Genomic DNA, 72089 nt, shown 5'->3' with positions numbered 1-72089 from the left:
CAAGTGATTATGACATCATCAAATGATTATGACATCAACAAAATGATTATGACATCATCCAATGATTATGACATCAACAAAATGATTATGACATCATCCAATGATTATGACATCATCCAATGATTATGACATCATCAAGTCATTATGACATCAACAAAATGATTATGACATCATCTAATGATTATGACATCATCAAATGATTATGACATCAACAAAATGATTATGACATCATCCAATGATTATGACATCAAATGATTATGACATCATCAAATGATTATGACATCATCCAATGATTATGACATCAAATGATTATGACATCAACAAAATGATTATGACATCATCCAATGATTTTGACATCATCAAATCATTATGACATCAACAAAATGATTATGACATCAACAAAATGATTATGACATCATCAAATGATTATGACATCAAATGATTATGACATCATCAAATGATTATGACATCAACAAAATGATGATGACATCATCCAATGATTATGACATCATCCAATGATTATGACATCATCAAATCATTATGACATCAACAAAATGATTATGACATCAACAAAATGATTATGACATCATCTAATGATTATGACATTATCAAATGATTATGACATCAACAAAATGATTATGAAATCATCCGATGATTATGACATCAAAAGATTATGACATCATCAAATGATTATGACATCAACAAATTGATTATGACATCATCTAATGATTATGACATCATCAAATGATTATGACATCAACAAAATGATTATGACATCATCTAATGATTATGACATCATCAAATGATTATGACATCAACAAAATGATTATGACATCATCCAATGATTATGACATCAAATGTTTATGACATCATCAAATGATTATGACATCAACAAAATGATTATGACATCATCCAATGATTATGACATCAAATGATTATGACATCATCAAATCATTATGACATCAACAAAATGATTATGACATCATCTAATGATTATGACATCATCAAATGATTATGACATCAACAAAATGATTATGACATCATCCAATGATTATGACATCATCCAATGATTATGACATCATCAAATCATTATGACATCAACAAAATGATTATGACATCATCTAATGATTATGACATCATCAAATGATTATGACATCAACAAAATGATTATGACATCATCCAATGATTATGACATCAAATGATTATGACATCATCAAATGATTATGACATCACCAAAATGATTATGACATCATCAAATGATTATGACATCAACAAAATGATTATGACATCAACAAAATGATTATGACATCATCTAATGATTATGACATTATCAAATGAATATGACATCAACAAAATGATTATGACATCATCCAATGATTATGACATCAAATGATTATGACATCATCAAATGATTATGACATCACAAAATGATTATGACATCATCTAATGATTATGACATCATCAAATGATTATGACATCAACAAAATGATTATGACATCAACTAATGATTATGACATCATCAAATGATTATGACATCAACAAAATGATTATGACATCATCCAATGATTATGACTTCAAATGATTATGACATCATCAAATGATTATGACATCAACAAAATGATTATGACATCATCCAATGATTATGACATCAAATGATTATGACATCAACAAAATGATTATGACATCAGCAAAATGATTATGACATCATCAAATGATTATGACATCAAATGATTATGACATCATCAAATGAGTATGACATCAACAAAATGATGATGACATCATCCAATGATTATGACATCATCCAATGATTATGACATCATCAAATCATTATGACATCAACAAAATGATTATGACATCATCTAATGATTATGACATCATCAAATGATTATGACATCAACAAAATGATTATGACATCATCCAATGATTATGACATCAAATGATTATGACATCATCAAATGATTATGACATCAACAAAATGATTATGACATCATCAAATGATTATGACATCAAAAAAATGATTATGACATCAACAAAATGATTATGACATCATCTAATGATCATGACATTATCAAATGATTATGACATCAACAAAATGATTATGACATCATCCGATGATTATGACATCAAATGATTATGACATCATCAAATGATTATGACATCAACAAAATGATTATGACATCATCCAATGATTTTGACATCATCAAATCATTATGCCATCAACAAAATGATTATGACATCAACAAAATGATTATGACATCATCAAATGATTATGACATCATCAAATGATTATGACATCATCAAATGATTATGACATCAACAAAATGATGATGACATCATCCAATGATTATGACATCATCCAATGATTATGACATCATCAAATCATTATGACATCAACAAAATGATTATGACATCATCTAATGATTATGACATCATCAAATGATTATGACATTACAAAATGATTATGACATCATCTAATGATTATGACATCATCAAATGATTATGACATCAACAAAATGATTATGACATCATCCAATGATTATGACATCATCCAATGATTATGACATCATCAAATCATTATGACATCAACAAAATGATTATGACATCATCTAATGATTATGACATCATCAAATGATTATGACATCAACAAAATGATTATGACATCATCCAATGATTATGACATCAAATGATTATGACATCATCAAATGATTATGACATCACCAAAATGATTATGACATCATCAAATGATTATGACATCAACAAAATGATTATGACATCAACAAAATGATTATGACATCATCTAATGATTATGACATTATCAAATGATTATGACATCAACAAAATGATTATGACATCATCCAATGATTATGACATCAAATGATTATGACATCAACAAAATGATTATGACATCATCCAATGATTTTGACATCATCAAATCATTAAGACATCAACAAAATGATTATGACATCATCCAATGATTATGACATCAAATGATTATGACATCATCAAATGATTATGACATCAACAAAATGATGATGACATCATCCAATGATTATGACATCATCCAATGATTATGACATCATCCAATGATGATGACATCAACAAAATGATTATGACATCATCTAATGATTATGACATCATCAAATGATTATGACATCAACAAAATGATTATGACATCATCCAATGATTATGACATCAAATGATTATGACATCATCAAATGATTATGACATCAACAAAATGATTATGACATCATCCAATGATTATGACATCAAATGATTATGACATCATCCAATGATTATGACATCAAATGATTATGACATCAACAAAATGATTATGACATCATCCAATGAATTTGACATCATCAAATCATTATGACATCAACAAAATGATTATGACATCAACAAAATGATTATGACATCATCAAATGATTATGACATCAAATGATTATGACATCATCAAATGATTATGACATCAACAAAATGATGATGACATCATCCAATGATTATGACATCATCCAATGATTATGACATCATCAAATCATTATGACATCAACAAAAGATTATGACATCATCTAATGATTATGACATCATCAAATGATTATGACATCACAAAATGATTATGACATCATCTAATGATTATGACATCATCAAATGATTATGACATCAACAAAATGATTATGACATCATCTAATGATTATGACATCATCAAATGATTATGACATCAACAAAATGATTATGACATCATCCAATGATTATGACATCAAATGATTATGACATCATCAAATGATTATGACATCAACAAAATGATTATGACATCATCCAATGATTATGACATCAAATGATTATGACTTCAACAAAATGATTATGACATCATCCAATGATTTTGACATCATCAAATCATTATGACATCAACAAAATGATTATGACATCAACAAAATGATTATGACATCATCAAATGATTATGACATCAAATGATTATGACATCATCAAATGATTATGACATCATCCAATGATTATGACATCATCAAATCATTATGACATCAACAAAATGATTATGACATCATCAAATGATTATGACATCAACAAAATGATTATGACATCAACCAATGATTATGACATCAAATGATTATGACATCATCAAATGATTATGACATCAACAAAATGATTATGACATCATCAAATGATTATGACATCAAAAAAATGATTATGACATCATCTAATGATTATGACATTATCAAATGATTATGACATCAACAAAATGATTATGACATCATCCGATGATTATGACATCAAATGATTATGACATCATCAAATGATTATGACATCAACAAAATGATTATGACATCATCAAATGATTATGACATCATCAAATGATTATGACATCAACAAAATGATTATGACATCATCTAATGATTATGACATCAACAAAATGATTATGACATCAACAAAATGATTATGACATCATCCAATGATTATGACATCAACAAAATGATTATGACATCATCCAATGATTATGACATCAAATGTTTATGACATCATCAAATGATTATGACATCAACAAAATGATTATGACATCATCCAATGATTATGACATCAAATGATTATGACATCATCAAATCATTATGACATCAACAAAATGATTATGACATCATCTAATGATTATGACATCATCAAATGATTATGACATCAACAAAATGATTATGACATCATCCAATGATTATGACATCAAATGATTATGACATCATCAAATGATTACGATATCAACAAAATGATTATGGCATCATCAAATGATTATGACATCAACAAAATGATTATGACATCATCCAATGATTATGACATGAAATGATTATGACATCATCAAATCAATATGACATCAACAAAATGATTATGACATCAACAAAATGATAATGGCATCATCAAATGATTATGACATCAACAAAATGATTATGACATCAACAAAATGATTATGACATCATCAAATGATTATGACATCATCTAATGATTATGACATCATCAAATGATTATGACATCAACAAAATGATTATGACATCATCCAATGATTATGACATCAAATGATTATGACATCATCAAATGATTATGACATCACCAAAATGATTATGACATCATCAAATGATTATGACATCAACAAAATGATTATGACATCAACAAAATGATTATGACATCATCTAATGATTATGACATTATCAAATGATTATGACATCAACAAAATGATTATGACATCATCCAATGATTATGACATCAAATGATTATGACATCATCAAATGATTATGACATCAACAAAATGATTATGACATCATCCAATGATTATGACATCAAATGATTATGACATCAACAAAATGATTATGACATCATCCAATGATTTTGACATCATCAAATCATTATGACATCAACAAAATGATTATGACATCAACAAAATGATTATGACATCATCAAATGATTATGACATCAAATGATTATGACATCATCAAATGATTATGACATCAACAAAATGATGATGACATCATCCAATGATTATGACATCATCAAATCATTATGACATCAACAAAATGATTATGACATCATCTAATGATTATGACATCATCAAATGATTATGACATCACAAAATGATTATGACATCATCTAATGATTATGACATCATCAAATGATTATGACATCAACAAAATGATTATGACATCATCTAATGATTATGACATCAACAAATGATTATGACATCAACAAAATGATTATGACATCATCCAATGATTATGACATCAAATGATTATGACATCATCAAATGATTATGACATCAACAAAATGATTATGACATCAACAAAATGATTATGACATCATCCAATGATTATGACATCAACAAAATGATTATGACATCATCAAATCATTATGACATCAACAAAATGATTATGACATCAACAAAATGATTATGACATCATCAAATGATTATGACATCAAATGATTATGACATCATCAAATGATTATGACATCAACAAAATGATGATGACATCAACAAAATGATGATGACATCATCCAATGATTATGACATCATCAAATCATTATGACATCAACAAAATGATTATGACATCATCTAATGATTATGACATCATCAAATGATTATGACATCAACAAAATGATTATGACATCATCCAATGATTATGACGTAAAATGATTATGACATCATCAAATGATTATGACATCAACAAAATGATTATGACATCATCCAATGATTATGACATCAAATGTTTATGACATCATCAAATGATTATGACATCAACAAAATGATTATGACATCATCCAATGATTATGACAACAAATGATTATGACATCATCAAATGATTATGACATCAACAAAATGATTATGACATCATCCAATGATTATGACATCAAATGATTATGACATCATCAAATGATTATGACATCACCAAAATGATTATGACATCATCAAATGATTATGACCTCAACAAAATGATTATGACATCAACAAAATGATTATGACATCATCTAATGATTATGACATTATCAAATGATTATGACATCAACAAAATGATTATGACATCATCCAATGATTATGACATCAAATGATTATGACATCATCAAATGATTATGACATCAACAAAATGATTATGACATCATCCAATGATTATGACATCAAATGATTATGACATCAACAAAATGATTATGACATCATCCAATGATTTTGACATCATCAAATCATTATGACATCAACAAAATGATTATGACATCAACAAAATGATTATGACATCATCAAATGATTATGACATCAAATGATTATGACATCATCAAATGATTATGACATCAACAAAATGATGATGACATCATCCAATGATTATGACATCATCAAATCATTATGACATCAACAAAATGATTATGACATCATCTAATGATTATGACATCATCAAATGATTATGACATCACAAAATGATTATGACATCATCTAATGATTATGACATCATCAAATGATTATGACATCAACAAAATGATTATGACATCATCTAATGATTATGACATCAACAAATGATTATGACATCAACAAAATGATTATGACATCATCCAATGATTATGACATCAAATGATTATGACATCATCAAATGATTATGACATCAACAAAATGATTATGACATCATCCAATGATTATGACATCAACAAAATGATTATGACATCATCCAATGATTTTGACATCATCAAATCATTATGACATCAACAAAATGATTATGACATCAACAAAATGATTTTGACATCATCAAATGATTATGACATCAAATGATTATGACATCATCAAATGATTATGACATCAACAAAATGATGATGACATCATCCAATGATTATGACATCATCCAATGATTATGACATCATCAAATCATTATGACATCAACAAAATGATTATGACATCATCTAATGATTATGACATCATCAAATGATTATGACATCAACAAAATGATTATGACATCATCCAATGATTATGACGTCAAATGATTATGACATCATCAAATGATTATGACATCAACAAAATGATTATGACATCATCCAATGATTATGACATCAAATGTTTATGACATCATCAAATGATTATGACATCAACAAAATGATTATGACATCATCCAATGATTATGACATCAAATGATTATGACATCATCAAATCATTATGACATCAACAAAATGATTATGACATCATCTAATGATTATGACATCGTCAAATGATTATGACATCAACAAAATGATTATGACATCATCAGATGATTATGACATCAAATGATTATGACATCATCAAATGATTATGACATCAACAAAATGATTATGACATCATCCAATGATTTTGACATCATCAAATCATTATGACATCAACAAAATGATTATGACATCAACAAAATGATTATGACATCATCAAATGATTATGACATCAAATGATTATGACATCATCAAATGATGATGACATCAACAAAATGATGATGACATCATCCAATGATTATGACATCATCAAATCATTATGACATCAACAAAATGATTATGACATCATCAAATGATTATGACATCACAAAATGATTATGACATCATCTAATGATTATGACATCATCAAATGATTATGACATCAACAAAATGATTATGACATCATCCAATGATTATTTCATCATCCAATGATTATGACATCATCAAATCATTATGACATCAACAAAATGATTATGACATCATCTAATGATTATGACATCATCAAATGATTATGACATCAACAAAATGATTATGACATCATCCAATGATTATGACATCAAATGATTATGACATCATCAAATGATTATGACATCACCAAAATGATTATGACATCATCAAATGATTATGACATCAACAAAATGATTATGACATCAACAAAATGATTATGACATCATCTAATGATTATGACATTATCAAATGATTATGACATCAACAAAATGATTATGACATCATCCAATGATTATGACATCAAATGATTATGACATCATCAAATGATTATGACATCACAAAATGATTATGACATCATCTAATGATTATGACATCATCAAATGATTATGACATCAACAAAATGATTATGACATCATCTAATGATTATGACATCATCAAATGATTATGACATCAACAAAATGATTATGACATCATCCAATGATTATGACATCAAATGATTATGACATCAACAAAATGATTATGACATCATCCAATGATTTTGACATCATCAAATCATTATGACATCAACAAAATGATTATGACATCATCCAATGATTATGACATCAAATGATTATGACATCATCAAATGATTATGACATCAACAAAATTATGATGACATCATCCAATGATTATGACATCATCCAATGATTATGACATCATCAAATCATTATGACATCAACAAAATGATTATGACATCATCTAATGATTATGACATCATCAAATGATTATGACATCACAAAATGATTATGACATCATCTAATGATTATGACATCATCAAATGATTATGACATCAACAAAATGATTATGACATCATCCAATGATTATGACATCATCAAATCATTATGACATCAACAAAATGATTATGACATCATCTAATGATTATGACATCATCAAATGATTATGACATCAACAAAATGATTATGACATCATCAAATGATTATGACATCAAATGATTATGACATCATCAAATGATTATGACATCACCAAAATGATTATGACATCATCAAATGATTATGACATCAACAAAATGATTATGACATCAACAAAATGATTATGACATCATCTAATGATTATGACATTATCAAATGATTATGACATCAACAAAATGATTATGACATCATCCAATGATTATGACATCAAATGATTATGACATCATCAAATGATTATGACATCACAAAATGATTATGACATCATCTAATGATTATGACATCATCAAATGATTATGACATCAACAAAATGATTATGACATCATCTAATGATTATGACATCATCAAATGATTATGACATCAACAAAATGATTATGACATCATCCAATGATTATGATATCAAATGATTATGACATCATCAAATGATTATGACATCAACAAAATGATTATGACATCATCCAATGATTATGACATCAAATGATTATGACATCAACAAAATGATTATGACATCATCCAATGATTTTGACATCATCAAATCATTATGACATCAACAAAATGATTATGACATCAACAAAATGATTATGACATCATCAAATGATTATGACATCAAATGATTATGACATCATCAAATGATTATGACATCAACAAAATGATGATGACATCATCCAATGATTATGACATCATACAATGATTATGACATCATCAAATCATTATGACATCAACAAAATGATTATGACATCATCTAATGATTATGACATCATCAAATGATTATGACATCAACAAAATGATTATGACATCATCCAATGATTATGACATCAAATGATTATGACATCATCAAATGATTATGACATCAACAAAATGATTATGACATCATCCAATGATTATGACATCAAATGATTATGACATCAACAAAATGATTATGACATCATCCAATGATTTTGACATCATCAAATCATTATGACATCAACAAAATGATTATGACATCAACAAAATTATTATGACATCATCAAATGATTATGACATCAAATGATTATGACATCATCAAATGATTATGACATCAACAAAATGATGATGACATCATCCAATGATTATGACATCATCCAATGATTATGACATCATCAAATCATTATGACATCAACAAAATGATTATGACATCATCAAATGATTATGACATCAACAAAATGATTATGACATCATCCAATGATTATGACATCAAATGATTATGACATCATCAAATGATTATGACATCAAAAAATGATTATGACATCAACAAAATGATTATGACATCATCTAATGATTATGACATTATCAAATGATTATGACATCAACAAAATGATTATGACATCATCCGATGATTATGGCATCAAATGATTATGACATCATCAAATGATTATGACATCAACAAAATGATTATGACATCATCTAATGATTATGACATCATCAAATGATTATGACGTCAACAAAATGATTATGACATCATCTAATGATTATGACATCATCAAATGATTATGACATCAACAAAATGATTATGACATCATCCAATGATTATGACATCAACAAAATGATTATGACATCATCCAATGATTATGACATCAAATGTTTATGACATCATCAAATGATTATGACATCAACAAAATGATTATGACATCATCCAATGATTATGACATCAAATGATTATGACATCATCAAATCATTATGACATCAACAAAATGATTATGACATCATCTAATGATTATGACATCATCAAATGATTATGACATCAACAAAATGATTATGACATCATCCAATGATTATGACATCAAATGATTATGACATCATCAAATGATTACGACATCAACAAAATGATTATGGCATCATCAAATGATTATGACATCAACAAAATGATTATGACATCATCCAATGATTATTACATCAAATGATTATGACATCATCAAATCATTATGACATCAACAAAATGATTATGACATCATAAAATGATTATGACATCAACAAAATGATAATGGCATCATCAAATGATTATGACATCAACAAAATGATTATGACATCATCAAATGATTATGACATCATCTAATGATTATGACATCATCAAATGATTATGACATCAACAAAATGATTATGACATCATCCAATGATTATGACATCAAATGATTATGACATCATCAAATGATTATGACATCACCAAAATGATTATGACATCATCAAATGATTATGACATCAACAAAATGATTATGACATCAACAAAATGATTATGACATCATCTAATGATTATGACATTATCAAATGATTATGACATCAACAAAATGATTATGACATCATCCAATGATTATGACATCAAATGATTATGACATCATCAAATGATTATGACATCAACAAAATGATTATGACATCATCCAATGATTATGACATCAAATGATTATGACATCAACAAAATGATTATGACATCATCCAATGATTATGACATCATCAAATCATTATGACATCAACAAAATGATTATGACATCAACAAAATGATTATGACATCATCAAATGATTATGACATCAAATGATTATGACATCAAATGATTATGACATCAACAAAATTATGATGACATCATCCAATGATTATGACATCATCCAATGATTATGACATCATCAAATCATTATGACATCAACAAAATGATTATGACATCATCTAATGATTATGACATCATCAAATGATTATGACATCACAAAATGATTATGACATCATCTAATGATTATGACATAATCAAATGATTATGACATCAACAAAATGATTATGACATCATCCAATGATTATGACATCATCCAATGATTATGACATCATCAAATCATTATGACATCAACAAAATGATTATGACATCATCTAATGATTATGACATCATCAAATGATTATGACATCAACAAAATGATTATGACATCATCAAATGATTATGACATCATCAAATGATTATGACATCACCAAAATGATTATGACATCATCAAATGATTATGACATCAACAAAATGATTATGACATCAACAAAATGATTATGACATCATCTAATGATTATGACATTATCAAATGATTATGACATCATCCAATGATTATGACATCAAATGATTATGACATCATCAAATGATTATGACATCACAAAATGATTATGACATCATCTAATGATTATGACATCATCAAATGATTATGACATCAACAAAATGATTATGACATCATCTAATGATTATGACATCATCAAATGATTATGACATCAACAAAATGATTATGACATCATCCAATGATTATGATATCAAATGATTATGACATCATCAAATGATTATGACATCAACAAAATGATTATGACATCATTCAATGATTATGACATCAAATGATTATGACATCAACAAAATGATTATGACATCAACAAAATGATTATGACATCATCAAATGGTTATGACATCAAATGATTATGACATCATCAAATGATTATGACATCAACAAAATGATGATGACATCATCCAATGATTATGACATCATCTAATGATTATGACATCATCAAATGATTATGACATCAACAAAATGATTATGACATCATCCAATGATTATGACATCAAATGATTATGACATCATCAAATGATTATGACATCAACAAAATGATTATGACATCATCCAATGATTATGACATCAAATGATTATGACATCAACAAAATGATTATGACATCATCCAATGATTTTGACATCATCAAATCATGATGACATCAACAAAATGATTATGACATCAACAAAATGATTATGACATCATCAAATGATTATGACATCAAATGATTATGACATCATCACATGATTATGACATCAACAAAATGATGATGACATCATCCAATGATTATGACATCATCCAATGATTATGACATCATCAAATCATTATGACATCAACAAAATGATTATGACATCATCCAATGATTATGACATCAAATGATTATGACATCATCAAATGATTATGACATCAAAAAAATGATTATGACATCAACAAAATGATTATGACATCATCTAATGATTATGACATTATCAAATGATTATGACATCAACAAAATGATTATGACATCATCCGATGATTATGACATCAAATGATTATGACATCATCAAATGATTATGACATCAACAAAATGATTATGACATCATCCAATGATTTTGACATCATCAAATCATTATGACATCAACAAAATGATTATGACATCAACAAAATGATTATGACATCATCAAATGATTATGACATCAAATGATTATGACATCATCAAATGATGATGACATCAACAAAATGATGATGACATCATCCAATGATTATGACATCATCAAATCATTATGACATCAACAAAATGATTATGACATCATCAAATGATTATGACATCACAAAATGATTATGACATCATCTAATGATTATGACATCATCAAATGATTATGACATCAACAAAATGATTATGACATCATCCAATGATTATTTCATCATCCAATGATTATGACATCATCAAATCATTATGACATCAACAAAATGATTATGACATCATCTAATGATTATGACATCATCAAATGATTATGACATCAACAAAATGATTATGACATCATCCAATGATTATGACATCAAATGATTATGACATCATCAAATGATTATGACATCACCAAAATGATTATGACATCATCAAATGATTATGACATCAACAAAATGATTATGACATCAACAAAATGATTATGACATCATCTAATGATTATGACATTATCAAATGATTATGACATCAACAAAATGATTATGACATCATCCAATGATTATGACATCAAATGATTATGACATCATCAAATGATTATGACATCACAAAATGATTATGACATCATCTAATGATTATGACATCATCAAATGATTATGACATCAACAAAATGATTATGACATCATCTAATGATTATGACATCATCAAATGATTATGACATCAACAAAATGATTATGACATCATCCAATGATTATGACATCAAATGATTATGACATCAACAAAATGATTATGACATCATCCAATGATTTTGACATCATCAAATCATTATGACATCAACAAAATGATTATGACATCATCCAATGATTATGACATCAAATGATTATGACATCATCAAATGATTATGACATCAACAAAATTATGATGACATCATCCAATGATTATGACATCATCCAATGATTATGACATCATCAAATCATTATGACATCAACAAAATGATTATGACATCATCTAATGATTATGACATCATCAAATGATTATGACATCACAAAATGATTATGACATCATCTAATGATTATGACATCATCAAATGATTATGACATCAACAAAATGATTATGACATCATCCAATGATTATGACATCATCAAATCATTATGACATCAACAAAATGATTATGACATCATCTAATGATTATGACATCATCAAATGATTATGACATCAACAAAATGATTATGACATCATCAAATGATTATGACATCAAATGATTATGACATCATCAAATGATTATGACATCACCAAAATGATTATGACATCATCAAATGATTATGACATCAACAAAATGATTATGACATCAACAAAATGATTATGACATCATCTAATGATTATGACATTATCAAATGATTATGACATCAACAAAATGATTATGACATCATCCAATGATTATGACATCAAATGATTATGACATCATCAAATGATTATGACATCACAAAATGATTATGACATCATCTAATGATTATGACATCATCAAATGATTATGACATCAACAAAATGATTATGACATCATCTAATGATTATGACATCATCAAATGATTATGACATCAACAAAATGATTATGACATCATCCAATGATTATGATATCAAATGATTATGACATCATCAAATGATTATGACATCAACAAAATGATTATGACATCATCCAATGATTATGACATCAAATGATTATGACATCAACAAAATGATTATGACATCATCCAATGATTTTGACATCATCAAATCATTATGACATCAACAAAATGATTATGACATCAACAAAATGATTATGACATCATCAAATGATTATGACATCAAATGATTATGACATCATCAAATGATTATGACATCAACAAAATGATGATGACATCATCCAATGATTATGACATCATACAATGATTATGACATCATCAAATCATTATGACATCAACAAAATGATTATGACATCATCTAATGATTATGACATCATCAAATGATTATGACATCAACAAAATGATTATGACATCATCCAATGATTATGACATCAAATGATTATGACATCATCAAATGATTATGACATCAACAAAATGATTATGACATCATCCAATGATTATGACATCAAATGATTATGACATCAACAAAATGATTATGACATCATCCAATGATTTTGACATCATCAAATCATTATGACATCAACAAAATGATTATGACATCAACAAAATTATTATGACATCATCAAATGATTATGACATCAAATGATTATGACATCATCAAATGATTATGACATCAACAAAATGATGATGACATCATCCAATGATTATGACATCATCCAATGATTATGACATCATCAAATCATTATGACATCAACAAAATGATTATGACATCATCAAATGATTATGACATCAACAAAATGATTATGACATCATCCAATGATTATGACATCAAATGATTATGACATCATCAAATGATTATGACATCAAAAAATGATTATGACATCAACAAAATGATTATGACATCATCTAATGATTATGACATTATCAAATGATTATGACATCAACAAAATGATTATGACATCATCCGATGATTATGGCATCAAATGATTATGACATCATCAAATGATTATGACATCAACAAAATGATTATGACATCATCTAATGATTATGACATCATCAAATGATTATGACGTCAACAAAATGATTATGACATCATCTAATGATTATGACATCATCAAATGATTATGACATCAACAAAATGATTATGACATCATCCAATGATTATGACATCAACAAAATGATTATGACATCATCCAATGATTATGACATCAAATGTTTATGACATCATCAAATGATTATGACATCAACAAAATGATTATGACATCATCCAATGATTATGACATCAAATGATTATGACATCATCAAATCATTATGACATCAACAAAATGATTATGACATCATCTAATGATTATGACATCATCAAATGATTATGACATCAACAAAATGATTATGACATCATCCAATGATTATGACATCAAATGATTATGACATCATCAAATGATTACGACATCAACAAAATGATTATGGCATCATCAAATGATTATGACATCAACAAAATGATTATGACATCATCCAATGATTATTACATCAAATGATTATGACATCATCAAATCATTATGACATCAACAAAATGATTATGACATCATAAAATGATTATGACATCAACAAAATGATAATGGCATCATCAAATGATTATGACATCAACAAAATGATTATGACATCATCAAATGATTATGACATCATCTAATGATTATGACATCATCAAATGATTATGACATCAACAAAATGATTATGACATCATCCAATGATTATGACATCAAATGATTATGACATCATCAAATGATTATGACATCACCAAAATGATTATGACATCATCAAATGATTATGACATCAACAAAATGATTATGACATCAACAAAATGATTATGACATCATCTAATGATTATGACATTATCAAATGATTATGACATCAACAAAATGATTATGACATCATCCAATGATTATGACATCAAATGATTATGACATCATCAAATGATTATGACATCAACAAAATGATTATGACATCATCCAATGATTATGACATCAAATGATTATGACATCAACAAAATGATTATGACATCATCCAATGATTATGACATCATCAAATCATTATGACATCAACAAAATGATTATGACATCAACAAAATGATTATGACATCATCAAATGATTATGACATCAAATGATTATGACATCAAATGATTATGACATCAACAAAATTATGATGACATCATCCAATGATTATGACATCATCCAATGATTATGACATCATCAAATCATTATGACATCAACAAAATGATTATGACATCATCTAATGATTATGACATCATCAAATGATTATGACATCACAAAATGATTATGACATCATCTAATGATTATGACATAATCAAATGATTATGACATCAACAAAATGATTATGACATCATCCAATGATTATGACATCATCCAATGATTATGACATCATCAAATCATTATGACATCAACAAAATGATTATGACATCATCTAATGATTATGACATCATCAAATGATTATGACATCAACAAAATGATTATGACATCATCAAATGATTATGACATCATCAAATGATTATGACATCACCAAAATGATTATGACATCATCAAATGATTATGACATCAACAAAATGATTATGACATCAACAAAATGATTATGACATCATCTAATGATTATGACATTATCAAATGATTATGACATCATCCAATGATTATGACATCAAATGATTATGACATCATCAAATGATTATGACATCACAAAATGATTATGACATCATCTAATGATTATGACATCATCAAATGATTATGACATCAACAAAATGATTATGACATCATCTAATGATTATGACATCATCAAATGATTATGACATCAACAAAATGATTATGACATCATCCAATGATTATGATATCAAATGATTATGACATCATCAAATGATTATGACATCAACAAAATGATTATGACATCATTCAATGATTATGACATCAAATGATTATGACATCAACAAAATGATTATGACATCAACAAAATGATTATGACATCATCAAATGGTTATGACATCAAATGATTATGACATCATCAAATGATTATGACATCAACAAAATGATGATGACATCATCCAATGATTATGACATCATCTAATGATTATGACATCATCAAATGATTATGACATCAACAAAATGATTATGACATCATCCAATGATTATGACATCAAATGATTATGACATCATCAAATGATTATGACATCAACAAAATGATTATGACATCATCCAATGATTATGACATCAAATGATTATGACATCAACAAAATGATTATGACATCATCCAATGATTTTGACATCATCAAATCATGATGACATCAACAAAATGATTATGACATCAACAAAATGATTATGACATCATCAAATGATTATGACATCAAATGATTATGACATCATCACATGATTATGACATCAACAAAATGATGATGACATCATCCAATGATTATGACATCATCCAATGATTATGACATCATCAAATCATTATGACATCAACAAAATGATTATGACATCATCCAATGATTATGACATCAAATGATTATGACATCATCAAATGATTATGACATCAAAAAAATGATTATGACATCAACAAAATGATTATGACATCATCTAATGATTATGACATTATCAAATGATTATGACATCAACAAAATGATTATGACATCATCCGATGATTATGACATCAAATGATTATGACATCATCAAATGATTATGACATCAACAAAATGATTATGACATCATCTAATGATTATGACATCATCAAATGATTATGACATCAACAAAATGATTATGACATCAACAAAATGATTATGACATCAACAAAATGATTATGACATCATCCAATGATTATGACATCGAATGTTTATGACATCATCAAATGATTATGACATCAACAAAATGATTATGACATCTTCCAATGATTATGACATCAAATGATTATGACATCATCAAATCATTATGACATCAACAAAATGATTATGACATCATCTAATGATTATGACATCATCAAATGATTATGACATCAACAAAATGATTATGACATCATCCAATGATTATGACATCAAATGATTATGACATCATCAAATGATTACGACATCAACAAAATGATTATGGCATCATCAAATGATTATGACATCAACAAAATGATTATGACATCATCCAATGATTATGACATCATCAAATGATTATGACATCATCAAATGATTATGACATCAACAAAATGATTATGACATCTTCCAATGATTATGACATCAAATGATTATGACATCATCAAATGATTATGACATCACCAAAATGATTATGACATCATCAAATGATTATGACATCAACAAAATGATAATGGCATCATCAAATGATTATGACATCAACAAAATGATTATGACATCAACAAAATGATTATGACATCATCAAATGATTATGACATCATCAAATGATTATGACATCAACAAAATGATTATGACATCATCCAATGATTATGACATCAAATGATTATGACATCATCAAATGATTATGACATCACCAAAATGATTATGACATCATCAAATGATTATGACATCAACAAAATGATTATGACATCAACAAAATGATTATGACATCATCTAATGATTATGACATTATCAAATGATTATGACATCAACAAAATGATTATGACATCATCCAATGATTATGACATCAAATGATTATGACATCATCAAATGATTATGACATCACAAAATGATTATGACATCATCTAATGATTATGACATCATCAAATGATTATGACATCAACAAAATGATTATGACATCATCTAATGATTATGACATCATCAAATGATTATGACATCAACAAAATGATTATGACATCATCCAATGATTATGATATCAAATGATTATGACATCATCAAATGATTATGACATCAACAAAATGATTATGACATCATTCAATGATTATGACATCAAATGATTATGACATCAACAAAATGATTATGACATCAACAAAATGATTATGACATCATCAAATGATTATGACATCAAATGATTATGACATCATCAAATGATTATGACATCAACAAAATGATGATGACATCATCCAATGATTATGACATCATACAATGATTATGACATCATCAAATCATTATGACATCAACAAAATGATTATGACATCATCTAATGATTATGACATCATCAAATGATTATGACATCAACAAAATGATTATGACATCATCCAATGATTATGACATCAAATGATTATGACATCATCAAATGATTATGACATCAACAAAATGATTATGACATCATCCAATGATTATGACATCAAATGATTATGACATCAACAAAATGATTATGACATCATCCAATGATTTTGACATCATCAAATCATTATGACATCAACAAAATGATTATGACATCAACAAAATGATTATGACATCATCAAATGATTATGACATCAAATGATTATGACATCATCAAATGATTATGACATCAACAAAATGATGATGACATCATCCAATGATTATGACATCATCCAATGATTATGACATCATCAAATCATTATGACATCAACAAAATGATTATGACATCATCAAATGATTATGACATCAACAAAATGATTATGACATCATCCAATGATTATGACATCAAATGATTATGACATCATCAAATGATTATGACATCAAAAAAATGATTATGACATCAACAAAATGATTATGACATCATCTAATGATTATGACATTATCAAATGATTATGACATCAACAAAATGATTATGACATCATCCGATGATTATGACATCAAATGATTATGACATCATCAAATGATTATGACATCAACAAAATGATTATGACATCATCTAATGATTATGACATCATCAAATGATTATGACATCAACAAAATGATTATGACATCATCTAATGATTATGACATCATCAAATGATTATGACATCAACAAAATGATTATGACATCATCCAATGATTATGACATCAACAAAATGATTATGACATCATCCAATGATTATGACATCGAATGTTTATGACATCATCAAATGATTATGACATCAACAAAATGATTATGACATCTTCCAATGATTATGACATCAAATGATTATGACATCATCAAATCATTATGACATCAACAAAAAGATTATGACATCATCTAATGATTATGACATCATCAAATGATTATGACATCAACAAAATGATTATGACATCATCCAATGATTATGACATCAAATGATTATGACATCATCAAATGATTACGACATCAACAAAATGATTATGGCATCATCAAATGATTATGACATCAACAAAATGATTATGACATCATCCAATGATTATGACATCATCAAATGATTATGACATCATCAAATGATTATGACATCAACAAAATGATTATGACATCTTCCAATGATTATGACATCAAATGATTATGACATCATCAAATGATTATGACATCACCAAAATGATTATGACATCATCAAATGATTATGACATCAACAAAATGATAATGGCATCATCAAATGATTATGACATCAACAAAATGATTATGACATCATCAAATGATTATGACATCATCAAATGATTATGACATCAACAAAATGATTATGACATCATCCAATGATTATGACATCAAATGATTATGACATCATCAAATGATTATGACATCACCAAAATGATTATGACATCATCAAATGATTATGACATCAACAAAATGATTATGACATCAACAAAATGATTATGACATCATCTAATGATTATGACATTATCAAATGATTATGACATCAACAAAATGATTATGACATCATCCAATGATTATGACATCAAATGATTATGACATCATCAAATGATTATGACATCAACAAAATGATTATGACATCATCCAATGATTATGACATCAAATGATTATGACATCAACAAAATGATTATGACATCATCCAATGATTTTGACATCATCAAATCATTATGACATCAACAAAATGATTATGACATCAACAAAATGATTATGACATCATCAAATGATTATGACATCAAATGATTATGACATCATCAAATGATTATGACATCAACAAAATGATGTTGACATCATCCAATGATTATGACATCATCAAATCATTATGACATCAACAAAATGATTATGACATCATCTAATGATTATGACATCATCAAATGATTATGACATCACAAAATGATTATGACATCATCAAATGATTATGACATCAACAAAATGATTATGACATCATCTAATGATTATGACATCATCAAATGATTATGACATCAACAAAATGATTATGACATCATCCAATGATTATGACATCAAATGATTATGACATCATCAAATGATTATGACATCAACAAAATGATTATGACATCATCCAATGATTATGACATCAACAAAATGATTATGACATCATCCAATGATTTTGACATCATCAAATCATTATGACATCAACAAAATGATTATGACATCATCAAATGATTATGACATCAAATGATTATGACATCATCAAATGATTATGACATCAACAAAATGATGATGACATCATCCAATGATTATGACATCATCCAATGATTATGACATCATCAAATCATTATGACATCAACAAAATGATTATGACATCATCTAACGATTATGACATCATCAAATGATTATGACATCAACAAAATGATTATGACATCATCCAATGATTATGACGTCAAATGATTATGACATCATCAAATGATTATGACATCATTCAATGATTATGACATCACAAAATGATTATGACATCATCTAATGATTATGACATCATCAAATGATTATGACATCAACAAAATGATTATGACATCATCTAATGATTATGACATCATCAAATGATTATGACATCAACAAAATGATGATGACATCATCCAATGATTATGACATCATCCAATGATTATGACATCATCAAATCATTATGACATCAACAAAATGATTATGACATCATCTAATGATTATGACATCATCAAATGATTATGACATCAACAAAATGATTATGACATCATCCAATGATTATGACATCAAATGATTATGACATCATCAAATGATTATGACATCAACAAAATGATTATGACATCATCCAATGATTATGACATCAAATGATTATGACATCATCCAATGATTATGACATCAAATGATTATGACATCAACAAAATGATTATGACATCATCCAATGAATTTGACATCATCAAATCATTATGACATCAACAAAATGATTATGACATCAACAAAATGATTATGACATCATCAAATGATTATGACATCAAATGATTATGACATCATCAAATGATTATGACATCAACAAAATGATGATGACATCATCCAATGATTATGACATCATCCAATGATTATGACATAATCAAATCATTATGACATCAACAAAATGATTATGACATCATCTAATGATTATGACATCATCAAATGATTATGACATCACAAAATGATTATGACATCATCTAATGATTATGACATCATCAAATGATTATGACATCAACAAAATGATTATGACATCATCTAATGATTATGACATCAACAAATGATTATGACATCAACAAAATGATTATGACATCATCCAATGATTATGACATCAAATGATTATGACATCATCAAATGATTATGACATCAACAAAATGATTATGACATCATCCAATGATTATGACATCAACAAAATGATTATGACATCATCCAATGATTTTGACATCATCAAATCATTATGACATCAACAAAATGATTATGACATCAACAAAATGATTATGACATCATCAAATGATTATGACATCAAATGATTATGACATCATCAAATGATTATGACATCAACAAAATGATGATGACATCATCCAATGATTATGACATGATCCAATGATTATGACATCATCAAATCATTATGACATCAACAAAATGATTATGACATCATCTAATGATTATGACATCATCAAATGATTATGACATCAACAAAATGATTATGACATCATCCAATGATTATGACGTCAAATGATTATGACATCATCAAATGATTATGACATCAACAAAATGATTATGACATCATCCAATGATTATGACATCAAATGATTATGACATCATCAAATCATTATGACATCAACAAAATGATTATGACATCATCTAATGATTATGACATCGTCAAATGATTATGACATCAACAAAATGATTATGACATCATCAAATGATTATGACATCAACAAATGATTATGACATCAACAAAATGATGATGACATCATCCAATGATTATGACATAATCCAATGATTATGACATCATCAAATCATTATGACATCAACAAAATGATTATGACATCATCTAATGATTATGACATCATCAAATGATTATGACATCAACAAAATGATTATGACATCATCCAATGATTATGACGTCAAATGATTATGACATCATCAAATGATTATGACATCAACAAAATGATTATGACATCATCCAATGATTATGACATCAAATGATTATGACATCATCAAATCATTATGACATCAACAAAATGATTATGACATCATCTAATGATTATGACATCGTCAAATGATTATGACATCAACAAAATGATTATGACATCATCGGATGATTATGACATCAAATGATTATGACATCATCAAATGATTATGACATCAACAAAATGATTATGACATCATCCAATGATTTTGACATCATCAAATCATTATGACATCAACAAAATGATTATGACATCAACAAAATGATTATGACATCATCAAATGATTATGACATCAAATGATTATGACATCATCAAATGATTATGACATCAACAAAATGATGATGACATCATCCAATGATTATGACATCATCAAATCATTATGACATCAGCAAAATGATTATGACATCATCTAATGATTATGACATCATCAAATGATTATGACATCACAAAATGATTATGACATCATCTAATGATTATGACATCATCAAATGATTATGACATCAACAAAATGATGATGACATCATCCAATGATTATGACATGATCCAATGATTATGACATCATCAAATCATTATGACATCAACAAAATGATTATGACATCATCTAATGATTATGACATCATCAAATGATTATGACATCAACAAAATGATTATGACATCATCCAATGATTATGACGTCAAATGATTATGACATCATCAAATGATTATGACATCAACAAAATGATTATGACATCATCCAATGATTATGACATCAAATGATTATGACATCATCAAATCATTATGACATCAACAAAATGATTATGACATCATCTAATGATTATGACATCGTCAAATGATTATGACATCAACAAAATGATTATGACATCATCGGATGATTATGACATCAAATGATTATGACATCATCAAATGATTATGACATCAACAAAATGATTATGACATCATCCAATGATTTTGACATCATCAAATCATTATGACATCAACAAAATGATTATGACATCAACAAAATGATTATGACATCATCAAATGATTATGACATCAAATGATTATGACATCATCAAATGATTATGACATCAACAAAATGATGATGACATCATCCAATGATTATGACATCATCAAATCATTATGACATCAGCAAAATGATTATGACATCATCTAATGATTATGACATCATCAAATGATTATGACATCACAAAATGATTATGACATCATCTAATGATTATGACATCATCAAATGATTATGACATCAACAAAATGAATATGACATCATCCAATGATTATGACATCATCAAATCATTATGACATCAACAAAATGATTATGACATCATCTAATGATTATGACATCATCAAATGATTATGACATCAACAAAATGATTATGACATCATCCAATGATTATGACATCAAATGATTATGACATCATCAAATGATTATGACATCACCAAAATGATTATGACATCATCAAATGATTATGACATCAACAAAATGATTATGACATCAACAAAATGATTATGACATCATCTAATGATTATGACATTATCAAATGATTATGACATCAACAAAATGATTATGACATCATCCAATGATTATGACATCAAATGATTATGACATCATCAAATGATTATGACATCACAAAATGATTATGACATCATCTAATGATTATGACATCATCAAATGATTATGACATCAACAAAATGATTATGACATCATCTAATGATTATGACATCATCAAATGATTATGACATCAACAAAATGATTATGACATCATCCAATGATTATGACATCAAATGATTATGACATCAACAAAATGATTATGACATCATCCAATGATTTTGACATCATCAAATCATTATGACATCAACAAAATGATTATGACATCATCCAATGATTATGACATCAAATGATTATGACATCATCAAATGATTATGACATCAACAAAATTATGATGACATCATCCAATGATTATGACATCATCCAATGATTATGACATCATCAAATCATTATGACATCAACAAAATGATTATGACATCATCTAATGATTATGACATCATCAAATGATTATGACATCACAAAATGATTATGACATCATCTAATGATTATGACATCATCAAATGATTATGACATCAACAAAATGATTATGACATCATCCAATGATTATGACATCATCCAATGATTATGACATCATCAAATCATTATGACATCAACAAAATGATTATGACATCATCTAATGATTATGACATCATCAAATGATTATGACATCAACAAAATGATTATGACATCATCAAATGATTATGACATCAAATGATTTATGACATCATCAAATGATTATGACATCACCAAAATGATTATGACATCATCAAATGATTATGACATCAACAAAATGATTATGACATCAACAAAATGATTATGACATCATCTAATGATTATGACATTATCAAATGATTATGACATCAACAAAATGATTATGACATCATCCAATGATTATGACATCAAATGATTATGACATCATCAAATGATTATGACATCACAAAATGATTATGACATCATCTAATGATTATGACATCATCAAATGATTATGACATCAACAAAATGATTATGACATCATCTAATGATTATGACATCATCAAATGATTATGACATCAACAAAATGATTATGAGATCATCCAATGATTATGATATCAAATGATTATGACATCATCAAATGATTATGACATCAACAAAATGATTATGACATCATCCAATGATTATGACATCAAATGATTATGACATCAACAAAATGATTATGACATCAGCCAATGATTTTGACATCATCAAATCATTATGACATCAACAAAATGATTATGACATCAACAAAATGATTATGACATCATCAAATGATTATGACATCAAATGATTATGACATCATCAAATGATTATGACATCAACAAAATGATGATGACATCATCCAATGATTATGACATCATCAAATGATTATGACATCATCCAATGATTATGACATCAAATGATTATGACATCATCAAATGATTATGACATCAACAAAATGATTATGACATCATACAATGATTATGACATCATCAAATCATTATGACATCTACAAAATGATTATGACATCATCTAATGATTATGACATAATCAAATGATTATGACATCAACAAAATGATTATGACATCAACATCATCCAATGATTATGACATCAAATGATTATGACATCATCAAATGATTACGACATCAACAAAATGATTATGACATCATCCAATGATTATGACATCAAATGATTATGACATCAACAAAATGATTATGACATCATCCAATGATTTTGACATCATCAAATCATTATGACATCAACAAAATGATTATGACATCAACAAAATGATAATGACATCATCAAATGATTATGACATCATCAAATGATTATGACATCAACAAAATGATGATGACATTATCCAATGATTATGACATCATCCAATGATTATGACATCATCAAATCATTATGACATCAACAAAATGATTATGACATCATCAAATGATTATGACATCATCAAATGATTATGACATCATCCAATGATTATGACATCATATGATTGTGACATCATCAAATGATTATGACATCAACAAAATGATTATGGCATCATCAAATGATTATGACATCAACAAAATGATTATGACATCATCTAATGATTATGACATCATCAAAATGATTATGACATCAAATGATTATGACATCAAATGATTATGACATCATCAAATGATTATGACATCAACAAAATGATTATGACATCATCCAATGATTATGACATCAAATGATTATGACATCAACAAAATGATTATGACATCATCCAATGATTTTGACATCATCAAATCATTATGACATCAACAAAATGATTATGACATCAACAAAATGATTATGACATCATCCAATGATTATGACATCAAATGATTATGACATCATCAAATGATTATGACATCACAAAATGATTATGACATCATCTAATGATTATGACATCATCAAATGATTATGACATCAACAAAATGATTATGACATCATCTAATGATTATGACATCATCAAATGATTATGACATCAACAAAATGATTATGACATCATCCAATGATTATGATATCAAATGATTATGACATCAACAAAATGATGATGACATCATCCAATGATTATGACATCATACAATGATTATGACATCATCAAATCATTATGACATCAACAAAATGATTATGACATCATCTAATGATTATGACATCATCAAATGATTATGACATCAACAAAATGATTATGACATCATCCAATGATTATGACATCAAATGATTATGACATCATCAAATGATTATGACATCAACAAAATGATTATGACATCATCCAATGATTATGACATCAAATGATTATGACATCAACAAAATGATTATGACATCATCCAATGATTTTGACATCATCAAATCATTATGACATCAACAAAATGATTATGACATCAACAAAATGATTATGACATCAACAAAATGATTATGACATCATCCGATGATTATGACATCAAATGATTATGACATCATCAAATGATTATGACATCAACAAAATGATTATGACATCATCTAATGATTATGACATCATCAAATGATTATGACATCAACAAAATGATTATGACATCATCTAATGTTTATGACATCATCAAATGATTATGACATCAACAAAATGATTATGACATCATCCAATGATTATGACATCAACAAAATGATTATGACATCATCCAATGATTATGACATCAAATGTTTATGACATCATCAAATGATTATGACATCAACAAAATGATTATGACATCATCCAATGATTATGACATCAAATGATTATGACATCATCAAATCATTATGACATCAACAAAATGATTATGACATCATCTAATGATTATGACATCATCAAATGATTATGACATCAACAAAATGATTATGACATCATCCAATGATTATGACATCAAATGATTATGACATCATCAAATGATTACGACATCAACAAAATGATTATGGCATCATCAAATGATTATGACATCAACAAAATGATTATGACATCATCCAATGATTATGACATCAAATGATTATGACATCATCAAATCATTATGACATCAACAAAATGATTATGACATCATAAAATGATTATGACATCAACAAAATGATAATGGCATCATCAAATGATTATGACATCAACAAAATGATTATGACATCAACAAAATGATTATGACATCATCAAATGATTATGACATCATCTAATGATTATGACATCATCAAATGATTATGACATCAACAAAATGATTATGACATCATCCAATGATTATGACATCAAATGATTATGACATCATCAAATGATTATGACATCACCAAAATGATTATGACATCATCAAATGATTATGACATCAACAAAATGATTATGACATCAACAAAATGATTATGACATCATCTAATGATCATGACATCATCAAATGATTATGACATCAACAAAATGATTATGACATCATCCAATGATTATGATATCAAATGATTATGACATCAACAAAATGATGATGACATCATCCAATGATTATGACATCATACAATGATTATGACATCATCAAATCATTATGACATCAACAAAATGATTATGACATCATCTAATGATTATGACATCATCAAATGATTATGACATCATCAAATGATTATGACATCAACAAAATGATTATGACATCATCCAATGATTATGACATCAAATGATTATGACATCAACAAAATGATTATGACATCATCCAATGATTTTGACATCATCAAATCATTATGACATCAACAAAATGATTATGACATCAACAAAATGATTATGACATCATCAAATGATTATGACATCAAATGATTATGACATCATCAAATCATTATGACATCAACAAAATGATTATGACATCATCAAATGATTATGACATCAAAAAATGATTATGACATCAACAAAATGATTATGACATCATATAATGATTATGACATCAACAAAATGATTATGACATCATATAATGATTATGACATTATCAAATTATTATGACATCAACAAAATGATTATGACATCATCCGATGATTATGACATCAAATGATTATGACATCATCAAATGATTATGACATCAACAAAATGATTATGACATCATCTAATGATTATGACATCATCAAATGATTATGACATCAACAAAATGATTATGACATCATCTAATGATTATGACATCATCAAATGATTAAGACATCAACAAAATGATTATGACATCATCCAATGATTATGACATCAACAAAATGATTATGACATCATCCAATGATTATGACATCAAATGTTTATGACATCATCAAATGATTATGACATCAACAAAATTATTATGACATCATCCAATGATTATGACATCAAATGTTTATGACATCATCAAATGATTATGACATCAACAAAATGATTATGACATCAACAAAATGATTATGACATCATCTAATGATTATGACATCATCAAATGATTATGACATCAACAAAATGATTATGACATCATCCAATGATTATGACATCAAATGATTATGACATCATCAAATGATTACGACATCAACAAAATGATTATGGCATCATCAAATGATTATGACATCAACAAAATGATTATGACATCATCCAATGATTATGACATCAAATGATTATGACATCATCAAATCATTATGACATCAACAAAATGATTATGACATCATAAAATGATTATGACATCAACAAAATGATAATGGCATCATCAAATGATTATGACTTCAACAAAATGATTATGACATCAACAAAATGATTATGACATCATCAAATGATTATGACATCATCCAATGATTATGACATCAAATGATTATGACATCATCAAATGATTATGACATCACCAAAATGATTATGACATCATCAAATGATTATGACATCAACAAAATGATTATGACATCAACAAAATGATTATGACATCATCTAATGATTATGACATTATCAAATGATTATGACATCAACAAAATGATTATGACATCATCCAATGATTATGACATCAAATGATTATGACATCATCAAATGATTATGACATCAACAAAATGATTATATATCATCCAATGATTATGACATCAAATGATTATGACATCACCAAAATGATTATGACATCATCAAATGATTATGACATCAACAAAATGATTATGACATCAACAAAATGATTATGACATCATCTAATGATTATGACATTATCAAATGATTATGACATCAACAAAATGATTATGACATCATCCAATGATTATGACATCAAATGATTATGACATCATCAAATGATTATGACATCACAAAATGATTATGACATCATCTAATGATTATGACATCATCAAATGATTATGACATCAACAAAATGATTATGACATCATCTAATGATTATGACATCATCAAATGATTATGACATCAACAAAATGATTATGACATCATCCAATGATTATGATATCAAATGATTATGACATCATCAAATGATTATGACATCAACAAAGTGATTATGACATCATCCAATGATTATGACATCAAATGATTATGACATCAACAAAATGATTATGACATCATCCAATGATTTTGACATCAACAAATCATTATGACATCAACAAAATGATTATGACATCAACAAAATGATTATGACATCATCAAATGATTATGACATCAAATGATTATGACATCATCAAATGATTATGACATCAACAAAATGATGATGACATCATCCAATGATTATGACATCATACAATGATTATGACATCAACAAATGATTATGACATCAACAAAATGATTATGACATCATCTAATGATTATGACATCATCAAATGATTATGACATCAACAAAATGATTATGACATCATCCAATGATTATGACATCAAATGATTATGACATCATCAAATGATTATGACATCAACAAAATGATTATGACATCATCCAATGATTATGACATAAAATGATTATGACATCAACAAAATGATTATGACATCATCCAATGATTATGACATCAACAAAATGATTATGACATCAACAAAATGATTATGACATCATCAAATGATTATGACATCATCAAATGATTATGACATCAACAAAATGATGATGACATTATCCAATGATTATGACATCATCCAATGATTATGACATCATCAAATCATTATGACATCAACAAAATGATTATGACATCATCAAATGATTATGACATCATCAAATGATTATGACATCATCCAATGATTATGACATCAAATGATTATGACATCATCAAATGATTATGACATCAACAAAATGATTATGACATCATCAAATGATTATGACATCAAAAAAATGATTATTACATCAACAAAATGATTATGACATCATCTAATGATTATGACATTATCAAATGATTATGACATCAACAAAATGATTATGACATCATCCGATGATTATGACATCAAATGATTATGACATCATCAAATGATTATGACATCAACAAAATGATTATGACATCATCTAATGATTATGACATCATCAAATGATTATGACATCAACAAAATGATTATGACATCATCTAATGATTATGACATCATCAAATGATTATGACATCAACAAAATGATTATGACATCATCCAATGATTATGACATCAAATGTTTATGACATCATCAAATGATTATGACATCAACAAAATGATTATGACATCATCCAATGATTATGACATCAAATGATTATGACATCATCAAATCATTATGACATCAACAAAATGATTATGACATCATCTAATGATTATGACATCATCAAATGATTATGACATCAACAAAATGATTATGACATCATCCAATGATTATGACATCAAATGATTATGACATCATCAAATGATTACGACATCAACAAAATGATTATGGCATCATCAAATGATTATGACATCAACAAAATGATTATGACATCATCCAATGATTATGACATCAAATGATTATGACATCATCAAATCATTATGACATCAACAAAATGATTATGACATCATAAAATGATTATGACATCAACAAAATGATAATGGCAACATCAAATGATTATGACATCAACAAAATGATTATGACATCAACAAAATGATTATGACATCATCAAATGATTATGACATCATCTAATGATTATGACATCATCAAATGATTATGACATCAACAAAATGATTATGACATCATTCAATGATTATGACATCAAATGATTATGACATCATCAAATGATTATGACATCACCAAAATGATTATGACATCATCAAATGATTATGACATCAACAAAATGATTATGACATCAACAAAATGATTATGACATCATCTAATGATTATGACATCATCCAATGATTATGACATCAAATGATTATGACATCATCAAATGATTATGACATCAACAAAATGATTATGACATCATCCAATGATTATGACATCAAATGATTATGACATCAACAAAATGATTATGACATCATCCAATGATTTTGACATCATCAAATCATTATGACATCAACAAAATGATTATGACATCAACAAAATGATTATGACATCATCAAATGATTATGACATCAAATGATTATGACATCATCAAATGATTATGACATCAACAAAATGATTATGACATCATCTAATGATTATGACATCATCAAATGATTATGACATCAACAAAATGATTATGACATCATCTAATGATTATGACATCATCAAATGATTATGACATCAACAAAATGATTATGACATCATCCAATGATTATGACATCAAATGATTATGACATCATCAAATGATTATGACATCAACAAAATGATTATGACATCATCCAATGATTATGACATCAACAAAATGATTATGACATCATCCAATGATTTTGACATCATCAAATCATTATGACATCAACAAAATGATTATGACATCATCAAATGATTATGACATCAAATGATTATGACATCATCAAATGATTATGACATCAACAAAATGTTGATGACATCATCCAATGATTATGACATCATCCAATGATTATGACATCATCAAATCATTATGACATCAACAAAATGATTATGACATCATCTAATGATTAGGACATCATCAAATGATTATGACATCAACAAAATGATTATGACATCATCCAATGATTATGACGTCAAATGATTATGACATCATCAAATGATTATGACATCATCCAATGATTATGACATCAAATGATTATGACATCATCAAATGATTATGACATCACAAAATGATTATGACATCATCTAATGATTATGACATCAAATGATTATGACATCAACAAAATGATTATGACATCATCTAATGATTATGACATCATCAAATGATTATGACATCAACAAAATGATTATGACATCATCCAATGATTATGACATCAAATGATTATGACATCATCAAATGATTATGACATCAACAAAATGATTATGACATCATCCAATGATTATGACATCAAATGATTATGACATCAACAAAATGATTATGACATCATCCAATGATTTTGACATCATCAAATCATTAAGACATCAACAAAATGATTATGACATCATCCAATGATTATGACATCAAATGATTATGACATCATCAACTGATTATGACATCAACAAAATGATTATGACATCATCCAATGATTATGACATCAAATGATTATGACATCATCAAATGATTATGACATCACAAAATGATTATGACATCATCTAATGATTATGACATCATCAAATTATTATGACATCAACAAAATGATTATGACATCATCTAATGATTATGACATCATCAAATGATTATGACATCAACAAAATGATTATGACATCATCCAATGATTATGATATCAAATGATTATGACATCATCAAATGATTATGACATCAACAAAGTGATTATGACATCATCCAATGATTATGACATCAAATGATTATGACATCAACAAAATGATTATGACATCATCCAATGATTTTGACATCACCAAATCATTATGACATCAACAAAATGATTATGACATCAACAAAATGATTATGACATCATCAAATGATTATGACATCAAATGATTATGACATCATCAAATGATTATGACATCAACAAAATGATGATGACATCATCCAATGATTATGACATCATACAATGATTATGACATCATCAAATTATTATGACATCAACAAAATGATTATGACATCATCTAATGATTATGACATCATCAAATGATTATGACATCATCCAATGATTATGACATCATACAATGATTATGACATCATCAAATTATTATGACATCAACAAAATGATTATGACATCATCCAATGATTATGACATCAAATGATTATGACATCATCAAATGATTATGACATCAACAAAATGATTATGACATCATCCAATGATTATGACATAAAATGATTATGACATCAACAAAATGATTATGACATCATCCAATGATTTTGACATCATCAAATCATTATGACATCAACAAAATGATTATGACATCAACAAAATGATTATGACATCATCAAATGATTATGACATCATCAAATGATTATGACATCAACAAAATGATGATGACATCATCCAATGATTATGACATCATCCAATGATTATGACATCATCAAATCATTATGACATCAACAAAATGATTATGACATCATCAAATGATTATGACATCATCAAATGATTATGACATCATCCAATGATTATGACATCAAATGATTATGACATCATCAAATGATTATGACATCAACAAAATGATTATGACATCATCAAATGATTATGACATCAAAAAAATGATTATTACATCAACAAAATGATTATGACATCATCTAATGATTATGACATTATCAAATGATTATGACATCAACAAAATGATTATGACATCATCCGATGATTATGACATCAAATGATTATGACATCATCAAATGATTATGACATCAACAAAATGATTATGACATCATCTAATGATTATGACATCATCAAATGATTATGACATCAACAAAATGATTATGACATCATCTAATGATTATGACATCATCAAATGATTATGACATCAACAAAATGATTATGACATCATCCAATGATTATGACATCAAATGTTTATGACATCATCAAATGATTATGACATCAACAAAATGATTATGACATCATCCAATGATTATGACATCAAATGATTATGACATCATCAAATCATTATGACATCAACAAAATGATTATGACATCATCTAATGATTATGACATCATCAAATGATTATGACATCAACAAAATGATTATGACATCATCCAATGATTATGACATCAAATGATTATGACATCATCAAATGATTACGACATCAACAAAATGATTATGGCATCATCAAATGATTATGACATCAACAAAATGATTATGACATCATCCAATGATTATGACATCAAATGATTATGACATCATCAAATCATTATGACATCAACAAAATGATTATGACATCATAAAATGATTATGACATCAACAAAATGATAATGGCATCATCAAATGATTATGACATCAACAAAATGATTATGACATCAACAAAATGATTATGACATCATCAAATGATTATGACATCATCTAATGATTATGACATCATCAAATGATTATGACATCAACAAAATGATTATGACATCATTCAATGATTATGACATCAAATGATTATGACATCATCAAATGATTATGACATCACCAAAATGATTATGACATCATCAAATGATTATGACATCAACAAAATGATTATGACATCAACAAAATGATTATGACATCATCTAATGATTATGACATCATCCAATGATTATGACATCAAATGATTATGACATCATCAAATGATTATGACATCAACAAAATGATTATGACATCATCCAATGATTATGACATCAAATGATTATGACATCAACAAAATGATTATGACATCATCCAATGATTTTGACATCATCAAATCATTATGACATCAACAAAATGATTATGACATCAACAAAATGATTATGACATCATCAAATGATTATGACATCAAATGATTATGACATCATCAAATGATTATGACATCAACAAAATGATGATGACATCATCCAATGATTATGACATCATCAAATCATTATGACATCAACAAAATGATTATGACATCATCTAATGATTATGACATCATCAAATGATTATGACATCAACAAAATGATTATGACATCATCTAATGATTATGACATCATCAAATGATTATGACATCAACAAAATGATTATGACATCATCCAATGATTATGACATCAAATGATTATGACATCATCAAATGATTATGACATCAACAAAATGATTATGACATCATCCAATGATTATGACATCAACAAAATGATTATGACATCATCCAATGATTTTGACATCATCAAATCATTATGACATCAACAAAATGATTATGACATCATCAAATGATTATGACATCAAATGATTATGACATCATCAAATGATTATGACATCAACAAAATGTTGATGACATCATCCAATGATTATGACATCATCCAATGATTATGACATCATCAAATCATTATGACATCAACAAAATGATTATGACATCATCTAATGATTAGGACATCATCAAATGATTATGACATCAACAAAATGATTATGACATCATCCAATGATTATGACGTCAAATGATTATGACATCATCAAATGATTATGACATCATCCAATGATTATGACATCAAATGATTATGACATCATCAAATGATTATGACATCACAAAATGATTATGACATCATCTAATGATTATGACATCAAATGATTATGACATCAACAAAATGATTATGACATCATCTAATGATTATGACATCATCAAATGATTATGACATCAACAAAATGATTATGACATCATCCAATGATTATGACATCAAATGATTATGACATCATCAAATGATTATGACATCAACAAAATGATTATGACATCATCCAATGATTATGACATCAAATGATTATGACATCAACAAAATGATTATGACATCATCCAATGATTTTGACATCATCAAATCATTAAGACATCAACAAAATGATTATGACATCATCCAATGATTATGACATCAAATGATTATGACATCATCAAATGATTATGACATCAACAAAATGATGATGACATCATCCAATGATTATGACATCATCCAATGATTATGACATCATCAAATGATTATGACATCAACAAAATGATTATGACATCATCTAATGATTATGACATCATCAAATGATTATGACATCAACAAAATGATTATGACATCATCCAATGATTATGACATCAAATGATTATGACATCATCAAATGATTATGACATCATCAAATCATTATGACATCAACAAAATGATTATGACATCATCAAATGATTATGACATCAACAAAATGATTATGACATCATCCAATGATTATGACATCAAATGATTATGACATCATCAAATGATTATGACATCAAAAAAATGATTATGACATCATCTAATGATTATGACATTATCAAATGATTATGACATCAACAAAATGATTATGACATCATCCGATGATTATGACATCAAATGATTATGACATCATCGAATGATTATGACATCAACAAAATGATTATGACATCATCTAATGATTATGACATCATCAAATGATTATGACATCAACAAAATGATTATGACATCATCTAATGATTATGACATCATCAAATGATTATGACATCAACAAAATGATTATGACATCATCCAATGATTATGACATCAACAAAATGATTATGACATCATCCAATGATTATGACATCAAATGTTTATGACATCATCAAATGATTATGACATCAACAAAATGATTATGACATCATCCAATGATTATGACATCAAATGATTATGACATCATCAAATCATTATGACATCAACAAAATGATTATGACATCATCTAATGATTATGACATCATCAAATGATTATGACATCAACAAAATGATTATGACATCATCCAATGATTATGACATCAAATGATTATGACATCATCAAATGATTACGACATCAACAAAATGATTATGGCATCATCAAATGATTATGACATCAACAAAATGATTATGACATCATCCAATGATTATGACATCAAATGATTATGACATCATCAAATCATTATGACATCAACAAAATGATTATGACATCATAAAATGATTATGACATCAACAAAATGATAATGGCATCATCAAATGATTATGACATCAACAAAATGATTATGACATCAACAAAATGATTATGACATCATCAAATGATTATGACATCATCAAATGATTATGATATCAACAAAATGATGATGACATCATCCAATGATTATGACATCATCCAATGATTATGACATCATCAAATAATTATGACATCAACAAAATAATTATGACATCATCTAATGATTATGACATCATCAAATGATTATGACATCAACAAAATGATTATGACATCATCCAATGATTATGACGTCAAATGATTATGACATCATCAAATGATTATGACATCATCCAATGATTATGACATCAAATGATTATGACATCATCAAATGATTATGACATCACAAAATGATTATGACATCATCTAATGATTATGACATCATCAAATGATTATGACATCAACAAAATGATTATGACATCATCTAATGATTATGACATCATCAAATGATTATGACATCAACAAAATGATTATGACATCATCCAATGATTATGACATCAAATGATTATGACATCATCAAATGATTATGACATCAACAAAATGATTATGGCATCATCAAATGATTATGACATCAACAAAATGATTATGACATCATCCAATGATTATGACATGAAATGATTATGACATCATCAAATCATTATGACATCAACAAAATGATTATGACATCATAAAATGATTATGACATCAACAAAATGATAATGGCATCATCAAATGATTATGACATCAACGAAATGATTATGACATCAACAAAATGATTATGACATCACCAAATGATTATGACATCATCTAATGATTATGACATCATCAAATGATTATGACATCAACAAAATGATTATGACATCATCCAATGATTATGACATCAAATGATTATGACATCATCAAATGATTATGACATCACCAAAAAGATTATGACATCATCAAATGATTATGACATCAACAAAATGATTATGACATCAACAAAATGATTATGACATCATCTAATGATTATGACATTATCAAATGATTATGACATCAACAAAATGATTATGACATCATCCAATGATTATGACATCAAATGATTATGACATCATCAAATGATTATGACATCAACAAAATGATTATGACATCATCCAATGATTATGACATCAAATGATTATGACATCAACAAAATGATTATGACATCATCCAATGATTTTGACATCATCAAATCATTATGACATCAACAAAATGATTATGACATCATCAAATGATTATGACATCAAATGATTATGACATCATCAAATGATTATGACATCAACAAAATGATGATGACATCATCCAATGATTATGACATCATCAAATCATTATGACATCAACAAAATGATTATGACATCATCTAATGATTATGACATCATCAAATGATTATGACATCACAAAATGATTATGACATCATCTAATGATTATGACATCATCAAATGATTATGACATCAACAAAATGATTATGACATCATCTAATGATTATGACATCATCAAATGATTATGACATCAACAAAATGATTATGACATCATCCAATGATTATGACATCAAATGATTATGACATCATCAAATGATTATGACATCAACAAAATGATTATGACATCATCCAATGATTATGACATCAACAAAATGATTATGACATCATCCAATGATTTTGACATCATCAAATCATTATGACATCAACAAAATGATTATGACATCAACAAAATGATTATGACATCATCAAATGATTATGACATCAAATGATTATGACATCATCAAATGATTATGACATCAACAAAATGATGATGACATCATCCAATGATTATGACATCATCCAATGATTATGACATCATCAAATCATTATGACATCAACAAAATGATTATGACATCATCTAATGATTATGACATCATCAAATGATTATGACATCAACAAAATGATTATGACATCATCCAATGATTTTGACGTCAAATGATTATGACATCATCAAATGATTATGACATCAACAAAATGATTATGACATCATCCAATTATTATGACATCAAATGTTTATGACATCATCAAATGATTATGACATCAACAAAATGATTATGACATCATCCAATGATTATGACATCAAATGATTATGACATCATCATATCATTATGACATCAACAAAATGATTATGACATCATCTAATGATTATGACATCATCAAATGATTATGACATCAACAAAATGATTATGACATCATCCGATGATTATGACATCAAATGATTATGACATCATCAAATGATTATGACATCAACAAAATGATTATGACATCATCCAATGATTTTGACATCATCAAATCATTATGACATCAACAAAATGATTATGACATCATCAAATGATTATGACATCAAATGATTATGACATCATCAAATGATTATGACATCAACAAAATGATGATGACATCATCCAATGATTATGACATCATCCAATGATTATGACATCATCAAATCATTATGACATCAACAAAATGATTATGACATCATCTAATGATTATGACATCATCAAATGATTATGACATCACAAAATGATTATGACATCATCTAATGATTATGACATCATCAAATGATTATGACATCAACAAAATGATTATGACATCATCCAATGATTATTTCATCATCCAATGATTATGACATCATCAAATCATTATGACATCAACAAAATGATTATGACATCATCTAATGATTATGACATCATCAAATGATTATGACATCAACAAAATGATTATGACATCATCCAATGATTATGACATCAAATGATTATGACATCATCAAATGATTATGACATCACCAAAATGATTATGACATCATCAAATGATTATGACATCAACAAAATGATTATGACATCAACAAAATGATTATGACATCATCTAATGATTATGACATTATCAAATGATTATGACATCAACAAAATGATTATGACATCATCCAATGATTATGACATCAAATGATTATGACATCATCAAATGATTATGACATCACAAAATGATTATGACATCATCTAATGATTATGACATCATCAAATGATTATGACATCAACAAAATGATTATGACATCATCTAATGATTATGACATCATCAAATGATTATGACATCAACAAAATGATTATGACATCATCCAATGATTATGACATCAAATGATTATGACATCATCAAATGATTATGACATCAACAAAATGATTATGACATCATCCAATGATTATGACATCAAATGATTATGACATCAACAAAATGATTATGACATCATCCAATGATTTTGACATCATCAAATCATTATGACATCAACAAAATATTTATGACATCATCCAATGATTATGACATCAAATGATTATGACATCATCCAATGATTATGACATCATCAAATCATTATGACATCAACAAAATGATTATGACATCATCTAATGATTATGACATCATCAAATGATTATGACATCACAAAATGATTATGACATCATCTAATGATTATGACATCATCAAATGATTATGACATCAACAAAATGATTATGACATCATCCAATGATTATGACATCATCCAATGATTATGACATCACCAAATCATTATGACATCAACAAAATGATTATGAAATCATCTAATGATTATGACATCATCAAATGATTATGACATCAACAAAATGATTATGACATCATCAAATGATTATGACATCATCAAATGATTATTACATCACCAAAATGATTATGACATCATCAAATGATTATGACATCAACAAAATGATTATGACATCAACAAAATGATTATGACATCATCTAATGATTATGACATTATCAAATGATTATGACATCAACAAAATGATTATGACATCATCCAATGATTATGACATCAAATGATTATGACATCATCAAATGATTATGACATCACAAAATGATTATGACATCATCTAATGATTATGACATCATCAAATGATTATGACATCAACAAAATGATTATGACATCATCTAATGATTATGACATCATCAAATGATTATGACATCAACAAAATGATTATGACATCATCCAATGATTATGATATCAAATGATTATGACATCAACAAAATGATGATGACATCATCCAATGATTATGACATCATACAATGATTATGACATCATCAAATCATTATGACATCAACAAAATGATTATGACATCATCTAATGATTATGACATCATCAAATGATTATGACATCAACAAAATGATTATGACATCATCCAATGATTATGACATCAAATGATTATTGCATCATCAAATGATTATGACATCAACAAAATGATTATGACATCATCCAATGATTATGACATCAAATGATTATGACATCAACAAAATGATTATGACATCATCCAATGATTTTGACATCATCAAATCATTATGACATCAACAAAATGATTATGACATCAACAAAATGATTATGACATCATCAAATGATTATGACATCAAATGATTATGACATCATCAAATGATTATGACATCAACAAAATGATGATGACATCATCCAATGATTATGACATCATCCAATGATTATGACATCATCAAATCATTATGACATCAACAAAATGATTATGACATCATCAAATGATTATGACATCAACAAAATGATTATGACATCATCCAATGATTATGACATCAAATGATTATGACATCATCAAATGATTATGACATCAACAAAATGATTATGACATCATCAAATGATTATGACATCAAAAAAATGATTATGACATCAACAAAATGATTATGACATCATCTAATGATTATGACATTATCAAATGATTATGACATCAACAAAATGATTATGACATCATCCGATGATTATGACATCAAATGATTATGACATCATCAAATGATTATGACATCAACAAAATGATTATGACATCATCTAATGATTATGACATCATCAAATGATTATGACATCAACAAAATGATTATGACATCATCTAATGTTTATGACATCATCAAATGATTATGACATCAACAAAATGATTATGACATCATCCAATGATTATGACATCAACAAAATGATTATGACATCATCCAATGATTATGACATCAAATGTTTATGACATCATCAAATGATTATGACATCAACAAAATGATTATGACATCATCCAATGATTATGACATCAAATGATTATGACATCATCAAATCATTATGACATCAACAAAATGATTATGACATCATCTAATGATTATGACATCATCAAATGATTATGACATCAACAAAATGATTATGACATCATCCAATGATTATGACATCAAATGATTATGACATCATCAAATGATTACGACATCAACAAAATGATTATGGCATCATCAAATGATTATGACATCAACAAAATGATTATGACATCATCCAATGATTATGACATCAAATGATTATGACATCATCAAATCATTATGACATCAACAAAATGATTATGACATCATAAAATGATTATGACATCAACAAAATGATAATGGCATCATCAAATGATTATGACATCAACAAAATGATTATGACATCAACAAAATGATTATGACATCATCAAATGATTATGACATCATCTAATGATTATGACATCATCAAATTATTATGACATCAACAAAATGATTATGACATCATCCAATGATTATGACATCAAATGATTATGACATCATCAAATGATTATGACATCACCAAAATGATTATGACATCATCAAATGATTATGACATCAACAAAATGATTATGACATCAACAAAATGATTATGACATCATCTAATGATTATGACATTATCAAATGATTATGACATCAACAAAATGATTATGACATCATCCAATGATTATGACATCAAATGATTATGACATCAACAAAATGATTATGACATCATCCAATGATTTTGACATCATCAAATCATTATGACATCAACAAAATGATTATGACATCAACAAAATGATTATGACATCATCCAATGATTATGACATCAAATGATTATGACATCATCAAATGATTATGACATCACAAAATGATTATGACATCATCTAATGATTATGACATCATCAAATGATTATGACATCAACAAAATGATTATGACATCATCCAATGATTATGACATCATCCAATGATTATGACATCACCAAATCATTATGACATCAACAAAATGATTATGACATCATCTAATGATTATGACATCATCAAATGATTATGACATCAACAAAATGATTATGACATCATCAAATGATTATGACATCATCAAATGATTATTACATCACCAAAATGATTATGACATCATCAAATGATTATGACATCAACAAAATGATTATGACATCAACAAAATGATTATGACATCATCTAATGATTATGACATCATCCAATGATTATGACATCACCAAATCATTATGACATCAACAAAATGATTATGACATCATCCAATGATTATGACATCAAATGATTATGACATCAACAAAATGATTATGACATCATCCAATGATTTTGACATCATCAAATCATTATGACATCAACAAAATATTTATGACATCATCCAATGATTATGACATCAAATGATTATGACATCATCCAATGATTATGACATCATCAAATCATTATGACATCAACAAAATGATTATGACATCATCTAATGATTATGACATCATCAAATGATTATTACATCACCAAAATGATTATGACATCATCAAATGATTATGACATCAACAAAATGATTATGACATCAACAAAATGATTATGACATCATCTAATGATTATGACATCATCCAATGATTATGACATCATCAAATGATTATGACATCAACAAAATGATTATGACATCATCCAATGATTATGACATCAAATGATTATGACATCAACAAAATGATTATGACATCATCCAATGATTTTGACATCATCAAATCATTATGACATCAACAAAATATTTATGACATCATCCAATGATTATGACATCAAATGATTATGACATCATCCAATGATTATGACATCATCAAATCATTATGACATCAACAAAATGATTATGACATCATCTAATGATTATGACATCATCAAATGATTATGACATCACAAAATGATTATGACATCATCTAATGATTATGACATCATCAAATGATTATGACATCAACAAAATGATTATGACATCATCCAATGATTATGACATCATCCAATGATTATGACATCACCAAATCATTATGACATCAACAAAATGATTATGACATCATCTAATGATTATGACATCATCAAATGATTATGACATCAACAAAATGATTATGACATCATCAAATGATTATGACATCATCAAATGATTATTACATCACCAAAATGATTATGACATCATCAAATGATTATGACATCAACAAAATGATTATGACATCAACAAAATGATTATGACATCATCTAATGATTATGACATTATCAAATGATTATGACATCAACAAAATGATTATGACATCATCCAATGATTATGACATCAAATGATTATGACATCATCAAATGATTATGACATCACAAAATGATTATGACATCATCTAATGATTATGACATCATCAAATGATTATGACATCAACAAAATGATTATGACATCATCTAATGATTATGACATCATCAAATGATTATGACATCAACAAAATGATTATGACATCATCCAATGATTATGATATCAAATGATTATGACATCAACAAAATGATGATGACATCATCCAATGATTATGACATCATACAATGATTATGACATCATCAAATCATTATGACATCAACAAAATTATTATGACATCATCTAATGATTATGACATCATCAAATGATTATGACATCAACAAAATGATTATGACATCATCCAATGATTATGACATCAAATGATTATTGCATCATCAAATGATTATGACATCAACAAAATGATTATGACATCATCCAATGATTATGACATCAAATGATTATGACATCAACAAAATGATTATGACATCATCCAATGATTTTGACATCATCAAATCATTATGACATCAACAAAATGATTATGACATCAACAAAATGATTATGACATCATCAAATGATTATGACATCAAATGATTATGACATCATCAAATGATTATGACATCAACAAAATGATGATGACATCATCCAATGATTATGACATCATCCAATGATTATGACATCATCAAATCATTATGACATCAACAAAATGATTATGACATCATCAAATGATTATGACATCAACAAAATGATTATGACATCATCCAATGATTATGACATCAAATGATTATGACATCATCAAATGATTATGACATCAACAAAATGATTATGACATCATCAAATGATTATGACATCAAAAAAATGATTATGACATCAACAAAATGATTATGACATCATCTAATGATTATGACATTATCAAATGATTATGACATCAACAAAATGATTATGACATCATCCGATGATTATGACATCAAATGATTATGACATCATCAAATGATTATGACATCAACAAAATGATTATGACATCATCTAATGATTATGACATCATCAAATGATTATGACATCAACAAAATGATTATGACATCATCTAATGTTTATGACATCATCAAATGATTATGACATCAACAAAATGATTATGACATCATCCAATGATTATGACATCAACAAAATGATTATGACATCATCCAATGATTATGACATCAAATGTTTATGACATCATCAAATGATTATGACATCAACAAAATGATTATGACATCATCCAATGATTATGACATCAAATGATTATGACATCATCAAATCATTATGACATCAACAAAATGATTATGACATCATCTAATGATTATGACATCATCAAATGATTATGACATCAACAAAATGATTATGACATCATCCAATGATTATGACATCAAATGATTATGACATCATCAAATGATTACGACATCAACAAAATGATTATGGCATCATCAAATGATTATGACATCAACAAAATGATTATGACATCATCCAATGATTATGACATCAAATGATTATGACATCATCAAATCATTATGACATCAACAAAATGATTATGACATCATAAAATGATTATGACATCAACAAAATGATAATGGCATCATCAAATGATTATGACATCAACAAAATGATTATGACATCAACAAAATGATTATGACATCATCAAATGATTATGACATCATCTAATGATTATGACATCATCAAATTATTATGACATCAACAAAATGATTATGACATCATCCAATGATTATGACATCAAATGATTATGACATCATCAAATGATTATGACATCACCAAAATGATTATGACATCATCAAATGATTATGACATCAACAAAATGATTATGACATCAACAAAATGATTATGACATCATCTAATGATTATGACATTATCAAATGATTATGACATCAACAAAATGATTATGACATCAAATGATTATGACATCAAATGATTATGACATCATCAAATGATTATGACATCAACAAAATGATTATGACATCATCCAATGATTATGACATCAAATGATTATGACATCAACAAAATGATTATGACATCATCCAATGATTTTGACATCATCAAATCATTATGACATCAACAAAATGATTATGACATCAACAAAATGATTATGACATCATCCAATGATTATGACATCAAATGATTATGACATCATCAAATGATTATGACATCACAAAATGATTATGACATCATCTAATGATTATGACATCATCAAATGATTATGACATCAACAAAATGATTATGACATCATCTAATGATTATGACATCATCAAATGATTATGACATCAACAAAATGATTATGACATCATCCAATGATTATGATATCAAATGATTATGACATCAACAAAATGATGATGACATCATCCAATGATTATGACATCATACAATGATTATGACATCATCAAATCATTATGACATCAACAAAATGATTATGACATCATCTAATGATTATGACATCATCAAATGATTATGACATCAACAAAATGATTATGACATCATCCAATGATTATGACATCAAATGATTATGACATCATCAAATGATTATGACATCAACAAAATGATTATGACATCATCCAATGATTATGACATCAAATGATTATGACATCAACAAAATGATTATGACATCATCCAATGATTTTGACATCATCAAATCATTATGACATCAACAAAATGATTATGACATCAACAAAATGATTATGACATCATCTAATGATTATGACATCATCAAATGATTATGACATCAACAAAATGATTATGACATCATCCAATGATTATGACATCAACAAAATGATTATGACATCATCCAATGATTATGACATCAAATGTTTATGACATCATCAAATGATTATGACATCAACAAAATGATTATGACATCATCCAATGATTATGACATCAAATGATTATGACATCATCAAATCATTATGACATCAACAAAATGATTATGACATCATCTAATGATTATGACATCATCAAATGATTATGACATCAACAAAATGATTATGACATCATCCAATGATTATGACATCAAATGATTATGACATCATCAAATGATTACGACATCAACAAAATGATTATGGCATCATCAAATGATTATGACATCAACAAAATGATTATGACATCATCCAATGATTATGACATCAAATGATTATGACATCATCAAATCATTATGACATCAACAAAATGATTATGACATCATAAAATGATTATGACATCAACAAAATGATAATGGCATCATCAAATGATTATGACATCAACAAAATGATTATGACATCAACAAAATGATTATGACATCATCAAATGATTATGACATCATCAAATGATTATGATATCAACAAAATGATGATGACATCATCCAATGATTATGACATCATCCAATGATTATGACATCATCAAATAATTATGACATCAACAAAATAATTATGACATCATCTAATGATTATGACATCATCAAATGATTATGACATCAACAAAATGATTATGACATCATCCAATGATTATGACGTCAAATGATTATGACATCATCAAATGATTATGACATCATCCAATGATTATGACATCAAATGATTATGACATCATCAAATGATTATGACATCACAAAATGATTATGACATCATCTAATGATTATGACATCATCAAATGATTATGACATCAACAAAATGATTATGACATCATCTAATGATTATGACATCATCAAATGATTATGACATCAACAAAATGATTATGACATCATCCAATGATTATGACATCAAATGATTATGACATCATCAAATGATTATGACATCAACAAAATGATTATGGCATCATCAAATGATTATGACATCAACAAAATGATTATGACATCATCCAATGATTATGACATGAAATGATTATGACATCATCAAATCATTATGACATCAACAAAATGATTATGACATCATAAAATGATTATGACATCAACAAAATGATAATGGCATCATCAAATGATTATGACATCAACGAAATGATTATGACATCAACAAAATGATTATGACATCACCAAATGATTATGACATCATCTAATGATTATGACATCATCAAATGATTATGACATCAACAAAATGATTATGACATCATCCAATGATTATGACATCAAATGATTATGACATCATCAAATGATTATGACATCACCAAAATGATTATGACATCATCAAATGATTATGACATCAACAAAATGATTATGACATCAACAAAATGATTATGACATCATCTAATGATTATGACATTATCAAATGATTATGACATCAACAAAATGATTATGACATCATCCAATGATTATGACATCAAATGATTATGACATCATCAAATGATTATGACATCAACAAAATGATTATGACATCATCCAATGATTATGACATCAAATGATTATGACATCAACAAAATGATTATGACATCATCCAATGATTTTGACATCATCAAATCATTATGACATCAACAAAATGATTATGACATCATCAAATGATTATGACATCAAATGATTATGACATCATCAAATGATTATGACATCAACAAAATGATGATGACATCATCCAATGATTATGACATCATCAAATCATTATGACATCAACAAAATGATTATGACATCATCTAATGATTATGACATCATCAAATGATTATGACATCACAAAATGATTATGACATCATCTAATGATTATGACATCATCAAATGATTATGACATCAACAAAATGATTATGACATCATCTAATGATTATGACATCATCAAATGATTATGACATCAACAAAATGATTATGACATCATCCAATGATTATGACATCAAATGATTATGACATCATCAAATGATTATGACATCAACAAAATGATTATGACATCATCCAATGATTATGACATCAACAAAATGATTATGACATCATCCAATGATTTTGACATCATCAAATCATTATGACATCAACAAAATGATTATGACATCAACAAAATGATTATGACATCATCAAATGATTATGACATCAAATGATTATGACATCATCAAATGATTATGACATCAACAAAATGATGATGACATCATCCAATGATTATGACATCATCCAATGATTATGACATCATCAAATCATTATGACATCAACAAAATGATTATGACATCATCTAATGATTATGACATCATCAAATGATTATGACATCAACAAAATGATTATGACATCATCCAATGATTTTGACGTCAAATGATTATGACATCATCAAATGATTATGACATCAACAAAATGATTATGACATCATCCAATTATTATGACATCAAATGTTTATGACATCATCAAATGATTATGACATCAACAAAATGATTATGACATCATCCAATGATTATGACATCAAATGATTATGACATCATCATATCATTATGACATCAACAAAATGATTATGACATCATCTAATGATTATGACATCATCAAATGATTATGACATCAACAAAATGATTATGACATCATCCGATGATTATGACATCAAATGATTATGACATCATCAAATGATTATGACATCAACAAAATGATTATGACATCATCCAATGATTTTGACATCATCAAATCATTATGACATCAACAAAATGATTATGACATCATCAAATGATTATGACATCAAATGATTATGACATCATCAAATGATTATGACATCAACAAAATGATGATGACATCATCCAATGATTATGACATCATCCAATGATTATGACATCATCAAATCATTATGACATCAACAAAATGATTATGACATCATCTAATGATTATGACATCATCAAATGATTATGACATCACAAAATGATTATGACATCATCTAATGATTATGACATCATCAAATGATTATGACATCAACAAAATGATTATGACATCATCCAATGATTATTTCATCATCCAATGATTATGACATCATCAAATCATTATGACATCAACAAAATGATTATGACATCATCTAATGATTATGACATCATCAAATGATTATGACATCAACAAAATGATTATGACATCATCCAATGATTATGACATCAAATGATTATGACATCATCAAATGATTATGACATCACCAAAATGATTATGACATCATCAAATGATTATGACATCAACAAAATGATTATGACATCAACAAAATGATTATGACATCATCTAATGATTATGACATTATCAAATGATTATGACATCAACAAAATGATTATGACATCATCCAATGATTATGACATCAAATGATTATGACATCATCAAATGATTATGACATCACAAAATGATTATGACATCATCTAATGATTATGACATCATCAAATGATTATGACATCAACAAAATGATTATGACATCATCTAATGATTATGACATCATCAAATGATTATGACATCAACAAAATGATTATGACATCATCCAATGATTATGACATCAAATGATTATGACATCATCAAATGATTATGACATCAACAAAATGATTATGACATCATCCAATGATTATGACATCAAATGATTATGACATCAACAAAATGATTATGACATCATCCAATGATTTTGACATCATCAAATCATTATGACATCAACAAAATATTTATGACATCATCCAATGATTATGACATCAAATGATTATGACATCATCCAATGATTATGACATCATCAAATCATTATGACATCAACAAAATGATTATGACATCATCTAATGATTATGACATCATCAAATGATTATGACATCACAAAATGATTATGACATCATCTAATGATTATGACATCATCAAATGATTATGACATCAACAAAATGATTATGACATCATCCAATGATTATGACATCATCCAATGATTATGACATCACCAAATCATTATGACATCAACAAAATGATTATGACATCATCTAATGATTATGACATCATCAAATGATTATGACATCAACAAAATGATTATGACATCATCAAATGATTATGACATCATCAAATGATTATTACATCACCAAAATGATTATGACATCATCAAATGATTATGACATCAACAAAATGATTATGACATCAACAAAATGATTATGACATCATCTAATGATTATGACATTATCAAATGATTATGACATCAACAAAATGATTATGACATCATCCAATGATTATGACATCAAATGATTATGACATCATCAAATGATTATGACATCACAAAATGATTATGACATCATCTAATGATTATGACATCATCAAATGATTATGACATCAACAAAATGATTATGACATCATCTAATGATTATGACATCATCAAATGATTATGACATCAACAAAATGATTATGACATCATCCAATGATTATGATATCAAATGATTATGACATCAACAAAATGATGATGACATCATCCAATGATTATGACATCATACAATGATTATGACATCATCAAATCATTATGACATCAACAAAATGATTATGACATCATCTAATGATTATGACATCATCAAATGATTATGACATCAACAAAATGATTATGACATCATCCAATGATTATGACATCAAATGATTATTGCATCATCAAATGATTATGACATCAACAAAATGATTATGACATCATCCAATGATTATGACATCAAATGATTATGACATCAACAAAATGATTATGACATCATCCAATGATTTTGACATCATCAAATCATTATGACATCAACAAAATGATTATGACATCAACAAAATGATTATGACATCATCAAATGATTATGACATCAAATGATTATGACATCATCAAATGATTATGACATCAACAAAATGATGATGACATCATCCAATGATTATGACATCATCCAATGATTATGACATCATCAAATCATTATGACATCAACAAAATGATTATGACATCATCAAATGATTATGACATCAACAAAATGATTATGACATCATCCAATGATTATGACATCAAATGATTATGACATCATCAAATGATTATGACATCAACAAAATGATTATGACATAATCAAATGATTATGACATCAAAAAAATGATTATGACATCAACAAAATGATTATGACATCATCTAATGATTATGACATTATCAAATGATTATGACATCAACAAAATGATTATGACATCATCCGATGATTATGACATCAAATGATTATGACATCATCAAATGATTATGACATCAACAAAATGATTATGACATCATCTAATGATTATGACATCATCAAATGATTATGACATCAACAAAATGATTATGACATCATCTAATGTTTATGACATCATCAAATGATTATGACATCAACAAAATGATTATGACATCATCCAATGATTATGACATCAACAAAATGATTATGACATCATCCAATGATTATGACATCAAATGTTTATGACATCATCAAATGATTATGACATCAACAAAATGATTATGACATCATCCAATGATTATGACATCAAATGATTATGACATCATCAAATCATTATGACATCAACAAAATGATTATGACATCATCTAATGATTATGACATCATCAAATGATTATGACATCAACAAAATGATTATGACATCATCCAATGATTATGACATCAAATGATTATGACATCATCAAATGATTACGACATCAACAAAATGATTATGGCATCATCAAATGATTATGACATCAACAAAATGATTATGACATCATCCAATGATTATGACATCAAATGATTATGACATCATCAAATCATTATGACATCAACAAAATGATTATGACATCATAAAATGATTATGACATCAACAAAATGATAATGGCATCATCAAATGATTATGACATCAACAAAATGATTATGACATCAACAAAATGATTATGACATCATCAAATGATTATGACATCATCTAATGATTATGACATCATCAAATTATTATGACATCAACAAAATGATTATGACATCATCCAATGATTATGACATCAAATGATTATGACATCATCAAATGATTATGACATCACCAAAATGATTATGACATCATCAAATGATTATGACATCAACAAAATGATTATGACATCAACAAAATGATTATGACATCATCTAATGATTATGACATTATCAAATGATTATGACATCAACAAAATGATTATGACATCAAATGATTATGACATCAAATGATTATGACATCATCAAATGATTATGACATCAACAAAATGATTATGACATCATCCAATGATTATGACATCAAATGATTATGACATCAACAAAATGATTATGACATCATCCAATGATTTTGACATCATCAAATCATTATGACATCAACAAAATGATTATGACATCAACAAAATGATTATGACATCATCCAATGATTATGACATCAAATGATTATGACATCATCAAATGATTATGACATCACAAAATGATTATGACATCATCTAATGATTATGACATCATCAAATGATTATGACATCAACAAAATGATTATGACATCATCTAATGATTATGACATCATCAAATGATTATGACATCAACAAAATGATTATGACATCATCCAATGATTATGATATCAAATGATTATGACATCAACAAAATGATGATGACATCATCCAATGATTATGACATCATACAATGATTATGACATCATCAAATCATTATGACATCAACAAAATGATTATGACATCATCTAATGATTATGACATCATCAAATGATTATGACATCAACAAAATGATTATGACGTCATCCAATGATTATGACATCAAATGATTATGACATCATCAAATGATTATGACATCAACAAAATGATTATGACATCATCCAATGATTATGACATCAAATGATTATGACATCAACAAAATGATTATGACATCATCCAATGATTTTGACATCATCAAATCATTATGACATCAACAAAATGATTATGACATCAACAAAATGATTATGACATCATCAAATGATTATGACATCAAATGATTATGACATCATCAAATGATTATGACATCAACAAAATGATGATGACATCATCCAATGATTATGACATCAAATGATTATGACATCATCAAATGATTATGACATCACCAAAATGATTATGACATCATCAAATGATTATGACATCAACAAAATGATTATGACATCAACAAAATGATTATGACATCATCTAATGATTATGACATTATCAAATGATTATGACATCAACAAAATGATTATGACATCATCCAATGATTATGACATCAAATGATTATGACATCATCAAATGATTATGACATCACAAAATGATTATGACATCATCTAATGATTATGACATCATCAAATGATTATGACATCAACAAAATGATTATGACATCATCTAATGATTATGACATCATCAAATGATTATGACATCAACAAAATGATTATGACATCATCCAATGACTATGACATCAAATGATTATGACATCATCAAATGATTATGACATCAACAAAATGATTATGACATCATCCAATGATTATGACATCAAATGATTATGACATCAACAAAATGATTATGACATCATCCAATGATTTTGGCATCATCAAATCAACAAAATATTTATGACATCATCCAATGATTATGACATCAAATGATTATGACATCATCCAATGATTATGACATCATCAAATCATTATGACATCAACAAAATGATTATGACATCATCTAATGATTATGACATCATCAAATGATTATGACATCACAAAATGATTATGACATCATCTAATGATTATGACATCATCAAATGATTATGACATCAACAAAATGATTATGACATCATCCAATGATTATGACATCATCCAATGATTATGACATCACCAAATCATTATGACATCAACAAAATGATTATGACATCATCTAATGATTATGACATCATCAAATGATTATGACATCAACAAAATGATTATGACATCATCAAATGATTATGACATCAAATGATTATGACATCATCAAATGATTATGACATCACCAAAATGATTATGACATCATCAAATGATTATGACATCAACAAAATGATTATGACATCAACAAAATGATTATGACATCATCTAATGATTATGACATTATCAAATGATTATGACATCAACAAAATGATTATGACATCATCCAATGATTATGACATCAAATGATTATGACATCATCAAATGATTATGACATCACAAAATGATTATGACATCATCTAATGATTATGACATCATCAAATGATTATGACATCAACAAAATGATTATGACATCATCTAATGATTATGACATCATCAAATGATTATGACATCAACAAAATGATTATGACATCATCCAATGATTATGATATCAAATGATTATGACATCAACAAAATGATGATGACATCATCCAATGATTATGACATCATACAATGATTATGACATCATCAAATCATTATGACATCAACAAAATGATTATGACATCATCTAATGATTATGACATCATCAAATGATTATGACATCAACAAAATGATTATGACATCATCCAATGATTATGACATCAAATGATTATGACATCATCAAATGATTATGACATCAACAAAATGATTATGACATCATCCAATGATTATGACATCAAATGATTATGACATCAACAAAATGATTATGACATCATCCAATGATTTTGACATCATCAAATCATTATGACATCAACAAAATGATTATGACATCAACAAAATGATTATGACATCATCAAATGATTATGACATCAAATGATTATGACATCATCAAATGATTATGACATCAACAAAATGATGATGACATCATCCAATGATTATGACATCATCCAATGATTATGACATCATCAAATCATTATGACATCAACAAAATGATTATGACATCATCAAATGATTATGACATCAACAAAATGATTATGACATCATCCAATGATTATGACATCAAATGATTATGACATCATCAAATGATTATGACATCAACAAAATGATTATGACATCATCAAATGATTATGACATCAAAAAAATGATTATGACATCAACAAAATGATTATGACATCATCTAATGATTATGACATTATCAAATGATTATGACATCAACAAAATGATTATGACATCATCCGATGATTATGACATCAAATGATTATGACATCATCAAATGATTATGACATCAACAAAATGATTATGACATCATCTAATGATTATGACATCATCAAATGATTATGACATCAACAAAATGATTATGACATCATCTAATGTTTATGACATCATCAAATGATTATGACATCAACAAAATGATTATGACATCATCCAATGATTATGACATCAACAAAATGATTATGACATCATCCAATGATTATGACATCAAATGTTTATGACATCATCAAATGATTATGACATCAACAAAATGATTATGACATCATCCAATGATTATGACATCAAATGATTATGACATCATCAAATCATTATGACATCAACAAAATGATTATGACATCATCTAATGATTATGACATCATCAAATGATTATGACATCAACAAAATGATTATGACATCATCCAATGATTATGACATCAAATGATTATGACATCATCAAATGATTACGACATCAACAAAATGATTATGGCATCATCAAATGATTATGACATCAACAAAATGATTATGACATCATCCAATGATTATGACATCAAATGATTATGACATCATCAAATCATTATGACATCAACAAAATGATTATGACATCATAAAATGATTATGACATCAACAAAATGATAATGGCATCATCAAATGATTATGACATCAACAAAATGATTATGACATCAACAAAATGATTATGACATCATCAAATGATTATGACATCATCTAATGATTATGACATCATCAAATGATTATGACATCAACAAAATGATTATGACATCATCCAATGATTATGACATCAAATGATTATGACATCATCAAATGATTATGACATCACCAAAATGATTATGACATCATCAAATGATTATGACATCAACAAAATGATTATGACATCAACAAAATGATTATGACATCATCTAATGATTATGACATCAACAAAATGATTATGACATCAAATGATTATGACATCAAATGATTATGACATCATCAAATGATTATGACATCAACAAAATGATTATGACATCATCCAATGATTATGACATCAAATGATTATGACATCAACAAAATGATTATGACATCATCCAATGATTTTGACATCATCAAATCATTATGACATCAACAAAATGATTATGACATCAACAAAATGATTATGACATCATCCAATGATTATGACATCAAATGATTATGACATCATCAAATGATTATGACATCACAAAATGATTATGACATCATCTAATGATTATGACATCATCAAATGATTATGACATCAACAAAATGATTATGACATCATCTAATGATTATGACATCATCAAATGATTATGACATCAACAAAATGATTATGACATCATCCAATGATTATGATATCAAATGATTATGACATCAACAAAATGATGATGACATCATCCAATGATTATGACATCATACAATGATTATGACATCATCAAATCATTATGACATCAACAAAATGATTATGACATCATCTAATGATTATGACATCATCAAATGATTATGACATCAACAAAATGATTATGACATCATCCAATGATTATGACATCAAATGATTATGACATCATAAAATGATTATGACATCAACAAAATGATTATGACATCATCCAATGATTATGACATCAAATGATTATGACATCAACAAAATGATTATGACATCATCCAATGATTTTGACATCATCAAATCATTATGACATCAACAAAATGATTATGACATCAACAAAATGATTATGACATCAACAAAATGATTATGACATCATCCGATGATTATGACATCAAATGATTATGACATCATCAAATGATTATGACATCAACAAAATGATTATGACATCATCTAATGATTATGACATCATCAAATGATTATGACATCAACAAAATGATTATGACATCATCTAATGTTTATGACATCATCAAATGATTATGACATCAACAAAATGATTATGACATCATCCAATGATTATGACATCAACAAAATGATTATGACATCATCCAATGATTATGACATCAAATGTTTATGACATCATCAAATGATTATGACATCAACAAAATGATTATGACATCATCCAATGATTATGACATCAAATGATTATGACATCATCAAATCATTATGACATCAACAAAATGATTATGACATCATCTAATGATTATGACATCATCAAATGATTATGACATCAACAAAATGATTATGACATCATCCAATGATTATGACATCAAATGATTATGACATCATCAAATGATTACGACATCAACAAAATGATTATGGCATCATCAAATGATTATGACATCAACAAAATGATTATGACATCATCCAATGATTATGACATCAAATGATTATGACATCATCAAATCATTATGACATCAACAAAATGATTATGACATCATAAAATGATTATGACATCAACAAAATGATAATGGCATCATCAAATGATTATGACATCAACAAAATGATTATGACATCAACAAAATGATTATGACATCATCAAATGATTATGACTTCATCTAATGATTATGACATCATCAAATGATTATGACATCAACAAAATGATTATGACATCATCCAATGATTATGACATCAAATGATTATGACATCATCAAATGATTATGACATCACCAAAATGATTATGACATCATCAAATGATTATGACATCAACAAAATGATTATGACATCAACAAAATGATTATGACATCATCTAATGATCATGACATCATCAAATGATTATGACATCAACAAAATGATTATGACATCATCCAATGATTATGATATCAAATGATTATGACATCAACAAAATGATGATGACATCATCCAATGATTATGACATCATACAATGATTATGACATCATCAAATCATTATGACATCAACAAAATGATTATGACATCATCTAATGATTATGACATCATCAAATGATTATGACATCATCAAATGATTATGACATCAACAAAATGATTATGACATCATCCAATGATTATGACATCAAATGATTATGACATCAACAAAATGATTATGACATCATCCAATGATTTTGACATCATCAAATCATTATGACATCAACAAAATGATTATGACATCAACAAAATGATTATGACATCATCAAATGATTATGACATCAAATGATTATGACATCATCAAATCATTATGACATCAACAAAATGATTATGACATCATCAAATGATTATGACATCAAAAAATGATTATGACATCAACAAAATGATTATGACATCATATAATGATTATGACATTATCAAATGATTATGACATCAACAAAATGATTATGACATCATCCGATGATTATGACATCAAATGATTATGACATCATCAAATGATTATGACATCAACAAAATGATTATGACATCATCTAATGATTATGACATCATCAAATGATTATGACATCAACAAAATGATTATGACATCATCTAATGATTATGACATCATCAAATGATTAAGACATCAACAAAATGATTATGACATCATCCAATGATTATGACATCAACAAAATGATTATGACATCATCCAATGATTATGACATCAACAAAATGATTATGACATCATCCAATGATTATGACATCAAATGTTTATGACATCATCAAATGATTATGACATCAACAAAATTATTATGACATCATCCAATGATTATGACATCAAATGTTTATGACATCATCAAATCATTATGACATCAACAAAATGATTATGACATCATCTAATGATTATGACATCATCAAATGATTATGACATCAACAAAATGATTATGACATCATCCAATGATTATGACATCAAATGATTATGACATCATCAAATGATTACGACATCAACAAAATGATTATGGCATCATCAAATGATTATGACATCAACAAAATGATTATGACATCATCCAATGATTATGACATCAAATGATTATGACATCATCAAATCATTATGACATCAACAAAATGATTATGACATCATAAAATGATTATGACATCAACAAAATGATAATGGCATCATCAAATGATTATGACTTCAACAAAATGATTATGACATCAACAAAATGATTATGACATCATCAAATGATTATGACATCAAATGATTATGACATCATCAAATGATTATGACATCACCAAAATGATTATGACATCATCAAATGATTATGACATCAACAAAATGATTATGACATCAACAAAATGATTATGACATCATCTAATGATTATGACATTATCAAATGATTATGACATCAACAAAATGATTATGACATCATCCAATGATTATGACATCAAATGATTATGACATCATCAAATGATTATGACATCAACAAAATGATTATGACATCATCCAATGATTATGACATCAAATGATTATGACATCACCAAAATGATTATGACATCATCAAATGATTATGACATCAACAAAATGATTATGACATCAACAAAATGATTATGACATCATCTAATGATTATGACATTATCAAATGATTATGACATCAACAAAATGATTATGACATCATCCAATGATTATGACATCAAATGATTATGACATCATCAAATGATTATGACATCACAAAATGATTATGACATCATCTAATGATTATGACATCATCAAATGATTATGACATCAACAAAATAATTATGACATCATCTAATGATTATGACATCATCAAATGATTATGACATCAACAAAATGATTATGACATCATCCAATGATTATGATATCAAATGATTATGACATCATCAAATGATTATGACATCAACAAAGTGATTATGACATCATCCAATGATTATGACATCAAATGATTATGACATCAACAAAATGATTATGACATCATCCAATGATTTTGACATCACCAAATCATTATGACATCAACAAAATGATTATGACATCAACAAAATGATTATGACATCATCAAATGATTATGACATCAAATGATTATGACATCATCAAATGATTATGACATCAACAAAATGATGATGACATCATCCAATGATTATGACATCATACAATGATTATGACATCATCAAATGATTATGACATCAACAAAATGATTATGACATCATCTAATGATTATGACATCATCAAATGATTATGACATCAACAAAATGATTATGACATCATCCAATGATTATGACATCAAATGATTATGACATCATCAAATGATTATGACATCAACAAAATGATTATGACATCATCCAATGATTATGACATAAAATGATTATGACATCAACAAAATGATTATGACATCATCCAATGATTTTGACATCATCAAATCATTATGACATCAACAAAATGATTATGACATCAACAAAATGATTATGACATCATCAAATGATTATGACATCATCAAATGATTATGACATCAACAAAATGATGATGACATCATCCAATGATTATGACATCATCCAATGATTATGACATCATCAAATCATTATGACATCAACAAAATGATTATGACATCATCAAATGATTATGACATCATCAAATGATTATGACATCATCCAATGATTATGACATCAAATGATTATGACATCATCAAATGATTATGACATCAACAAAATGATTATGACATCATCAAATGATTATGACATCAAAAAAATGATTATTACATCAACAAAATGATTATGACATCATCTAATGATTATGACATTATCAAATGATTATGACATCAACAAAATGATTATGACATCATCCGATGATTATGACATCAAATGATTATGACATCATCAAATGATTATGACATCAACAAAATGATTATGACATCATCTAATGATTATGACATCATCAAATGATTATGACATCAACAAAATGATTATGACATCATCCAATGATTATGACATCAAATGATTATGACATCATCAAATCATTATGACATCAACAAAATGATTATGACATCATCTAATGATTATGACATCATCAAATGATTATGACATCAACAAAATGATTATGACATCATCCAATGATTATGACATCAAATGATTATGACATCATCAAATGATTACGACATCAACAAAATGATTATGGCATCATCAAATGATTATGACATCAACAAAATGATTATGACATCATCCAATGATTATGACATCAAATGATTATGACATCATCAAATCATTATGACATCAACAAAATGATTATGACATCATAAAATGATTATGACATCAACAAAATGATAATGGCATCATCAAATGATTATGACATCAACAAAATGATTATGACATCAACAAAATGATTATGACATCATCAAATGATTATGACATCATCTAATGATTATGACATCATCAAATGATTATGACATCAACAAAATGATTATGACATCATTCAATGATTATGACATCAAATGATTATGACATCATCAAATGATTATGACATCACCAAAATGATTATGACATCATCAAATGATTATGACATCAACAAAATGATTATGACATCAACAAAATGATTATGACATCATCTAATGATTATGACATCATCCAATGATTATGACATCAAATGATTATGACATCATCAAATGATTATGACATCAACAAAATGATTATGACATCATCCAATGATTATGACATCAAATGATTATGACATCAACAAAATGATTATGACATCATCCAATGATTTTGACATCATCAAATCATTATGACATCAACAAAATGATTATGACATCAACAAAATGATTATGACATCATCAAATGATTATGACATCAAATGATTATGACATCATCAAATGATTATGACATCAACAAAATGATGATGACATCATCCAATGATTTTGACATCATCAAATCATTAAGACATCAACAAAATGATTATGACATCATCCAATGATTATGACATCAAATGATTATGACATCATCAAATGATTATGACATCAACAAAATGATTATGACATCATCCAATGATTATGACATCAAATGATTATGACATCATCAAATGATTATGACATCACAAAATGATTATGACATCATCTAATGATTATGACATCATCAAATGATTATGACATCAACAAAATGATTATGACATCATCTAATGATTATGACATCATCAAATGATTATGACATCAACAAAATGATTATGACATCATCCAATGATTATGATATCAAATGATTATGACATCATCAAATGATTATGACATCAACAAAGTGATTATGACATCATCCAATGATTATGACATCAAATGATTATGACATCAACAAAATGATTATGACATCATCCAATGATTTTGACATCACCAAATCATTATGACATCAACAAAATGATTATGACATCAACAAAATGATTATGACATCATCAAATGATTATGACATCAAGTGATTATGACATCATCAAATGATTATGACATCAACAAAATGATGATGACATCATCCAATGATTATGACATCATACAATGATTATGACATCATCAAATGATTATGACATCAACAAAATGATTATGACATCATCTAATGATTATGACATCATCAAATGATTATGACATCAACAAAATGATTATGACATCATCCAATGATTATGACATCAAATGATTATGACATCATCAAATGATTATGACATCAACAAAATGATTATGACATCATCCAATGATTATGACATAAAATGATTATGACATCAACAAAATGATGATGACATCATCCAATGATTATGACATCATCCAATGATTATGACATCATCAAATCATTATGACATCAACAAAATGATTATGACATCATCAAATGATTATGACATCATCAAATGATTATGACATCATCCAATGATTATGACATCAAATGATTATGACATCATCAAATGATTATGACATCAACAAAATGATTATGACATCATCAAATGATTATGACATCAAAAAAATGATTATTACATCAACAAAATGATTATGACATCATCTAATGATTATGACATTATCAAATGATTATGACATCAACAAAATGATTATGACATCATCCGATGATTATGACATCAAATGATTATGACATCATCAAATGATTATGACATCAACAAAATGATTATGACATCATCTAATGATTATGACATCATCAAATGATTATGACATCAACAAAATGATTATGACATCATCTAATGATTATGACATCATCAAATGATTATGACATCAACAAAATGATTATGACATCATCCAATGATTATGACATCTAATGTTTATGACATCATCAAATGATTATGACATCAACAAAATGATTATGACATCATCCAATGATTATGACATCAAATGATTATGACATCATCAAATCATTATGACATCAACAAAATGATTATGACATCATCTAATGATTATGACATCATCAAATGATTATGACATCAACAAAATGATTATGACATCATCCAATGATTATGACATCAAATGATTATGACATCATCAAATGATTACGACATCAACAAAATGATTATGGCATCATCAAATGATTATGACATCAACAAAATGATTATGACATCATCCAATGATTATGACATCAAATGATTATGACATCATCAAATCATTATGACATCAACAAAATGATTATGACATCATAAAATGATTATGACATCAACAAAATGATAATGGCATCATCAAATGATTATGACATCAACAAAATGATTATGACATCAACAAAATGATTATGACATCATCAAATAATTATGACATCATCTAATGATTATGACATCATCAAATGATTATGACATCAACAAAATGATTATGACATCATTCAATGATTATGACATCAAATGATTATGACATCATCAAATGATTATGACATCACCAAAATGATTATGACATCATCAAATGATTATGACATCAACAAAATGATTATGACATCAACAAAATGATTATGACATCAAATGATTATGACATCAACAAAATGATTATGACATCATCCAATGATTTTGACATCATCAAATCATTATGACATCAACAAAATGATTATGACATCAACAAAATGATTATGACATCATCAAATGATTATGACATCAAATGATTATGACATCATCAAATGATTATGACATCAACAAAATGATGATGACATCATCCAATGATTATGACATCATCAAATCATTATGACATCAACAAAATGATTATGACATCATCTAATGATTATGACATCATCAAATGATTATGACATCAACAAAATGATTATGACATCATCTAATGATTATGACATCATCAAATGATTATGACATCAACAAAATGATTATGACATCATCCAATGATTATGACATCAAATGATTATGACATCATCCAATGATTATGACATCAACAAAATGATTATGACATCATCCAATGATTTTGACATCATCAAATCATTATGACATCAACAAAATGATTATGACATCATCAAATGATTATGACATCAAATGATTATGACATCATCAAATGATTATGACATCAACAAAATGTTGATGACATCATCCAATGATTATGACATCATCCAATGATTATGACATCATCAAATCATTATGACATCAACAAAATGATTATGACATCATCTAATGATTAGGACATCATCAAATGATTATGACATCAACAAAAATGATTATGACATCATCCAATGATTATGACGTCAAATGATTATGACATCATCAAATGATTATGACATCATCCAATGATTATGACATCAAATGATTATGACATCATCAAATGATTATGACATCACAAAATGATTATGACATCATCTAATGATTATGACATCAAATGATTATGACATCAACAAAATGATTATGACATCATCTAATGATTATGACATCATCAAATGATTATGACATCAACAAAATGATTATGACATCATCCAATGATTATGACATCAAATGATTATGACATCATCAAATGATTATGACATCAACAAAATGATTATGACATCATCCAATGATTATGACATCAAATGATTATGACATCAACAAAATGATTATGACATCATCCAATGATTTTGACATCATCAAATCATTAAGACATCAACAAAATGATTATGACATCATCCAATGATTATGACATCAAATGATTATGACATCATCAAATGATTATGACATCAACAAAATGATGATGACATCATCCAATGATTATGACATCATCCAATGATTATGACATCATCAAATGATTATGACATCAACAAAATGATTATGACATCATCTAATGATTATGACATCATCAAATGATTATGACATCAACAAAATGATTATGACATCATCCAATGATTATGACATCAAATGATTATGACATCATCAAATGATTATGACATCATCAAATCATTATGACATCAACAAAATGATTATGACATCATCAAATGATTATGACATCAACAAAATGATTATGACATCATCCAATGATTATGACAACAAATGATTATGACATCATCAAATGATTATGACATCAAAAAAATGATTATGACATCAACAAAATGATTATGACATCATCTAATGATTATGACATTATCAAATGATTATGACATCAACAAAATGATTATGACATCATCCGATGATTATGACATCAAATGATTATGACATCATCAAATGATTATGACATCAACAAAATGATTATGACATCATCTAATGATTATGACATCATCAAATGATTATGACATCAACAAAATGATTATGACATCATCTAATGATTATGACATCATCAAATGATTATGACATCAACAAAATGATTATGACATCATCCAATGATTATGACATCAACAAAATGATTATGACATCATCCAATGATTATGACATCAAATGTTTATGACATCATCAAATGATTATGACATCAACAAAATGATTATGACATCATCCAATGATTATGACATCAAATGATTATGACATCATCAAATCATTATGACATCAACAAAATGATTATGACATCATCTAATGATTATGACATCATCAAATGATTATGACATCAACAAAATGATTATGACATCATCCAATGATTATGACATCAAATGATTATGACATCATCAAATGATTACGACATCAACAAAATGATTATGGCATCATCAAATGATTATGACATCAACAAAATGATTATGACATCATCCAATGATTATGACATCAAATGATTATGACATCATCAAATCATTATGACATCAACAAAATGATTATGACATCATAAAATGATTATGACATCAACAAAATGATAATGGCATCATCAAATGATTATGACATCAACAAAATGATTATGACATCAACAAAATGATTATGACATCATCAAATGATTATGACATCATCAAATGATTATGATATCAACAAAATGATGATGACATCATCCAATGATTATGACATCATCCAATGATTATGACTTCATCAAATAATTATGACATCAACAAAATAATTATGACATCATCTAATGATTATGACATCATCAAATGATTATGACATCAACAAAATGATTATGACATCATCCAATGATTATGACGTCAAATGATTATGACATCATCAAATGATTATGACATCATCCAATGATTATGACATCAAATGATTATGACATCATCAAATGATTATGACATCACAAAATGATTATGACATCATCTAATGATTATGACATCATCAAATGATTATGACATCAACAAAATGATTATGACATCATCTAATGATTATGACATCATCAAATGATTATGACATCAACAAAATGATTATGACATCATCCAATGATTATGACATCAAATGATTATGACATCATCAAATGATTATGACATCAACAAAATGATTATGGCATCATCAAATGATTATGACATCAACAAAATGATTATGACATCATCCAATGATTATGACATGAAATGATTATGACATCATCAAATCATTATGACATCAACAAAATGATTATGACATCATAAAATGATTATGACATCAACAAAATGATAATGGCATCATCAAATGATTATGACATCAACAAAATGATTATGACATCAACAAAATGATTATGACATCACCAAATGATTATGACATCATCTAATGATTATGACATCATCAAATGATTATGACATCAACAAAATGATTATGACATCATCCAATGATTATGACATCAAATGATTATGACATCATCAAATGATTATGACATCACCAAAATGATTATGACATCATCAAATGATTATGACATCAACAAAATGATTATGACATCAACAAAATGATTATGACATCATCTAATGATTATGACATTATCAAATGATTATGACATCAACAAAATGATTATGACATCATCCAATGATTATGACATCAAATGATTATGACATCATCAAATGATTATGACATCAACAAAATGATTATGACATCATCCAATGATTATGACATCAAATGATTATGACATCAACAAAATGATTATGACATCATCCAATGATTTTGACATCATCAAATCATTATGACATCAACAAAATGATTATGACATCATCAAATGATTATGACATCAAATGATTATGACATCATCAAATGATTATGACATCAACAAAATGATGATGACATCATCCAATGATTATGACATCATCAAATCATTATGACATCAACAAAATGATTATGACATCATCTAATGATTATGACATCATCAAATGATTATGACATCACAAAATGATTATGACATCATCTAATGATTATGACATCATCAAATGATTATGACATCAACAAAATGATTATGACATCATCTAATGATTATGACATCATCAAATGATTATGACATCAACAAAATGATTATGACATCATCCAATGATTATGACATCAAATGATTATGACATCATCAAATGATTATGACATCAACAAAATGATTATGACATCATCCAATGATTATGACATCAACAAAATGATTATGACATCATCCAATGATTTTGACATCATCAAATCATTATGACATCAACAAAATGATTATGACATCAACAAAATGATTATGACATCATCAAATGATTATGACATCAAATGATTATGACATCATCAAATGATTATGACATCAACAAAATGATGATGACATCATCCAATGATTATGACATCATCCAATGATTATGACATCATCAAATCATTATGACATCAACAAAATGATTATGACATCATCTAATGATTATGACATCATCAAATGATTATGACATCAACAAAATGATTATGACATCATCCAATGATTATGACATCAAATGATTATGACATCATCAAATGATTACGACATCAACAAAATG

Source organism: Dendrobates tinctorius, unplaced genomic scaffold (assembly GCF_039654945.1).
Source record: "Dendrobates tinctorius isolate UK_male_01 unplaced genomic scaffold, ASM3965494v1 ptg000019l, whole genome shotgun sequence".
Lineage (NCBI taxonomy): Eukaryota > Metazoa > Chordata > Amphibia > Anura > Dendrobatidae > Dendrobates > Dendrobates tinctorius.
The sequence above is the reverse complement of the archived record's forward strand: the minus strand, read 5'-3'. Positions refer to the sequence as shown.